Consider the following 72089-nt stretch of genomic DNA (forward strand, 5'->3'; position numbering starts at 1 on the left):
GTACTGTAGTCAATCAGCCATCGTCCTCTCCTCAGATTGTAATAGCTGTGGAAATGGCCCCCTACTGCTTTAATCTCACCACCAGCTGTCGGATGTGATCAGCCAAATGAGTGATGCTCCCCAATACGACAGGATTGTAGGTGCAGCATTCTGAAATGCCACCTTTCTTTGCAAACAGGTAATCTAATAGCAGCAGCCAAACCACCAGAGGGGAGCCAGGGGTATGTCCAGGAGCCACATGTCCTGTAAATGCCATCCAGTTTCCAGGGAGTGCCGCCCTCACAGCACCATTTAACGTAGGCACCGTTATCTCAAGATACTGTCCCTGTTCACACTTGCTGTGTCCCATTGACCGGTTGGACCTCTGCCTACATCAGCATTCCTTTCTCTTCCCTGTCCACTGGGCAATCACTTTCAGAGTCGGACCCTTGGGTTAAGCAAATTGTATGTAGGGAAATACCAGCTGTTTAAGCACTTACTCCACTGGGATTACTAAGATTCAAGTTCTTTAAGGCTGCTACCATACTTTGAGGTGAGATTGGCTGGAATTGCCTACTCCCTCTTGATTTCCCCAAAAGCAAAATACCAAAACCTAAGAAAATGGGAACTTCCCACAATAGTCTTTTTCTTCGTCATTGCGAGGGATCAGTATTAACGGCATTGTTTCTGCGGGGTGGTTAGGAATCTTCATACAAATCCAGAAATCTGACACATTGGCCCTGTTTGCATATCTGTATGACATCTGCAGGAACATGTTCTACTGATGTCAACATCCATTACTTTGGCATTCTGTAATGCAAGAAGATACAAAATCAATCACTCCAGATTAGTCGCTGAGTATTTAGATGTAGCGCAGTCTTTGTTACCAAGGACAAAAACTTTTGGGATCAGTTCCCAAATCTTTTATTCTTCCAAAGTATGAATTCCACATTTCCAATTTAAAAGTCCAAAAATGAATCTTTTTCTCAAATATTAGTTTCCCTTTGAAACGTGGGCATCTCATATCAAGCGTAAAGATGGCCAGTGTGGAATCCAGGTCTCTCCCTAAAAGCAATTGCATGGAAAACGAAGTAAGAAATTAAAAACACTGATAAATAAAAATCCATGCTTGTAATTTTCTTCCTTCAGAACCTTAACAAGTAACTGCAAAACTTAAAATAAACAGTTAATTCCCACAGTGAAAAACTAACGCTTTTTCCAAAGAACAAATAACTGTCTGAGTACTACTGTGATATTTTCCCTGACAAACAATGCCAGCCTTCCCCCTTTAACCTCTCCCACTCTATCACATGTCAAGTAGCAGAACTCTGGAACATTGGCCTGCCAGTCCTGTCCCTCCAGCAACCAAGTCTCACTAATGGCTACAAGGTCACAATTCCAAATGTTGATCCATGCCCTGAGCTCATCCGCCTTTCCTACAATACCTCTTGCATTGAAATATACAGAACTCATATCATTAGCCCCACTATGCTCAAATATTTTGATTCCTAACTTTGCAGGTAGTCTTAACAAAAACTTTACCCACAATGACTCTACTATCTACTATTTCTCTTTGGTTCCCACCACACTGCCACTCTAGCTTAAACCCCCATGCAGCACTAGCAAACCGTCCTCAAGGGTATTAGTCCCTCTCCAGTTCAGGTCCCCACTTCCATGGAAGAGAGGCCAATGGTCCAAAATCTGAAGCCCTCCCTCCTGCACCATCTCCTTAGCCACATATTAAACAGTTTGATCTTCCATTTTCTGGCCTCACTAGCACGTGGCATGGATAGCAATTCTGAGATGTCAACGCGAGAGTTCCTGTCCTTTCGCTTAGCATCTAACTCTCTGAACTCACTTTGCAGAAACTTGCTGTCCTCCCTACCCGTGTTATTCGTATCGATATAGACCACAACATCTGGCTGATCACCCTTCCACTGTAGTATTCTGCGGACTCGATCTGAGATGTCTCTGACCTTGGGGCCCAAGAAGCAACATGCTGTCTGAGAATCTCATTCTTGTCCACAGAACCTCCTGTCTCTTTCCCTAACCAATCATTACAGTTCGCCTCTTCAGCCCCCTTCTCTTCTGAACCACCAGAGCCAAACAATACCAGGGACCTGATCACCATGGCTTTCCTCTGCTAGATCATTCCCCCCACAACAATATCCAAAACAGTATACCCGTTGTTGAGGGGAAAGGCCGCATGGGTAATTTACACTGGCTACTTATCCCCTTTACCCCTTCTGATGGTCACGCAGTTACCTGTGACCTGCACCCGAGTGTAACTACCTCCCTGTATCACTTGTCAATCAACCCCTTAGCTTCCCGAGATCTTCCAGCTCCAGTTCCTATTCTGCAACACGATCTGAAAGCAGCTGCACCTGGATGCACTTCTTGCAGGTATAGTCTCCAGGGACACTGGATGTCTCCCTGGTGCATTATGTTATCCTGTGTGGCATCCCCACTGCTCTAATAGTGCAATAAGAAAGAAAGAAAGAAAAATTAAATGGATAAATATCTACCTGCAACCTTCACCTCTCCTCGCCCTCACCTCTGTGAGCCAAAGCCTGAACACCCCACTTTAACACTGGCCCACACTCACAATAACCACTCCACTTAAACCTAACTTTTTTAAAAATTTGTCCTTGCCACCTAATTATACACAATCCAACATCCTCTTAGGAACTATGGAGCGCAAAATGCCCCGACTGCCTCCCTCCACTTCTTTTGAAATCTCTCTCCTGCTACGTAATCCAGTATCTCCTCAAGAACCATGATCCCACACCACCAGGTTCAGGAACAGTTATTATCTTAAACCATGAGGCTCCTGAACCAGTGTAGCTAGCCTCAATTCAGAACTGACCATACAACCTATAGACTCACTTTCAAGGTCTCTTCAATGCATGTTCTCAGTGATATTTACTTAATTTTTAATAAATGCATGATTTGTCTTCTTTTGTAAATCGGTTGTTTGTCAGTCTTTGTTATTTATAGTTTTCAGAAATTCTATTCTATTTCTTTATGTTCCTGTAAATGCTCAAAAGAAAATGAATCTCAAGGTAGTAATTGGTGACATATACGTCCTTTGATGATATATTTTTGTAATTAATTTTGACTTTGGCTTTGATTTACTAAAGTTAAGATGAATAAATTGAAGAATTAGCTCAGATGTTCTGCCCAGATTTGTTCATATAAATGATAGCAGCTGAATAAGTTGATCATATCTAAGGATAGAATCATTGATACCTATACAGGTATATTGTATAAAAATCTACATCACTCTTTATGAATTTCTATTGCTTGTAAGCATAGGACAAGGACCCAGAACATTTACCTTACATAGAAATATGTTTATACTTGTGCAATAATGCTTATACAACATTTTACAGCACAGTTATTAGTGTGGATAAAACTATTTATGAATCTAATTGCAATTTATTTTTATCATAAACATAAAGGTTGCACTTTGGTTCTTGGCTCACCTCAAATCAAGATTTTATCTCTAAGTACAGTGTCTTTGTTTATTGTAGATTTTTTTTTATGTGTGTTCCAGGAAGTTTCTTCTAGACATTGGAACTTGAAGTTAGACTTTCTGCAGTTTCTCTCAGTGTCTTTTCCTCAAAGTTGATGTAAATTATGGCGAATTAAGTATGAAATGCATTCAGTGTAATTTGAGTTTCCTGGGTGCTTTGAACTAATTTTTAAAATATTACACTTGAAACCATCCCCACCCACAAAACTGGTTTCAGCTCCAGGGTAAATTAATTACCATAGAGAGATTCCACTAATTGGACTCTTTTGTATGCATTTGAAAAGAATCCAAAAATTAAGCTGTATCTTCAGAACCGGAGGACATTAATAGATATGTTTTAAAAGGCTTTGAACTTTTTTTAAATACTGAGTTGACCACTGATCCCAATCGAAAACAAATAGTTTTGTGTGTTTTTAACATGATTATCATTTTTTTTGTTCAATCAACACATGTGGTCGATTGACAGACTGATTAAAAATGCCTTCTTGGGTATTAAATCCACTTTCATCTGATTTAATCAAATTTTAACAAACTATCACTCTTAAGTTTATTGAGAAATCTTTCTCAAAGGCAGTTTGTAAAGGAAGTACATAGAAAACCCAAGTCGTGTGCTGATTCATTGCAAATTGAAAGATATCCAAAGGAGTTTGAGCAGAAACATGAGTAAATAATACCGTACTCAAAACAGAGGCAATTTTGGAAAAGATCACAGAAGACATGGTGAAGAAAACAAAATTTATTGTGGTCACCTGAACCTTTCTTCCTCAAAGCCATTTTATTAGGTTTCAATATGTTCTAACAGCCATTGTAATTTAGTACCTCTACTAGGAAGGTTTGAATTTAATCGTGACACCCAGGGGAATAGCTGGTGGTAAAGTGGGCAATGGCGATGTTATTTAATATCAAAAACAAATTTTGTGAGTTCCTGTAGATGAAGATGGCCACTGCCATATTCAACTATAGGACACCATGAACTTGCCAGTTGTTATTCCGGATTGCAAGAGTAATCAGATCTTACTGCATTCAGGCACTGTATACCTCCCTGACTGAGCCAATATTTAGTACAGTAGGTCCTTATCTGATCCTTAAGGCAATTACGTACATCTTAACTCTGTATTCAAAGAAGGACTCTCTTTTTACTCATCTGCCTTCTTCTTCCTCCTTCTCTTACTCATCTTCCTGTCACGTGATTCCTCCTCTCTGGCTGCTGCTTGGAGTGACTTAAGGCTGCTCTAGGTAATGGTAATATATTGGAAGGTACAGAAGGTGAGGATAGAAGAGGAAACTACTTCTGTAGCATATCCCGGGACACTTCTTGGTTGATTCAGATAACAAATATTCACTTTAAGCACCTTAATGATAGTTTACAAAGGTTTTGCATGGCCCCATGATCATGTGTGGAATTTAGCTCAGCAGTAGCTTCAGGCAAATGAGGAGCTAAACACCAACCACCACTTGGGTCATCAAGGACTGATCAGGAATAGTCAGCATGGTTTTGTGCATGGGAGGTCATGTCTGATGAATCTCTTGGAGTTTTTGGATAGATGAAAGTAGGGTGGTAGATGTTGCCTGTATGGACTTTAGTAAGGCCTTTGACTGGAAGGTTAGGTCACCCGGGTTTCGGGGGAGTTAGTGAGGCGGATTGAGAAAAGGCTCAAAGATAGAAAGTAGAGAATGTTAATTAAATGTCGATTCTCCGACTGGTGGCTTGTGACTAGTGGGGTGCCCCAGGGATAAGTGTGAGATGGTCAAGTGATGAATGGCCTTGATAGAGTGGATGTGGGGAGTATGTTTCCTTTGGCAGGAGAGTCTAAGACCAGTGTACACAACCTCAGAATAGAGGGGCATCCTTTCAGAATTGAGATGAAGAGGAATTTCTTTAGCCAGAGAGTGGTGAAACTGTGGTATTTATTGCCATGGGCAGCTGGGACGGCCCAGTCTTTAAGTATATTTAAGGCAGAGGTTGATAGATTCTTGATTGGTCAGGGCATGAAGAGATACTTGGAGAAGACAGGAGATTGGGGCAGAGAGGAAAGTTGTATCAGCCATGATGAAATAGCGGAGCAGACTGGCTGGGTCTAATTCGGCTCCTATGGTCTTAGGGTGTATTTTGTATAGTCAAATCAGGGTACAAATTATACAGTGAATGGCAGGATACTGATGAGTGTTCTGGAACAGAGAAACCTGTCAGTCCAAGTACACAGATCACTGAAGGTGCATGCTCAAGCAGACAGTGTGGTAAAGAAAATGTTTAGCATGCTGGCCTTCGTCAGTCAGGAGCGGGAGTACTATATTGCAGTTATACAAGTTGTTGGTATTTGGAGTATTCTGTACAGTTATGAGAACAAGACTGTAAAGTTGGAGAGGGTGCAAAAGAGATTTACGATGATTCTACCTGGAATAAAAGACCTGAGTTACATATAGGCACGGGCTGGCCATGCTGGTTCTTCATTCCTGGGAAAATAGGGGAATGAGGGGTAACCCAAAGAAATGTATAAAATAAAGAGGAATACAGGTAAGGTGAAGTCACAGTCCTTTCCTCAGAGCTGGGGAGTGCAACACGACAGGATACAGATACAAGAGTAGAGGGAAAAGATTTAAAAGGGACCTGAGAGGGAACTTCTTTTCACAGAGGGTGGTAAGCACCTGGACAGAGCTTCCAGTGGATATTGTTCCAACATTTGAGTTGCATTTGGATAGCCTCACCAATGCCTTATACAACTTCAATAGAACATCCCAACTCCTGCACTCAATACTTAGATTTATAAAGGCTGAAGCTCCCTTTTCAACTTACCTACTTGCGATACCATTTTCAAGGAATTATGGATCTATATCCCCAGATCCTCCTGTTCTACTGCACTCCCCAGAGCCCTACTGTTCACTGTGTAAGTCCTACCCTGGTTTGTCCTCCCTAAGTGTAACACCTCACACTTGTATGCATTAAATTCCATCTGCCATTTTTCAGCCCATTTTTCTGTTACAGACCTGTTGCAAGCTTTGTCAGCCTCCGTCACTGTCCACTGTGCCCTCAATCTTGGTGTCATCTGCAAAGTTGCTAACCCAGTTTACCACATTATCATCCAAATCATTGATACAGATGGCAAACAACAACGAACCCACCAATCCCTGCAGCACACCACTAGTCCTCCAGTCAGGGAGGCAACCATCTACTACCACTCCCTGCCTGCTCCTGTGAAGCCAATGACTAATCCAATTTACTACTTCATCTTGAATGTCAAGCGGCTGAACTTTCTTTACCATCCTCCTATGTGGGACCTTGTCAAAGACCTTGCTGAAGGGCATGTAGATAATATCTACTGCCTTACCTTTGTCAACTTTCTTGGTAACTTCCACGAAAATCTCTATAAGATTGGTTAGACATGACGTACCACACACAAAGCCATGTTGACTACCCCTAATCATTTCCTGTTTTTCCAAATACTTATATATCAGGTTCCTTAGAATACTTTCCAATTACCTACCCACTACTGATGTCAGGCCCACCAGCCTATATTTTCCCAGAGTCTTTCTTAAACAGCAGAGTAACATTAGCTATCCACCAATCCTTAAGCACCTCATCCACGGCAAGGACATTTTTAAATATATCTGCTGGAGCCCCTCTATTTCTGTACTAGCCTCCCACAAGTCACAAGGGAACACCTTGCCACCCCAATTTGCTTCAAAACAGCAACCACCTGTTCCTCTGTAATCTGTATATGGTCCATATCCTCACCTCTATTTTGCCTCACTTTTATAGAGTCTGTGCATATTTCCCAAATAAATACAGTTGCAAAAATAAAAATCAGTTTTAAATCTCTCCCACCTCTTTCATAGATGACCACTCTGACCTTCCAGAGGACTAATTTTCTTGAGTAAATGTAAAACATCTTGTGTCCTTATTTCAAAAAGGAGCCGGGAAGTTGTGCTGGCTAAGACTTACTCCTCGGTCAACATCATAAATGCAAATTGTTGGGTCATTATCCCACTGCTGTCTGTAAGCTCAATAAGTGATGCAAAGACGACCAATTTACTGATGTAAATACATTATAAAAGTCCTCATCCCTTGTAAAGCGTCTGGGAGAACAAGTGAAACCATATAAATATAAGTCTTATTATAAATTCCAAAATTCTGCCTGATAGGTTCAGTTTGTAATTGTTTACGATTAGTTCTCTCTCTCTCTCTCTCTCTATTACATGTGTGTACTAATGTATATGATAATGAACTTAAAATAAAGGTCATGAAGAATATATAACAGGTGACCAATTCATATCATAAATTTTCCTATATTTACGCCTCCCTATTTGCTCGTAGAGAATCCCGAAGGGTAACTTCAGCCATATCCCTCAGATTTCTGAATATATTCCATTGACCTTTACATTTTATCTTCATCTGAACAAAATAATTTATACAACATTTTTATTTTCGTTAACATAACTCTGCACATCTTTCTCCCAGTCTCCTTGACAGCTATCTCTTCTTTTATTTCCTCTTTAGTATAGACAATTGTATTAAGTGTCTTCAATATTTTTGTTTTGACTAACCTTTACAAATTGTCAGTCCTCTCTGTAATGAACTCTTTTTTCTTTTTACAAGTATTCTTGTAAGGTGCTGTGACAGTCTTTTCATGAGTTTTTAAGATGTTGCTTCTCCCACTTAGTTTTATCACCCTCTTCAATATTTTACCCCAGATCTCCAGTTAGCTTTTCTTAATGTCATCATGGGCACTTTTTTCTATTTTCATTAGCTTCTAACTTCTTTACTTCTCCATGGAACCCTGAAACTACAGTGTCTGCCTTTTGGACAAAATGCAATTTGACAACATTTGGAATTTCTTTCATTCTCCCATCTAATAATACTCGACTCTTCATCTTTCCAAAATCTCCTCATGCTTTATCAGGTCTTTTGACTTCTACTTTATTACATTGTCATTACTACTCCCAAATTTATTTCATCCCAAATCTTATTTCTATAGTCCAACCCTAATCAGAAAAGGCCTCTCAAGCTAATACCCAGCACGCATGTCTTCCAGACTAATTTCTGTCATTCTCTGACAACAGGAACTGTTCTGAATGTCAAAAGTCATAATTTCAGTAAGAACATTGTAAAATATTTTAGAACAATGTTCAACTTATTTTCTGGGAGTCAAATCAAGGTTCCATTATTGAAAGTATCCATTTACCCTATTGATGGATAATTAGATTGAGCAAGATATTTGTCCCCTCTCAAAATGCACAGCAGACAATTCTAAGTGCATCTTCCAAAATAATGACTTCTTCCACAAGGGCAATGGATGCAGAGGAACACCAGTTTCTTGAAGTAGTTGGCAGTCATTCACTCTGAGAACAGTGAAGGAAGACATTCAGTGATCATGCTAATTTTGTCACAGTAAATGCAGTAACTCAGATATGATGATCAGCACATATAGTACTACTGTTATTACATTTCCCTCCCCTTCCCTCTTCTTCTATTCCCCAATCTAACATCTTTCCTCTTCTCACCTGCCCCTCCTCCTTCTCTTTTTCCTGTGGTCCACTCTCCTCTCCTATAAGATTCCGTCCTCCACAGCCCTTTACCTTCCCCACCCACCTGGCTTCACCTATTACATTCTGGCTAGCCTCCTTCCCCTCCCCCTCCTTTTTATTGTGATGTCTTCCTCCTACCTCTCCAGTCCTGGAAAAGGGTCTCAGCTCAAAACGTTGATTGTTTGCTCATTTCCACAGATGATGTCTGACCTGCTGAGTTCTTCCAGCATTTTGTGTGTGTTGCATAGGGTTTCCAACATCTACAGATTTTTTCATATTTATATAATTAACTTTCTCCTTTGGTTTGCATGATAGGTGGGTGCTTCAATAAATCAGCGGGAACCGTTCCAACCCTAATGCATATATGACTTCCCTCAATTGAAGGGGTGAGTCCTTCCCCTGAGCACTGGCTAGCACAGGCTCCCACTTAAGTAAAGCCATTCTGATACCTCTTCTCCTCATAATGACATCATGTCCATATCTGCTGTGCTCAGCATTCTCCCAGACACATGCCATAACATGCTGTTCCCTTTCTTTTTACCATTTATGTCCAATGCACCATCCACATGCTAACATATTCATTTGTTACGTGCCATGACATATGATATAGGCAATCGTGGTCTTTCCATGATCCTGATTGTTTGTGACAAATTTTTCTACAGACATGGTTTGCCATTGCTTTCTTCTGGGCAGTGTCTTTACAAGACGGATGACCCCAGCCATTATCAATACTCTTCAGAGATTGTCTACCTGGCATCAGTGGTCACATAACCTGGGACTCGTGATATGTTCCAGTTGCTCATATGACCTTCTCCCATTGCCTCAAGTGACCCTGGTTGGGGTGGGGGTGCTAAGCAGGTGCTACATCTTGCCCAAGGGTGACCTACACGTTAGCAGAGGGAAGGAGCACCTTACAGCTCTTTTGATAGAGACGTATCCCCACCCTACCAGAACTAACAATTCCCAAATATGCAAGCTTTAAATTTCCATGCAATTTGCAGAGCGTAACTGAACTTGCACAATTCATAGACAAAACACCAACAATCACATTTTCAAAAAATAAGTCCAAGAAATATGAGAAAAGTTTGGGTTATCATACCTTTAGAGACATAAAAACATAGAAAAACTACAGCACAATACAGGCCCTTCAGCCCACATTGCTGTGCCGAACATGTACTTACTTTACAAATTACCTAGGGTTACCCATAGCGCTCTATTTTTCTAAGCTCTATATACCGATCCAGAAGTCTCTTAAAAGACCATATCGTATCCGCCAAAACCACCATCGCTGGCAGCCCATTCCACGCACTCACTACTCTCTGCGTAAAAAACCTATCCCTGACATCTCCTCTGTACCTACTTTGAAGCACCTTAAAACTGTGCCCTCACATGATAGCCATTTCAGCCCTGGGAAAAAGCTTCTGGCTATCCACATGATCAATGCATCTCACTATCTTATACACCTCTGTCAGGTTACCTCTCATCTTCCATCGCTCCAAGAAGAAAAGGTCAAGTTCACTCAACCTATTCTCATAAGGCATGCTCCCCAATTCAGGCGACATCCTTGTAAATATCCTCTGCACCCTTTCTATAGACTCCACATCCTTCTTGTAGTGAGGTGACCAGAAGTGAGCGCAGTATTCCAAGTGGGGTCTAACCAGGGTTCTATATAGCTGTAACATTACCTCTCGGCTCTTAAACTCAATCCCATGGTTGATGAAGGCCAGTGCACTGTATGCCTTCTTAACCAGAGTCAAACTGCGCAGCAGCTATGGACTCAGATCCCAGGATCCCTCTGATCCTCCACACTGCCAAGAGTCTGACCATTAATACTATATTCTGCCATATTTGTCCTACCAAAATGAACCACCTCACACTTATCTGGGTTGAACTATATCTGCCACTTCTCAGCCCAGTTTTGCATCTTATCAATGTCCCGCTGTAACCTCTGACAGACCCTCCACACTATCCACAACACCACCAACCATTATTTCATCAGCAAATTTACTAACCCACCCCTCCACTTCCTAAAACAAGTCATTTAAAAAATCACAAAAAGAAGGGGTCCCAGAGCTGATCCCTGAGGCACACCACTGGTCACTGACCTCCATGCAGAATATGACCCATCTACAACCACTCTTTGCCTTCTGTGGGCAAGCCAGTTCTGGATCCACAAAGCAAGGTCCCCTTGGATCCCATGCCTCCTTACTTTCTCAATAAGCCTTCCATGGGGTACCTTATCAAATACCTTGCTGAAATCCATATACACTGCATCTACTGCTCTACCTTCATCGACATGTTTACTCACATCCTCAAAAAATTCATTCAGACTCATAAGGCACAATTTGCCTTTCACAAAGCCATGCTGACTATTCCTAATCATATTATGCCTCTCCAAATGTTCATAAATCTTCCCTCTCAGGATCTTCTCCATCAATTTACCAATCACTGAGATAAGATTCACTGGTCTATAATTTCTTGGGCTATCTCTACTCCCTTTCTTGAATAAGGGAGCAATATCTGCAACCCTCCAATCCTCTGGAACCTCGCCCGTCCCCATTGATGATGCAAAGATCATCGCCAAAGGCTCAGCAATCTCCGCCCTTGCCTCCCACAGTAGCCTGGGGTACATCTCAGCCGATCCCGGAGACTTATCCAATTTAATGCTTTCCAAAAGCTCCAGCACATCTCTTTCTTAATGTCTATATGCTCAAGCTTTTCAATCCACTGTAAGTCATCCCCACAATCACCAAGATCCTTTTCCATAGTGAATACTGAAGCAAAGTATTAATTAAGTGCCTCTTCTATCTCCTCCAGTTCCATATAGACTTTTCCACTGTCACACTTGATTGGCCCTCTTCTGTCATGTCCTATCCTCTTGCTCTTCACATACTTGTAGAATGCCTTGGAGTTTTCTTTAATCCTGCTCACCAAGGCCTTCTCATGTCCCCTTCTGGCTCTCCTAATTTCATTCTTAAGTTCCTTCCCATTAGCCTTATAATCTTCTCGATCTCTATCATTATCTAGTTTTTGAAACTTTCGTAAGCTTTTATTTTCTCTTGACTAGATTTTCAACAGCCTTTGTACACCATGGTTCCTGTACCCTACCATCCTTTCCCTGTCTCATTGGAATGTACCTATGCAGAACGCCATGCGAATATCCCCTGAACATTTGCCACATTTCTTCTGTGCATTTCTGTACAACTGTTCTCAATTTATGCTTCCAGGTACCTGCCTGATAGCTTTATATTTCCCCTTACTCCAATTACATGCTTCCTAACTTGTCTGTTCTTGTCCCTCTCCAATGCTATGGTAAAGGAGATAGAATTGTGATTCACTCTCTCCAAAATGCTCTTCCACTGAGAGACCTGACACCTGACCAGGTTCATTTCCCAATACCAGATCAAGTACAGCCTCTCCTCTTGTAGGCTTATCTACATATTGTGTCAGGAAACCTTCGTGAACATGCCTAATAAACTCCACCCCATGTAATCCCCTTGCTCTAGGGAGATGCCAATCGATATTTGGGAAATTAAAATCGTCAGCCACAACAACCCTGTTGTCATTACACCTTTCTGGAATATGTCTCCCTATCAACTCCTTGATGTCCCTGTTACTATTGGGTGGTTTATAAAGAAGACCAGTAGAGTTATTGACCCCCTTCCTGTTTCTAACTTCCACCCACAGAGACTCAGTAGACAATCCCTCCATGACTTCCTCCTTTTCTGCAGCTGTCACACTATCTCTGTTTAGCAGTAACATGCCCCCACCTCTTTTGCCTCCCTCCCTGTCTTTTCTGAAACATCTAAAGCCTGACACTCTAAATAACCATTCCTGTCCCTGAACCATCCAAGTCTCTGTAATGGTCACAACATCATAGCTCTTTACTTGGATATAATGCATTGAAGCAGGTTGTCAACATGATTTGACAACTTTGAGTCTAAAATTCATGGTAAATTTGTCTTCATTTGTAAAAAATATGATTTATTGTTTGATGTGCTAGGAAGTACAGAAAGTGGTGATGTTAGCAAATTATTTCATCACTAAACAAGTGGATTCCAATTCAAGGCTTAATGTGAGAACGCCCATTACAAGCAAGTTTTCCCCTAGAGTTCTAGACATGTCGAGCTAATTTTCAGCTCAAGCTAGGATTAGTATCGGAAGATACCTGAAGCGATATACATGATGGGAATAGCACAGAACACAGGAAAATTGCTCTCTCTTGCTAATCGTACATACGTGCACTGAAGTTACCTGAGAGGCTGAACATCAATAGAAATGACACAAAAAAAATAAGGTTTAAAGCAACAGAAGGCTCAATATTCTTTAGTTAAAATAAAGGGCACAGTATTTATTAGATCAATATCATGGAAGTTCTTTGCATGAAATTCCATGAAGAAACTATGATGGTAACATCCACTGAAGTATTAAAGAAACAAGATGTAACATTAATACATGCATTTTTTAGTTTTATGGATTGCCATGATCAAAGAAATAGCTTTTCTTTCTCTTAAAATCTGTTGCTTCAAAGTGTGAACATAGATTTTGTCAATGTGTGCAAACTACACTTCTGAAAGAACAACAATAAGTTATAAATGATTATACTGGCTAAATTGGGCCAGGTTTTCAGAGTATTCTGCCCTGGTTCATTGAAAGTGTAAAGGATCCTGCCTAATTCTACATCTGTGTAGAATTCTGTGTGTAATGACATCATCATAGGAGAAGAATTATTCTGATCAAAAGGAATGTGTCTATGACTTTACTGGACCAACAATAAGATTAGTCTTATATTTGTGGACAGACTGTAAAAAGGCTTTAACATACACTATTCAAAATCACAGGCTACACAATAGCCTTCTTGCTTTGTTTAACCTACTAGTGTGGTTCAGGTTGGAGAAAAGAGTTAAGGGCCTTTTGCCCCAGTTTGCTCCGAGTGAGGAAAGAAAGTGTGGTAGTGACACATGCATCCAATTACAGCAGTGAACTAAAGCGAAAATTATAGAATGAGAAATGTGACACGCCCGCTATTACATATTCAGAGAGGAAAAGAATGAGAGCCAAGATTTGGCTCCCGGGCACAGTAAGGATGGAAAAACTCACAGGGCAGAATCAGCACCAGCATGCTTTGCAAGTATTTTTGTCTGAGTGGAAAATTGTTTTGCACCAGTGTACCATGGGGAAAAGCTCCTATGATGTTGTTATGTACACAATAGTCTAGAATACCTGAATGGATGAATATAATATTTAAACCAGCTGGTTGTACAAAATAGATGAAAAATTTAAAGTAATATTTAAAATTATTAGAGTGGAATTGCAATACAAGTTATTTCCCAAACAACCCCATTAATGTTTGACGTCAATTTCTCCATATATTTTTTAACACATAAATGCTTAATGTTCACTAAAATCCATTTGCGCCAACTAGATTACACACCCTACAGTCCACAGTGACAGAGTTATTTTACATTGAGTCTTCACACATTGCGAGCTCTGTGGCAACTCGTTTCTGAGATCACAATAACATCAAACAAATTAGGGACGTGGTAAAATTGACTCTTCCTGCATTACAAAATTAAAGTGCTAAGCAGAAATATAAAGGCAGAGTTAATTGGAACTGCAAAGTAAATGCATTGCAGGTTGAAAGCTAGGTGAGACATAATGTACAAATTTAATTCAATGAAGTATTTTCAGAGAATGTAAAAGATAATGGATTGAACCTTGCATGAAAGGTAAAGACAAATTAAAGATGCATCATGATATTAATATAATAAATTAGGTAGCAGGTTTAGGGTTTAAAAGGTAACACTGTGAGTTATGAATCTTCAGAGCTTATGATTTGCACCATTCCACACAAAGGTAAACCTTGCCCTTAGCCTCCCCATTATTTCGAAGAACTCACTGGATTTACATATTAATTGATCATTAAACTCGCTACAGAAAGTTAAGTTACGCAAATAATTGTGTAAGTACCTTTTTAATAACATGGTAGTTGTTAATGCAATGTCAATCACCCACCCTCTTCCAGAAATGGTTGAATTTATCTGTGCAATTTCACTCTTTAATGTTGTAATTGTTCTCAATCTTTTTGATTTATTTTTCTCTCCATGTCAGTTCTGTCTGTTTTTCTTAATCTGATCCTTCTTCCCTATACTTGAGGGGGTGGTGGTGAGGACTAAATTGATTCTTGTTCTCCCTGCTTATCTGTCATTTCTCTGTTCCATTGTTTAATCTCATTGGTTTAGGAAATAAAACATTGATGACATCATTCAGTAAACCCCAGATGCCCTCCTGCTCCCACTATGCCAAAGCCATCTTGCAAGTTCACTATGTACTCTATTAAAAAAAAAACTGGAAATGAACAATGCAGGAAATAGTTGATCAGGCGTTTTTTGAGATTTGCCAGATCAGTAAGATGTGCTCCATTGCTACAACCTGATCCTAGACAGAATCAGAATCCGGTTGTAGCAATGTCACTGCCACACTTAGTGAAATACGTGGTTTTGCAGCGGCAATACGTTACAATACATAATAACAAAAACTATAATTTACAATTTTTAAAAAAAATAAATAGGTAGTGCAAAAAGAGAGCTGAAAAAGCGAGGTAGTTTTCATGGCTTCATTGTCCATTCAGAAATCTAATGGTGGTGGGGAAGAAGCTGTTCCTAAAATGGAGAGTATGTGGCTTCAGGCTCCTCAACCTTGATGATGGCAATGAGAAGAGGACGTGACATAGGTAGTCCTGATGAGGTAGTTGAGGCAGTGCCTTTTGAAGATTACCTCAGGCTAATGCTCATGATGGAGTTGGCAGAATCTGCAGCTTTCTGGAGCTTCTTTCCATCCTGTGCAGTGGCCCCTCCATTCCAGACCGTGATACAATCAGTGACTCCGAATGCCCGAGGTGAATAATAAACTCATCACTGCTACGTATAACAGTATCTGCGGAGGCAAAGGGATGGTTAACATTTTGGGTCAACGCTCTACATCAAGACCTTGTAGAGGGAAGACAACCAATACAAAAAATGAGAAAGGGGATAGGGACATTGACTAGGCATTAGAAAACATGTAATTGGTGAGATGGGGGTCGTCATGACCCAAAGTGTCCTTTGAATGTGTGGCTTGCTAAGGCCTATTCAGACGCCTGAATTATGTGCCCAGTCATACGTTTCAGAGAGATAGTTAACCATTAACACATTATTGAGGATTTGGAAACAATATAGGTCTGCCTTGCTAACCAGAGTAAACTTCCTTTCTTGAAGGGTACCAGAAAATATGATCTTTTTTCAATACTCAAATAACTTCTCCACACTGTTACAGATTCTAAATGAGTTTATTTACTTACATAGGACACGGAATGTAGAACAGCGGTGCACAGGTACAGGCCCTCCAGCCATGGTGCCCTATGCTGACCATGATGTCAAATTCAGCTAATCTCATCTGCCTGCACATGATCCATATCTGTAAATTCCTTCTCTCAAAGTGCAGCATTTCACACCTTGTCTAGATTAAACTTAATATATTATTTCTCGATCGATATTTCCAACTGTTCTATACACAGTTTTATCCTTTGACAATTTCCTCTATTTTTTGCCATAATTGCAGCCTTATGGCCCTTTATCATTCTTATCCAAATGGGGAAGGAGAGGGGAGGGGGAGGGGGAGAGAGAGGGGAAGAGAGAGAGAGAGAGAGAGAGAGAGAGAGAGAGAGAGCAGTCATAACATATTAGATTCTAAAATAACCCAGAAATGGCTGGAAATACTCAGTTCATTTGTCAGTATCTATGGAGAGAGACACAGGTAATGATCTTTCATCAGGACCAGGGAAAGTTAGATACAAAACAAGTTTTAATTTGCAGATGAAGTGGGAGGGATAGAGAGAATGAACAAATTGGGCAGGAGACAGTGGTAAAGCCACGAGCTGCAAATGATGTCAGAAAATGGTGTAAATAAAACAAAAATGAAATCTAAAATACCAGGTGACTTAAAACAATTCGTTTCTAGCTTTTTCACTTCTCACCAAAAGTTAGTGTTCCACCCCTTCACCTAAAGGTGTTGACTCAAAGGGTGTTGAGAGTGTGGAACGAGCTGCCAGCAGAAAGGGTGGATTCAATGTTAACATTTAAAATGAATTTAAGCTGTAGTTTTCTACTACTCTAATACCTCTTAACCCTGTTTCTCCCTCCACAGATGCTGCTTGACCTTTTGAGTATTCCCACCATTTGCTGCTTTTATTTGAAACTTCCAGCCTTTTTGTGTCTATGTTATGTGTTTGGTGGTCCTGTCAATAACACTGTATGAAATATAAGAGAGAAAAGTGAAATTCACCATGAACACCAGAGCAGAATAACTGAAATGATACATACAAATGCCAGGATTTTCAAATGAGTAGCCAGTTTATTTATATGCTGGGACAGACAATGAATATTCATATTAGACTATATAATTTTATAATTATTATTGCTTTTTTATTTTTCATAATAAACACTTGGTCCAATTGGATGTTGGGGCAGATGTTGTGGAGAGAAGGGCAGGGAGAATGCAGGCACTCAAGTTTCAGTCACAGCATCATGCCAAAAATTCCTTTACTCCATCTACTCATCTGCTAGCAAGGTTCCTTAAATCCGACAGAAGTAGATCTTTTACTGGCTCCTCTACTCTATATAAACTATCAACTGTGCAGCTGTAGATGAGACAAGAAAGGGAAATACTTCAATTTGGGCCAAATGAAGGATGCGTTCATTGTAAGTGGATATCTAGATCTGGCCAAACCCCTTTAAATCAACCCAGATAGTTTCTAAAAATACAATGTATTATTTGAATAAGCAAAATTCAATACTATATTATTTCTACTATAATCTTTTGTCTATCTGGCTTTGCTTTGCTTAAGATTTTGAAAGATTTCAAAACCCATGTACCTTGTTAAATGACAGCTGGTGCTACTGACAAGCAACATTTGATTTCCCTGCGCTTAATGCTCAAGGGTTCCTTTAATTCTGTTCAAGGCAGACAGATGTGAATTCAATTTGAATATTAAAAAATACTTTATTGGTAAAAATGTAGATTGTAAACCTTTGCGTTGAAGCCATTGGTTGTTACAAAAGCACAAAGAACTTAAATAAATAACGTATTTTCTGTCTCACTTTTCCCCAGCATTTTTTTCACAAATTTGCCTGCTGACAAATTTGGTACAGATGGTTGGAACAGTGGAGGAGGCTGTCAAGGCTGATTTACAATCATGTACATGACAAGAGGGCTGATTGTATCTGAAAGCCTTCATGAAGACCACATGGACCCTGACATTTTGTGATGAGCCCTCAAGAAGCCTTACAGTGGACTAGAGGGAAGACTGAGCACCGTGAGCTGCCTGGAGGCCCTGAGTGGCAGCACTCAAAGCTTGCAAGGCCAAGCTAGATACACCGCCTGTGGACTTGAAACACAACTGCACTCACATCTCACTCTGCTGAACCTAAAGTTGGAGGCTGAGCCGTGTTCCCTTTTATTACGCCTTACCTGAACTCAACGAGGGGAAGTGTTTCTGGAAACTGAGAGATTTCGGTAAGCCTCTCCTTGACAAAACATAGGTGGCATGTAAGACATTTAGAATTCTAATCAATCTGCCCTCAGAAATCCTTTTAAAATAATAATTTACATTTTATTTTTGGGGGTTGATACACTGTCATAAAAATATAAAGGTGAATTTTGCTAGGCTATTGTTTTATGAATACTTAAAATGCAAATAAAAATCTAAAGTTAAAGTTTATCCACATTTTAAAATAGTTTGAGCATCTTTCACAGCAGATACGTTTTACAAAATAACACACCAATAGTCACTGACAGATGTTTACGATTGTACTCTTTTTAATGACTCTATACTTGCTGCTTAAGTGCATTCTGTCTAATAAAAAATTCACTTTGATCTGTATGAAACTTTACAGTAATTCATTAAAATATTTTGTAATACCCTTGCAAAATTTTAAAGATACATAGTAGCATTAACAACTTTAAAATAATGTCAATAAACAGTTGCCTAATGCCATGTTTCCAATATACTGAATGGAACTGAACACCAAACGTTTGATTTTCTTTCTAAGATATGTCCAAAATTGATAAAGTTAAAAAAAATCACTTTACTCACTTGCCTAAGCATTACAATTTTTAATCATTTTCAGTGTATAACTATATTCTGCAGAGGACCTTCATATTTTCCAACCGAATGCTACCTACTAATCCTATTTTCTCAGTATGTTATTCAGGGAATGATTTTTAACGTAAAATCTTATTCTCATTACAATATAGCTTGACCAAAAATGAAAGAATAATGAGCAATAATGTCCAGAAAAGTTTTAATTTTTCTCCTGAGAAATATGCATTTTCTCTTTATTCTTGAGCACAGCAGCCTTGTTAAAAGAAACAAAAGCAGTACAAAGTTCTCATAAGTTGGAGATCAGCTTTCCGAAGAAAATGAGAAAAGTGTGCGACCATGCCGTGTTCTAACAACTACATCAAAAGAGTGAATGCTGTATTTATAAAGGTTTTGTGGCTGAAAAAGAAATAGCTTCCAGGCACAAGGCACATGACTATACCATTTAGGGAAAAGGGGAAGATCAGCTCGATCAGTACAGCCCCGGGGCCCAACTCCCAGACAATAAATACCTTACACAAAATTTAATTGTTTTCCTTTTCAGTTGGGGAGATCGAAGTGAAAAGCCACAGAGCACATCACGCTAGCGAACATAAACTGCAGAGCTGAAGAACAGCATTTCTGAGGTAAGCTGTTTGATTATTTTCCTGGGAACTATCTTGTAATAGATTGTGCATGATAACCTGTCGTATAATGCAAGCAAGCAGCTTCTCAGTAGACAAAGTTTGACACACCTGCAAAATAACAATTTTATAAGACCCATGAGATACATTAAATATAATCTTCATTTTCATGGTTGAGGTGGATATATTCAGCAAAGTGGAGGAAGAAAATAAAAATATATTTATATCGTGGTCTATCTTTAAATAGGTCTGGATAGTCAAAACTGTGAATCTGCTTTCGACTTGCTTTCAGACTGTATAGCAGTTATTGTGGGAAGAGTTCCAAACCTGCATGCTGAGTGAAACTGTGAAATGCAGGGATCTCAGAAGTGCCAGAGCTCAATCGATTTCACTGATTTTCCTGATGGAAAGTCAGAACATATACATTGGTGGCAATAGCTACAGAAATGGATGAAGGACATTTCTGCATTATGATAAAAGTATGTACCTTCTACAGACAGCAGATCAGTCACCGGGCTGCTGCTGTGTGGATGCAGAACGAATTGACTATAAGTCAGAAAGTTCAGCTTACAGTGGAATTATCCATATGTCAAGCACAACTTTATTTCCAGTATACTTCTCAGTGCAAAACAGTAACGTTGTAGCTTGTGGTTCAGTGGTACTCTGCAGCTTGTATGATTATCATGGTCGTAGAAAAATGAAATAAGATAGGTAGGTGCAATTATAAACATACCCTTTCAGATATTTGAAAGTGCTTTACAGTCATGGAAATGTTTTGAAAGTGCAGTCATTTTTGTACGGCATGAAGCTGATTCATTATGGAGCGATGCCACTTAAGTGTGCAATGGATGGAAATCACCACCAGCTTAAAAAAAATTATTTAGATTTTATCTTATTTTGAGATGCTGCATGGTAGGGGCTCTTCCAGTCCAACAAGCCCGTGACACCCATGTGACCAATTAACCTACTAACCCGTACATCTTTGGAATGTGGGAGGAAATCGGAGAACCCAGAGTAAACCCACACAGGGAGGGGGGGCGGTCACAGGGAAAACATACCAGCTCCTTACAGGCAGTGACAGGAATTGAACCCAGGTCACTGGCAATGTACTTGCGTTACACTAATTGCCACACTTCTGTGTCTCCCAGATGTTTATTTCAGTGCAGAATTGTGCACTCCTTGTTCCTGATAAGCTAACATTCAAAACAAGAAAGACAACATGAGGACCGTACGAATGCATGAATTTCATCATCTATTGACTCAAAACTCCTCTCACTGCTTAATCATCACTGACTGAAATTTTCCATTAGAACTCTTTCATCATAACACATTCAGGCCTTTTTAAAATTTTCTGTGGTGATGAAAGAGGATTTGAGGAATTCAGGTGACATACTAAAATGGTGGGACATATTTAATCACTTTTATACTCTTGTGTTTATTTACTTATTTTCACTACATTTTAGTGAATGGAATTTAAAATTAGGAGAGTTGAGTAACCGACTCTTTGCAGCTTATTTTGTACTATCACAGAGAAAATTATCCCTTACTGTATGTATCTGACATTGCAATCAGCTTGGTATAGCTCAGTTTTGAAGAAGTGTCTCAGCCCAAAACGTCGACTGTTTATTCATTTCCATAGATGCTGCCCAACTTGCTGAGTTTCTTTAGCATTTTGTGTGTGTTGCTCTGAATTTCCAGCCTCTGCAGAACTTCTTGCGTTTATAGTTCAGTATTGTTTTATGTGGAATTTGTCAGCAAGCCAGTCCGTTTCTGTGGTGAAAGCAAAAGTAAAAAATAAAATGCTGTGTGGAATATAGAATTCAGCACAGAAACAGGCTATTGGACCCACAATGTAATACCAAACTAATTCAACTAATGATACCTAAATAAATTAATTAATTCTACCTGCACATAACCTTCTATTCTCTGCCTATTCATGTAGTAGTTTGATGGTGCCTGTTATGCTACTGGCGTTTAGGGCAGCAATGAAGGTCCTTCAACTCTGTCTGTCCTTGGCCATCTTCCCCATTGTGCCCCAGGTGTGGGTCAGGGTCTTCATTCCTGCCTGTATAGTACGGCACTGTTGCCTTTGGTCTCCCGTGTTTCTTCCACCCTGCAGGGGTCCAATGAAGTGCTGTCTTTATGATGGAGTTGGCCTCTCTTCTCATCAGATGCCCAATCCATCTTCAACGTTTCCTCATGATGATTGTGGTCTTGTCCTCTTAGTGACACTGAAGGAGTAGGGCATGGTTAGAGATCTAAGAGTCTCTTAAATGCCTCAATTGTATCTGCCCCATGACCCTCCCCTGCTAGCTTTTTTTTTCATTTTGTGAAGTCCCCCTGTGTTAGTTTGCATTATTATTATTATTATTATTATTATCATCCTGTATCTTGGATGAAGACACACTGAGGTAAGTAATGTCACTATGAAGACTTAATGGAATTAATGCTTATAGAAATGTCTACTATAATAATTATTTCACCGGCAGTATTACCTTAGAGTGTTCCCTGAAAATTAACTTGCATAAGAAATTCATTAAGAAATTACTAAAGTTAGGTGATGAGATAAATATGAGAAATACCTGCTCTCCAAAGTTGATAAGCCCCGAGATCTTAGGCTTCCGAATTTGAGCTAGACTCTCAGGCTGAACCCTTGGCCTGCCGAACAAAGGCTGGTCCTGAAACCCCGAGAGTCTCATCCCCACAAAGAACCGAAGTCATCATGTAACTCCAGGTCAGGATCTTCAAAAGACCCCAGAAGGTGTAAAATAAAGATATTAAAGATGGAAATAGAGCTGCTTCCAAAGATGCAAGCAAAGGAGTCGCCATTTAGCGCCATCTGAACTTCACTCCGCCTCCCGAACTTGAAGTGCTATTTTTTGTGTTCTAAATGATACAATAAGAGAATGTGACAATAACACCAGAAAGCCCATGCACCTTCTGATAAGTGGTATCCAATTATGTGTAGCCACAACGGAACTTAATTTCCTTTGATACAAGGCCAACAGACGGCGCTACTATGGAAGAAAGCTGCGACAGCTCTTGTGAGGTCTAAGTGGTCGATTGTGGGGTCCATTGGAATGTTCTTTCTTGTCCACATTGCTACTGAATCATAATTCTCACCATCTCCCTTATCACATTTTCCACCCCTGCCCAACTCTCAACCTTTCTCCTGCTCAGAAGCCCCTATCTCCCACCACAACTCTCCCATGACTCCTCGGTCAACCTATTGTATAATTCTCTCCCTAAGCTCCCCTGATGATCTGCCGTTTGAGTCCTTATAATTCCACTCAAAATCTTTGCCTGGCCTTCCAACTCTGGAACTACCTAGCCAATGCCCAGAAAAAAAACTTTCTTTCCCATGACCCTCGCTTCATTTCTGCCAAGCTACTGTCCAGCATAGACTTAACAGTCTTCTCTAATAAGCTTCATGATGGAAGAGTATATAAGGGAACCACTTTTGGGATGTGGGTTCCTATTTCAGTAGAGTAGACCTCCTTGTCACTTGTGCACTATGAAACTTTACATAGGTGCGCCCGCAGACACAATGCTCGTTGGCAAACAAGGCATTGACAACTTAATGAGTTAAACATGCCATCCAGTTTCCAGGCAAATGAACCAACTGTTGTGATACTGTAGAGCCCAGGATCAGACTTGTCGTGTGACACGTTCCTATATCAATCCGAGATGCTCGGAGGCAGGAACAGCCCTCAGCGATGCTACCTGTAGGAATTATCCAGCAGTCACAGGTTAGTCACTAACGTAGAGCTGAGAAGATCTTGCTGTTAGTCTGTTACTTTGGTAGTCTTGCACCCATGGGCAGGCCTGGTAAGGCTGCCTTCAGGTCTGGAGTTGGAGTGAGAAAGAACCACATGTAGAGTGAGGAAGAACAACTTACAGAACGGGGAGGGTAAAAGCACTGAGCGTGGCTTTCCAGGAACATTTCTCTAGCTCATGATTCCCAACGGAACAATGGATCCCAATGGATAGTAACAGGAAAAGCAAGAAAAACTCCATAAATCAGGCAGTATCCGAGGAAAGAGACGATTTAATGTTTTAAGTTTTAGCATTGAGAAAGAAAGAAAGAAAGAGGCTAGTCTTGGGGGAAGTGATACTAGGGGAGGATGATAGGATCAAATAATGTGGCTATGAAAACCAGTTAAACACCTTTGTCTGATGTTGTAAACTCTGTGTGATGTTGCATGGTCTGGCTTTCTGGGACATGAAGGCCAAACTATACAAATTAAACTACGAAGAGGGAAAATAAAAGGCTGATAGACAAAATAGCCAGGCAAGTTCAAGTGCAAGTTTAGTTATCATTCAACCATACACAAATACAGCCAAATGGAACAGCGTTCTTCTGGGGCCAAGGTGCAAAATATACACAGCACAACGCAGCACAAGGCACACACAGCACATTCAAGACAGAAAGCAAACATACAGTCATGCAAAAAAAATTCATACATAGCCTAAATCTCTGAGTGGCATATCCCACAATATAGTAGTTCTGATCCTGGCAGTCTGCAAACAAACACATGGATACATGCATGCTGTTCAGCTTGTCATTCCACTGATCAAACACTGGAGGGTAATAGTGATGGGAGAAGCCAGACCCCAGCCAGGCATGGAAGCCATGCAACACGGCCTCCAGCATCTCCTTGCCTGGGCTGCAGCAGCAGGCAAAACCATTGCTTGAGGCTTAGTCCTTGCTACAACAGCTCCCCCATCACCTGTCGTGCCAACGTACAAGGGAAATGCGTCTGCAGCATATTACATTATCGATGTCCAACAGCATCTTGCGATCACAAGAGAAACACCCAAGATGATCACCAACTGTTACTCTGCAAACACGAGGAAATCTGCAGATGCTGGAAATTCAAACAACAACACACACAAAATGCTGGTGGAACGCAGCAGGCCAGGCAACATCTATAGGGAGGAGCACTGTCGATGTTTCGGGCCGAGACCCTTCGTCAGGACTAACTGAAAGGTAAGATAGTAAGAGATTTGAAAGTAGTGCGGGGAGGGGGAAATGCAAAATGATAGGAGAAGACCGGAGGGGGTGGGATGAAGCTAAGAGCTGGAAAGGTGATTGGCGAAATGATACAGAGCTGGAGAAGGGAAAGGATCATGGGATGGGAGGCATCAGGAGAAAGAAAGGATGGGGGGAGCACCAGAGGGAGATGGAGAACAGGCAAACAACTAAGTATGTCAGGGATGAGGTAAGAAGTGGAGGAGGGGCATTAACGGAAGTTAGAGAAGTCAATGTTCATGCCATCAGGTCGGAGGCTACCCAGCCAGTATATAAGGTGTTGTTCCTCCATCCTGAGTTTGGATTCATTTTGACAATAGAGGAGGCCTGGATAGACATATCAGAATGGGAATGGGACGTGGAATTAAAATGTGTGGCCACTGGGAGATCCTGCTTTATGCTTGGTCCGCCAGAAAAAGCAGGATCTCCCAGTGTTACATTGCATGTCGTTTTTGCACACTAAACTCTGATGCCTTCCATGCCTTCCTGTAGAAGGCAACAAAAGAGTCTCCACCACCAACAAGTTCTGCACCGTTTTGCATTCATAAAAAGAGCATTTACAAAAAGTCAACAATACCTTCGGTTGGCCGCCATGAGACCACTGTGTCCGAGCACGCTGCCATCTTAATGGAAATTTCTAATGTAAGCAAAAAGAAAGAGCAAGTGATCTAAAGTAGAAGAACATGATAGTGAATCCTGCAAACTGCAAAAAGCCCAAACGAGGAATGAGATGCTTGTGTCTCAGGGTCCTTTACAAAATAGACCCTTACTCGGTTTGGTCACCTGCAGATCAGTGCATAGTCCATACTGCCTCCTTCATCAGAGTTGCCCTATTGCCCTTAAGTTTATGCTTTTAGCTTCTTTCAGGCTGCAGCAAGTGACCCAAGCAACAGCTGACTGGTAATTCCCAAGACTTTCTATATTAGGTGGAATAACTCCATAACATGCTCCTTGGCAATGCAAAACAATGTAAGATAGTAGTGAGCAAGCTGCAAGCCAGACTTGCCAACAATCCCAGCGATCATAGTTGGGATCCGGTTTTCATTGTCTGCTTCCTAGCACAGCTTGGACTCTTGGTTAAGCGAGGGGATCTTCATTCTCTTGTGACCCTGCAGGATCATGACCACAGGCAACATATGCAGATCTGTGTCAATTTTATTGGGACAGCCATAGTTACTTCTGATTCCCCAATGTTTATCCCACCTTTCCACTGAATAGCTTTTAACGTGCAGGCAGGCTTTGGACAACATGAAGTGGCCCCTCTTACGTGGTCTACATTTCTCTTAGGAACCCTGTGCGCTGCAGAGATACCTGCTGCTTTTTGACATGCTTAAACCGATTTTGTGTTGCTGGTGATGGAGTACCAAGGGTGGAAGACTGGGACCCATTGCACTAAGTTGAAGCTACATCATGGGATCGATGGGATTGTAGCAACCTTTCCATATCTAGTCTACTTGGGATTATTGCAATACTCCAACTAAAAGTTCTGTGCTGCACACTCTGTAGTTCGTGCCTCATGATAAGATTGATTGGGTAACAGTATCTGGGCGGCAGGAAGTGCAGTGGAAACAGGAGGAGGCAGAGCAGGAGGTTGGAGGAAGAGCAAGAGTGGCAGTAACTACCAGTGCCTCACTCAAAAAGGACAACTCATTAATGAGTAGCTCTCCTGACCCAATTCTCGCATTGCGAGTACTGCAGCCATTACAATCCCATCATCCCACGATGTAGCTTCAACCTAGTGCATGGTTACTAGTCCTCCACCCTTGGCAATCCATCAGCAGCAAGACATGATCAGTTACAATAAAATAAATCAAATAAATCCATTGCAGCAGTGTCTAAGTGTCATAAATCATTCTGAGTAAGACTTATAGAGTCCTACAGCATGAAATGAGGCCCTTTGGCCCAACTGGTCCATGCCAGCAACAATATCCTCCATGTTGGCCCCAGTTGCCTGTGTTTGGCCCATCACCCTCCAAACCCCACCCGCTTAAGTGTTGTAGTTATACCTGCCTCAACCACCCCTCTGGCAGTTCACTCCAGCTCCTCACCACCCTCTGTACAAAAACGTAATTGAACACTTGATCCATAGCATCATAGGTTTATCCAAGTACTTTCCATATACGCTTTTTAAAAATAATTTTATCCGTTTATTTGGGTTTGGGCATCATGGTACAGCTGATTGCATAACATATTGGGTATATTTAAAGCAGAGGCTGATGGGTATTAATTAGTAAGGGCATCAAAGATTACAGGGAGAAGGCAGGAGAGAAGAGTTGAGAGGGAAAGTAAATCAGCAGTGATCAAATGGCAGAGCAACTTGATGGGCTAAATGCCCTAATTCTGCTCCTATATCTTATGGTCTTTATTATGGTATTTATTGCTTATTCTAGATGCTGTGATAAGATGAGAGTGAGTCATTGCCTTCAACCGCATCTCCTTCAGATGAAGATACTTTTGTATAGGGTGATCCTGGATTATGTCTAATGACAATGAAGAGACAATGATATATTTCCCAGTTAGGATGGGGCAGATGGTGGTGTTTACACGTGCTTGCTGCCCTTGTCCATGGAGATACAGGGGTCCCTGGTTTGAGAGCTGATGTCAGGAAAAGCCTGGGTGAGTAACTACTGTCCATTTGGTAAAATATCTCAGCCTCTGCCATTCTTTCAGGCAGTGTGTTACAAACACCAATTACCACTGTCAAGTGGTGACCTCTCTAGTGTGCTTGAGCAGAACTTCAAACAAGAAGCATCTCATATACCAGCTTTATATCATTGTCCTGCTCTTCCAGGAATCTGTGAGTTATGCATTCAAGGTGCCTAGCATCCTCTGTAATTATTTATTGCATACTTTCTTGGACTGGATGGGATTGAATCCAGTCATCAGCCTGAACTTGCCACAAGCATTGGCTGCCCTCTGGCATTATCTTGGAAAAGGGATGAACAGCTGTGCTGACACTCTATTACTGAGAGACAGAGAGCGTGTTGTACTGACACAAAGCCTCTGGCACTGGAGCCCACGGCCCCACTTCCAGAAAGTCCTGACATGTTTGACACCTCACCATTGTCCAAGGCATTGGAATTGTTTTTAAATGTTTCAAATAGACAAAAATAAAACATTTGAAAATCATTCAAAGAAATGTCAGTAATCTTAAAAAAGTAAAGATTACTCAAGGAAGATCAAAATTCATTTAAAAATCTCATTCTCTCAACACTGCAGAATATAGCAGTAGCCCACTCAACAAATGCTCTTGCCGTTTTCTCCTTGTTCTGTGCAGAGCGTAGCCCTACCTTTAAATCTTGCAGGCAGAGACATTAGCACATTTCCTGTCCTTCCACAAAGAAACAAGAATGGTTGTTCAGATTTCGAGGAAGAGTCTTTGACATGAAATATTAACTGTTTCTCTCTTCATAGATGCTGGCTGAATGCTCAAATCCTTCTAGCATTGTCTGGGATTTTTTCAAATTTTCATCATCTGCAGTTCTTGGGGTTGCAATTGTCTAGGCAGCATAGGCTACCACCTGAGTTATGACTATGAGCTCCCAAAACCATTACACATGATCTCACCTCCCTGTGAACATAGGGTGCAAATAAATACTTCAGCAGCACTTACAAATACTTTTTGTTCCGACTGCAACTTGCCGCCATCTGCTGTGATGGGCCAGCTTGAGGTAGATATGCAACACCGTCAAACCAATCAGCTAGCTTTTGAACACACTGTCTCTGCACAGAAGTGGGTTTGAAGAGGTTTGCTACAACCCAGTTAACAGCCAGTCACTGTGTCAGAGACACAGAAGGCTGCCGCAGTTGATTAGTGATCAGTGCCGAGTTATATTACTTCTGCTGGGCTGCACTTCAAGCATTAGCCCTAAATCAATGGGAAAATTGTTGCACTGAATTATAATTTCCTTATGCAAGTGGGCCACAGGAAAGTTCAGGAGGTAGGTGTTGCTGCTGCACAGCTTTAGTGAAGAGGATTCGATCCCGTCCCATTGTTGTTTGTGTGTAGAGTTTGCAAATTCTCCCTGTTTATCCTGGATGGTTCAGTTTCTTCTCTCCTCCCAGTTGTCTTATTCATTTAACTGGCATCTGAAACTTGCCCCATAATGCAGGGGGTAGTACTGCAATCAGAGAGTAATTGGTAAGCAGGTGAGAAAGAATAAGTTGCAAGAAGATCAGTGGGAACAATTGGATTGATGAGAATGCTCTGAGAGTAGACATGGACACAAGGGGTTTCTAATCTGTTTACAGGCCACCAAATCATAGTGATGGGCACTGACTTGGCAGCATCTGGATAATCTGATATCAGAATATTAGGCAGATAAAGGAAGCCTTCCTATACAATGAACGGGGCAGCACAGCAGCATAATAGTTAGCACAATGACTTTACAACACCAATGATCACCAGTTCGATTCCCACCACTCTGTAAGGAGCTTGTGTGTTTTCCCTTTGTCCACATGGGTTTCCTCTGAGTGCTTCAATTTCCTCCCACATTCCAAATACATATGCCTAGAGTTAGGGTGAGTAAGCTGTAGGCATGCTTTATTAGTGCCTGAAGTGGAGAATGATCTGTGCACTCCCAGCACAGTCCTCGCTGATTTGATTTGATACAGAATGATGTATTTCAATGTATGTATTGATGTTTCGATGTAGATGTGACAAATAAAACTAATCTTATTAAATACTGGTTTCTCCCCGGTCATTAACCTTAGGGTGGAGTCTTTTACAGAAGGATCTGAGCTCACATGTGTAAAAGTGAGTCCCATATTCCAGAAGCATATGGTATTGCTGTGAAAGCAGGTAATTTAGAGGCTGGAGGTTTCATCTGAAGATTATCTCCAGGGAAGGAAATGGAGAGACTTCTGGCAAAAAAAAAAGCTGTCCTTAGAGACATGATAAGGATTGTTCCAATAGGCGGATATTCATTTGCACTGTTTTACTTAATCCAGAGACCACAGTGTCTGGTATATAGCCAAAATGAATGTTGAAGAGGTACTCAAATTAGCGTCTGTTAAAATAAAAATTTCTCACTGTGCATGTTGCTTCAAGAAATATGACTTCCTGTCTTTTCTACAGTAACTGCTGTCTGCTCTAGTCCTCTAATAATTTTCATTCATTTCAATTTTCCAAATTTTTTTTCATATTTTTGGTCCCCTTAGGACTTGCCCAGCCTCCAGTAAAATTGACTGGCTAGGCTGCTAAGAGAATAAGTTGTAAAGCTAGATAGCGGTCTGGAACATGACTGAAAACACTTGCAAAAAGAGTAGTGGATTGGGCAGGGGGGATAACCTGTTGACTTAGTGTGAAGCCTCAAGAGAGTCAAGATCCTTCTTCCACAGCCATTTTGGGCATTAGAGATCATAGAGGAAGTGAATGGGCAGCCTCCACATGTATGGGCCTTACTGTATATGCATGACGAGACTTCTTGCTTCTGGAAGTAGCTTCATTGTTTCAGTTTTGAAATTCCATCATTTAGCACCGCTCTGTAGAAAAGCCTCCAAATCCTCAAAACCTTCTACAGTGGCACCATTGAGAGCATCCTGACTGGCTATATCACCGCCTGCTACAGGAACTGCAACAACCTTGATCGCTGAGCACTGCAGAGAGTGGTACAGACAGGCCAGAGCATCTGTGGATGTGAAATTCCCTCTACTGAGGACATCTACAGCAACAGGTGCATAAAGAAGGTCTAGAAGATCAGTGGGGACACCAGTCACCCCAACCACAAACCGTTTCAGATGCTTCCGTCTGGCAAACAGTACCACAGTGTTAAAACCAGGACCAACAGGCTACGGGACAGCTTCTTTAAATTCACATGTCTGTACATTGCGACAGAGTCATAACACAAAGATTTTTACTCCCTCACGTTGTGGAATGGATGTAAGATTTAAATAAATTCAATTCAATTCAAAAGCATTCATAAAGCAACACTATGAGTTGGATGTGATCTACAGACTTTTTATTCTGGTGTTGTACAAATGTATGTACTGACCCTATGCTTCAACGCAGACTTTTTAATGTAATAGAATTTTAAATCATCATGTTACTGAAATAGAATACAAGGAAAGGGCACCTACTATTTGATGATGATATTGTCACGTTTGGGCTTTGTTGGACTGTGTTTAGTAACAGCAAAATATTGGAGCCTTGAAGCCAGATTGCACCATTTGGGAGATCTGTAAAACTGATACAGTGGAAAAGGCCCAGGTTATTCTTGGGGGCCTTATGAGTATGAAAGCAGTCAGTTCACAGAGATGCTACTTGAAATCAAAGCAAAGAAATTATTTCTCTGCTTTAGGCATCCCTTTGACACAGAGTGATGCAGCAGGTTAGGAGACATGGCAAATGTCTGCTGCAGCCATTCAGAATGATCCCATCACTAGGGAGTCGTGAACTCCACATCCATGACAACAACGGTCAAGCCACAAGACCTCAGCCAATCACCTTACTGCAGGATGTCACCTGTCTCAACAAAGTTAGCCGCCTGACACTGCCAACTTATCATTTTGACTCTTGCCTTACTGACCTACCAAAATCAGAAAAAGCAGGTGGAGAAGCTACAGCAAGACAGGGGTTAAAATGGTGCTCTAACAGAATAAAGCGTTAACAGCACACCATTTTCACACTTGTCTTGCTGCAACCTCCACAAGACTCGCTCCATGGGTATTTCGGTGATGACACTACTGGTACCACTTCATAATCAGAGAGATTTGTTATGCCCATGGCTGGTCTGGCCACTCAGGGAGGGTTGGGACCCTCAGGAAAGCAAGCAAAGATATGATGAACGGCAAATAGCCTCATCCTCGAGAGTCTTCCATGACAGAAGATGCTCACTCTCCTATCACCCTCTCTCTGATTGACAATATATTTGTAGGCTTGGCTTCCCTAAAGCTGAGTATGAGATGACTAACAGCTGGGCCAAGCATTCTGTGTTAGGTGAAACGCATTGTGGACAGTTTGGGAGGTGCCTGAGCAGCCAACACATCTCCCAGTGAAGCCTCCTCACAACAGCATAGTATTCCATTAAATAGTGAAAAAAGTAATTATCTGTCACAACGTGCTCCAAGTTCAACTAAAACTTTTCCACATGGCAGGACAGTGGCAGTTTAATCCCCGATTTATGCCGGTGAAAGCAGAAATGTGAACTGCATAAACAATGTCTCTTAATTCTGAGAAAAGGTTAGAACTGTCAGCATGGATTGGGATGAAAGCGTGTGGTCTAATTTTGTACCAAATGCATTTGCACTCAGAAGTATTTACTAGCATGATCTATTTATAATAATATCTAATAAGGTGCTATTAGCATTTACAGACTCAGTGCCCTCATAGTCTTACAAGTAAAACCCAAAGACAAGACAAATGAAGTGGAAGACAGGATTATTTCACAAGGATTTTAACACAGGCATTAATGCTACAAAGTTAGATTATACAAGAAATGTGGGTGAACAAAATGAACAGTTGCACTGATAGAATTAGGTAAGAAAAAGACATGAGTTGGCACTATGCTGAGCATAAATAGCGTAGACATAATTCCCTGCTGTATTGTTTACTATGTGTCATATATACAATATATCTGTTTTATGATCTGATAAATACCCTAGTGCATTGTGAGCCATATTTATTTTTGTGGATTTTATCTTATTAAATACTAAGGTATATCTCACCAGCCATCCTATCAACTCAACTCTGAGAATGCAAGACTCTTATGCTATCTTGAATTTTTCTTTCAAATTGAGCTGTATGCCATTGGTCAGGGAGAATGTTAGTCCAGTGAACAGTTTTGTGGTAGCATTGTGGTCAAGTTCCTGAGCTAGTGCCAACAAGTCTAGATCTAAAGACATAATTTGATCTCTGATTGAAGGAGGTTCAGGTATTTAATGGATATCCTGTATTTACTGGATCACTGGGAGACATTGACTTTAATTGTTCTACGAGGCTGTGGTGGCCAGTGCTATCATGTTTGCTGTTGTGTGCTGGGGCAGCAGGCTGAGGGTAGCAGACACCAACAGAATCAACGAACTCATTCGTAAGGCCAGTGATGTTGTGGGGGTGGAACTGGACTCTCTGATGATGGTGTCTGAAAAGAGGCTGCTGTCCAAGTTGCACGCCATCTTGGACAATGACTCCCATCCACTCCATAATGTACTGGTTAGGCACAGGAGTACATTCAGCCAGAGACTCATTCCACCGAGATGTCACACTGAGCATCATAGGAAGTCATTCCTACCTGTGGTCATCAAACTTTACAACTCCTCCCTCGTAGTGTCAAACACCCTGTGCCAATAGGCTGGTCCTGGGCTTATTTCCGCTTGGCATGATTAACTTATTATTATTTAATTATTTATGGTTTTATATTGCTGACTTTTCTTCACTATTCTTGGTTAGTGCGGCTGTAACGAAACCCAATTTCCCTCGGGATCAATAAAGTATGCCTGTCTATCTGTCTGTAATTTTGCCACAGGGAAGGAGAACTGTCATTCACATTTGTGCTGATCTAAAATTGATTCCAAATCCATAGCAATGTGGTTGGTTTTTAACTGTACCTCCTGAAATGACCCAATGAGCCACTCAATTCAGGACCAAGTTGGGATGTACCCAAAATGCTAGCTTTACCAGTGATACTCATGTCCTGTAATCAAGTAAATGGAATACATCCTAACCATAACTTAAAAAATAGGAATGGAAATGGGTTATTTAGACTTTCAGGTCTGCTCTTTCTTTCATCAAAATCATGACTGAACATTTTTCTGTGCTATTTGTACTCAATACTCAATACTCTTAATATCTAGAAAAATTCCCAACCTTCATCTTGAATGATCCCAGTTTACCAAGTCTCCACAGTCAAACAGGGTAGAGAATCCCCAAGATTTGCCACTCCCTGTGTGAAGAAATTTCTCTTCATTTCAGTTCTAAATGGGCTAATATTTAATCTGGGAACGTAATTGGTTCTCAGCTCCTCAGCCAGGACCAACCTCAAACCTTCATCTGGCCTGTAACAGTTTAAGTTTCAATAATACCCGCTCTTATTGATCCAGAAATCAAGCTTCGTCTATTCAATCCCTCCTCATTCAAAAGGAAAAATTCTGTCACCTTTGGAACCAATCTAGTGAATCTCTGCGGCACTCCCTCATTGACAAACACATTCCTTTGTAAGAAAGGAGATGAAAACTGAACAAAATGCTCTGGATTCACCCTCACAATCTTCTTCTAATAAAGGCCAACATGCCACTTGTCTTCCTAACCACCTATTACACCTAATAACCTATGTTGCTTTTCAGTGCCTTCTGTTCCTCAGCACCTCAGTCTCTTTGAATATATTTCCCAATGCCCTACAATTTCAAAAAATATTTAACTTTTCTATTTCACTTATTTATTGAGATACCTCGTGGAATAGGCCCTACCAGCCCTTCAAGATGCTTTACCCAACAACCCCTAATTTAATCCTAGCCTAATCATAGCATAATTTACAATGACCAATTCACCTACCAACTGGTACAACTTTGAACTGTGGGCCAAAACCGGAGCACACATAGGAAAACCACACAGTCACTCCTTATAGATAGCAGCGGGGTTAAAGAACTGCAGTAGATAAATTCACATTTTTCAGTATTGTATTGCATCTGCCATGTTCTCGTTCACTAACTCAGCTTACCTATATCCTCTTGAAGCCTCCTTACATTTTTCTCCCCACTCACAATTCTACTTGGCTTTGTTTCATCGCCAAACATATAACAACAGCTGGGGTCCAAGTTCTATCGGTAATCCCTGCAGTAGTTTAATGGACCAAGCCTGCCAACCTGATTAAAATCCTTGTATTCACATACTTTTGCTCTTTGCCTAGTAACCAGTTTTTGAATGCTTGTTAAGTAACTGCTTGTTGTGTTATCAAAAACCTGAAAACCTAATATATTCAATCTACTGGTTCACCCTTATTTATTCTACCAGCCACATTCTCAAAGAATTCCAGTAGACTAATCAAACATGATTTACTCCTGACATTTGTTTTTACATCTGACCAAACAATAATTTAAGAATTTGCAAGTTAATGACAGAATAAAATAATAAAAAGAAATTTCAATTGAATGTTGTTAAATGAAAAGATTCAAGTCAAGGGCCTGAATAAATTAGCTGTGAACTAATGTATGTGAAATTAAACAATACATAAGCAATACAAATATTGGAAATATATGCAGTAGAACTCTGATGAAGATCATATGGGTTTGTAGCATTTTCCCAATGAAAATAATTTTCATACTGAATATTTTGTGCTTTGTATGGTCTGAAACTATGGGACAATACTTTGACATAATACCAACTGACAGTTAAATGGATTCATGCACAATCAATATCGTTATTCTTTAAAATAACATCCAAAATAAAAAGAGAAAATAGGAGAAAAAGGATTATCCTAATATTCAATTAAATACTTCATACATAAATATTACCAGTCATGATTGGCAGGGCGTTACAGTTCAGTGATGTAACAAAATAATTTGGAATAAGTGGCAAGATTAAAGTGGACTATTATTATAGTTGTTTGTTACATAGAAACATAGCAAACCTACAGCACAATATAGGTCCTTCAGCCCACAATGCGGTGCCAAATATGTACTTGCTTTAGAAATTACCTAGGGTTACCCATAGCCTTCTGTTTTTCTAAGCTCCATGTACCTATCCAAGAGTCTCTTAAAAGACCCTATCATATCCGCCTCCACCGGCAGCCCATTCCACACACTCACCACTCTCTGCGTAAAAAACTTGCCCCTGACATCTCCTCTTTACCTACTTCCAAGCACCTTAAAACTAGGCCCTGTCATGTTAGCCATTTCAGCCCTGGGAAAAAGCCTCTGACTATCCACACGATCAATGCCTCTCATCATCTTATACACCTCTATCAGGTTACCTCTCATCTTCCATCACTCCAAGGAGAAAAGGCCAAATTTACTCAACATATTCTCATAAGGCATGTCCCCAATGCAGGAAACATCCTTGTAAATATTCTCTGCATCCTTTCTATAGTTTCCACATTCTTGCTGTAGTGAGGTGACCAGAACTGAGCACAGTACTCCAAGTGGGGTCTGACCAGTGTCCTATATAACTATAACATTACCTCTCAGCTCTTGAACTCAATCCCACAGTTGATGAAGGCCAATGCACCGTATGCTTTCTTTACCACACAATCAACCTGTGCAGAAGCTTTGAGTGTCCTATGGACTCGGACCCAAAGATCCCTCTAATCCTCCTCAATGCTAACAGTCTTACCATTCATACTATATCCTACCATCATATTTGACGTACTAAAATGAACCACTTCACACTTATCTGGGTTGAACTCCATCTACCACTTCTCCACTCAGTTTTGCATCTGATCGATGTCCCTCTGTAACTTCTGACAGCCCTCCATGCTAACAAAACACCCCCAACCTTTGTGTCATCAGCAAACTTACTAACCCATCCCTCCACTTCCTCATCCAGAACATCTATAAAAATCAGAAAGAGAAGGAGTCCCAGAACAGATCCCCGAGCACAGCACTGGTGACTGACCTCCATGCAGAATATAACCTGTCTACAACCACTCTTTGCCTTCTGTGGGCAAACCAATTCTGGATCCACAAAGCAAGGTCCCCTTGGCTCCCATGCCTCCTTACTTTCTCAATAAGCCTTGCATGGGGTACCTTATCAAATGCCTTGCTGAAATCCATATACACTACATCCACTGCTCTACCTTCATCAACGTGTTTAGTCACATCCTCACAAAATGGCTTGTAAGGCACGACCTGCCTTTCACAAAGCCATGCTGACTATTCCTAATCATATTATGCCTCTCCAAATGTTCATAAATCCTGCCTCTCAGGATCTTCTCCATCAACTTACCAACCACTTAGATAAGACTCACTGGTCTATAATTTCCTGGGCTATCTCTACTCCCTTTCTTGAATAAGGGAATAACATCTGCAACCCTCCAATCCTCCAGAACTTCCCCTGTCCCCATTGATGATGCAAAGATCATTGCCAGAGGCTCTGCAATCTCTTCCCTTGCCTCCCACAGTAGCTTGGGATATATCTTGACCGGTCCCGGTGACTTATCCAACTTGATGCTTTCCAAAAGCTCCAGCACATCCTCTTTCTTAATGTCTATATGCTCAAGCTTTTCAGTCCACTGTAAATAATCCCTACAATCACCAAGGTCCTTTACCGTAGTGAATACTGAAGCAAAGAATCCATTAAGTACCTCCACTACCTCCTCTGGTTCCATACACACTTTCCCACTGTCACACTTGATTGGTCCTATTCTCTCACGTCTTATCCTCTTGCTCTTCACATACTTCCAGAACACCTTGGGGTTTTCCTTAATCCTGCTCACCGAGGCCTTCGCATGGCCCCTTCTGGCTTTCCTAATTTCATTCTTAAGCTCCTTCCTGCTAGCCTTATACTTTTCTAAATCTCTATCATTACCTAGTTTTCTGAGCCTTTCATGGAGAGTGATCCACCTTGACTGCTACCTTGTAATCCCACAAGAATAAGAACTCTTCCACAAGTAATTAAATCTTTAGCCGTGAATGGGACAATTTAAAACTTACTATGCTGCATTATATTTGCACACCTTACTAAAAGTAAAAATGAAGAGTACACATGTTATCCCCAGTCTCCTGTGTTTTTCTTTCAATTAGTCTTATGTTTTGGAGTTACAGAACATAACAATAGCTATCACTTTATACATTATCTCCCACATAATAACTTTATTTCGTTTTTTACAATATTCTTAAGGGATAAATATTGACTGAGCTACATGAATAATTCCCCTGTTCTTCTAAGCATCAAAGTCTAATTGGCATCTATATGAAACTTGGAAGGTCATCAGTTTAACATCACTGAAAGCTAATATTTTGAGCTGTGCACCACTCCCTAAAAACTGCTCTGGAAGTCAGCCTAGACTATTTTGCACACATCTTTAGACTGAAGTTTAAGCTCACAACATCTGATGCACAACCAAGAGTGTTACTCAACAGACTACCACTAGGACAGGTTGAGTTAAATAGAATAAGGGATGATCTAACTGAGAAGTTTAAAATAATGAAGTAATTCAATATGGTGGATTTTTTAAAAATTATTTCCTTTTCACACTGATGATGAAAATCCAAAACTAGGAGATACAACCTTCCTATAAGAGCTAACGAAATTAGGAAAATCCTTTTCAGATGAATTATTTTGGAAACAGGAAGCTTCCTTTCCCGAAGACTTAAGTATTCTTCATCAATTTAATTTTTCAAGACATGTTGAGAGATTCCTGATAGTTCAAGGATCAGGTAATATGATTAACCATCAAGTTCCTTTATGCTGATACGGAAGTGCTGTTCAGAGCTGATGTCACATGGAACAAGCAGAAGAATTGGAGCCAATCACAGCATTGATATCATGCAACACCTTCCTTAATGCAGCTGATAGAAACCCTGACATAATCAGTTACCTGCAGCGCGTTGTCTCAATAGCCTTTATTGCCCCGTGCATGGGATTCATCTTCCCCAGATGTCCTCCTTACAAAATTAAGACCTTTGAAACTTACTTTGGTTAAGCTGTGAAATCTCCTAACACAATGCAAATGAGCAGCATCTTTCTCCTATTTTCCATTTCCAGTTGTTCATGCTCTGTGCATCATCAAGTGGAATCCCTTTTCTCCTTACCCTGACTTTGGGAATAAGATAACAATCAAAAGTGACTGATTTAAAGGGACATAAATGGAGGGGTTAATGTCTTCATTGTCTTTGGTTAGTTCCTATAACTAAGCTATTGCTGCCCTTCATATTTTAAGTCTCCATTGTAGCCACCTTAGGGCCCTGGGTACATCTTTGCAATTTGTTGTTTAACCTGAACATAAACCAGGCACATCGGAACCAAGAACAAATACGTTTGCCTGACAAAGCTCAGTTGTAAATTACATAAAAAATGTTAATTTGGATGTCATAGGCAAGAGAAGTCACAATGATTCTATACTGTACGTTGACATAGGAAAGAGGTGAGCTACATTTGCACAGTTTCTGTTGCAAAATCACCACCATATTTATTACATTCACAAACACAAAAAAATCTGCAGATACTGGAAATCCAAGCAAAGCTAACACAATGCTGGCAGAACTCAGCAGGCCTATGGAAAAGAGTAAACAGTCGATGTTTCAGGCCAAGACCCTTCATCAGCTCTGAACAGCACCTCCGTATCAGCATTAAGGAACCTGATTTTCCAAGATGGCGGTGTGACACAGCTTGCAGCGGCCACTCTGGAGCTGATTATCTGCTATTTGTGAAGTGGGGTGCCATGCGCAATGATAATCGATTAAAAATGGAAGAGGGAGCACGGAGGAACATCGGGAAATCTCCAGGAAGACCTTCTTCATTGCTGCTGCTGCTGTGAGGTCTGGGGCTCTGCTGGGAAGAACAGGCCCCCAGTCCTCGGGGTCACGTTGCCGATGGCCGTTGGCAGGGCTCAGCAGAGGATGGTGCTCGGAGAAGCTGTGCCAGAGGGGATGGTCGTCGGCTCGGAGGTTCGACGGATTCCGAGTCTGCAGCAGTCAGGTCGCTTTCAGTGTGTCCTGCGTCTGTGAGGCTGAGTCGGGCAGCGGCGTGGGAGTCCATAGCGGGGGTATTCCCTTCTGCCGCCGGCATGGGATGACAAGTCAATCGGGGACCCTGAGGACTTGTGGAGACTGTGTGGTGGTTTCTTTCGAACTTATAGCCTTTTAACATCTATTTTTACCGTGCCCATGGTCTGTTTTTTATCAATTATGCTATTGTTTGCTCTGTTGTAACTATGTGGTTTTGTACAGGTCTTGTAGCTTTAGTTTTTGGTCTTGTTTGTTTGGTGGATTTGGAGCTCCTTTCCGGGGAATGCACTAAGGTGGTAGCGCGATATTAATATGCAGCAGCCTCTCCGCACTCTGGATTGGAGATCGCCAAACACTATATGGACTTTCTGGTGTAGTCTGTTTTGTCATGTGTTTTTGTGATATCATTCCGGAGGAACATTGTCTCATTTTTTTAAAAACTGCATTGCATTTGTGGTTTCTAAATGACAATAAACTGAAACTGAACTGAAGACTTTTGAGGGGAGGTGATAGGTGGATGGAGTTGAGGGTTAGGTACAGTTGAAATGAAAACCCAGTTCAGAATGTGTTTTCATAGAAAAGATGTGTATTTAATATTTCAGTGGTATTTGAGTAATATTGTAAATGTATTGTTTGATTAAGTATTCTTTGTTTTTTTACATAATTCATTACTGGTTATATGTATGTAGTACATGAATGGCATTTGTCATTATGCCACCACATCATATGTGAGTGGTCTACTGAAAGTAAAATGAAGAGAACACGTTATTCTGTGCTCCCACGTTTTCCTTTCAGTTAGTTTCTGGAGTTACAAAGCATAACAGTGGCAATGAGTAATTTTAAATTGAAACCCAGGATGACTACCTACCCATCAAAGCACAGCAAGTTTTTCTTCCGTGGGGGGGGTGGGAGAGAGAAGTTGGAGTTTAAAAAAAAAACTCTAGCAAGTGTTTCTTTGGATGGGGGAGAGAGTCAGTCTAGTCAAAAAGAAGGGAGCAAATCGATGAAATTCCCTGGTTCATAAACAGTGAGTTCCTGGTGATAATGATAACTTAAAAAAAGCAGAAATATTTGGCTGCATTGGAAAGATAGGTTCATTCGACTGACAACTTGATGACATATACTGAATGAATTAAACAGTATATTAAAGCAAATGAAACAGCTGATAAGAAATGAGAGCCAGGCTGGCTGAGTGTAGTAAGTGGAAAAGCATGCAGTTTGTTTAGAAGTTTGACTTCTCTAACCATACCAGCCAAAAGGAGCTTTGCTGATATTGTGAAAGTAACGCAGGAACATTTAGAACTGAAACTATTGTTGATTGCAGAATGCTTTAGGTTTAATAAGTGGATTTAAAAGGAAGGGGAGCCCGTTTCAGATTATGTGGATGAAATTGTCCCAGCTTTATTAGTTCAGCAATTGGATTAATGATGCACTGAGAGACCACTTAGTTTGTGGAATCTTACAAGAATGCATTCAAAAATTGCTCCTAATTGAAGCCCAAATTACAGTACATTTAAAAGAACCACTTCTTTTTATGAGGTTTATCAATGATTTATGGAATAAATAGTTTTGTTGCCAAGTTTGCAGAGGATACAAGATTGCTGGAGGAGTAGGTAGTGTTGAAGAAACAGGTAGGCAACAGAAGGAGAGATTAGCAGAATGGAAAAGAAAGTGGGAAATAAAATACATGCTGGAAAATACATGGTCATGCACTTTGGTAGAAGAAGTAAATGGGCAGACTATTTTATAAACAGGGAGAAAATCCAAAAAGCTGAAATGCAAATGGATTTTGGAGTCCTTGTGCATAATGTTTCTCACCATAACTATTCAAAAAGGGCGTTATCACTATAATAGGCCTAATTTTGGAGCTGCATCTGCACCTGCACTCTGGCAAAAAGTAATGGACAAGGTGCTGCAAGGTTGAACACGCTCAGTGTTAACTGGAGGACATCATTGTTACCTGTAAGGATGACAAGGAACACCTCCAAAATCTCAAGACAGTATTAAAAAGATTAGACGATTATGGCCTCAAACTCAGCGCGATAAATGTAAATTCTTTAAATCAAGCATCACTTACTGGGGTGTGACCTGTTCTGCTGAAGAGTCTCAGCCTGAAACGTCGACTGTACTCTTCTCCATAATGTTGCCTGGCCTGCTGAGCTCCTCCAGAATTTTATGTGTGTTAGTTAAATGGAAATCTGTTTTGGAGACCTGTGTACAGTTAAGGCATTTCAACTGATTGTAGTAAAAGTACACCTATATCTGGAAGGTGAGTCAGTATCCTGGTAAATGCTGCACCATGAAGACGAAAGAACATCCCAAGCAACTCCATGAAAAGGTTATTGGAAAGCACAAGTCAGGAATTGGATACAAGAGAATTCCCAAGTCACTGAATATCTCTTGGAGTACAGTTAAGTCAATCATCGAGAAATGGAAAGAATATGGCACATCTATACATCTGCCTAGAGCAGGCTGTCCTCAAAAACTGAGTGACTATGTAAGAAGGGGACTAATGATGGAGGCCACCAAAAGACCTATGACAACTCTGGAGGAGTTACAATCTTCAGTGGCTGAGAAGGGAGAGACTGCACATTCAACAACTGTTGCCCGGGTGCTTCACCAGTCACAGCTTTCTGTGAGAGTGGCAAAAAGAAAGCCATGGTTGAAAAACACTCACATGAAATCTTGGCTAGAGTTGCCAGAAGGCATGTGGGCATCTGTGAAGTCAGCTGGAAGAAGGTTCCATGATCTGATGAAACCAAAACTGAGCTTTTTGGCCATCAGGCTAGACGTTATGTTTGACATAAACCAAACATCACACACATCATCAAAAACACACCATCTCTACCATGAAGCATGGTGGTGGTTGCATCAGGCTGTGGAGCACTTCACTGCAGTAGACCCTCGAAGGCCTGTGAAGGGAGAGGGTAAAATGAATGCAGCAAAATACAGAGAAATCCTGGAGGAAAACCTGATGTAGTTTGCAAGAGAACTGCGACTTGGGCGAAGAATTGTTTTCCAGCAAGACGATAACCTGAAGCATAAAGCCAAAGCCACATAGGAATGGCTTAAAAACAACAAGGTTAATGTCTTGGAGTTCAGACTTCAATCCAATTGAGAATTTGTGGCTGGACTTGAAAAGAGCTGCTCACTCACGATCCCTATGCAATCTGACAGAGCTTGAGCAGTTTTGTAAAGAAGAATGGGAAAAGTTGCAGTGTCCAACTGTGCGAAGCTGATAGAGACCTATCCTCACAGACTCAAGGCTATAATTGCTGCTGAAGGTCTATCTACTAGATACTTACTTGAAGGGGGCGAATACTTATGCAATCAATTATTTTTTGTTTTATATTTGTAATTAACTTAGAACAATTTGTAGAGATCTGTTTTCATTTTGACACAAAAGAGTCTTTTTCTGGTTGATCAGTGTAAAAAAATCCAAATTAAATCCACTGTGATTCAATGCTGTAAAACAATAAAACACGAAACTTCCGGGGGGAGGGAGTGGTGAATACTTTTTGTAGGCACTTTTTATATTGAGTTGGAGTTCATAGCAAAGCAGGGAGGAGTGTAGTGTATTCAATAGAAACATAGAAATACATAGAAAACCTACAGCACTATACGGGCCCTTCGGCCCACTAAGTTGTGCCGAACATGTCCCTTCCTTAGAAATTACTAGGCTTACCTATAGCCCTCTATTTTCTTACATAATTCTTATGGGTTATACATACGAAGTATGTGAATGACATATGTCAATGCGTCTTAGGTGAGCACCTTACTAAAAGTAAAATGAAGTAGACGCATTATCCCTGGCTCCCGTGTCTTTCTTTCAATTAGCTCTTTGAGTTACAAAGCTCATCAGTAATGCTTGCAAATCTTGCTGAGTTGACATGTACCTGATTCAGTCTTTAACTTCCATTGGAATTGGTTTTGCTCTTAAAATAGCCTTCTGTAGGCTGTACCTGAATTTCCTGTGTAGTTCTGGATCACCAGTCTTGAATATCATGGTTCTAGCCCTCAGTAGACTATGATCTCCTGGTTCATCCACAGTTATTGGTTTGGATATGTCTGGTCTGTTCCCAAAGGCACACAGGTATTGATGAAGTTGGTGACAACTATGATGTATTCATTCAGACTCAAAGAGAACCCGTGGCTCAAAGCAGTCCTGAAAGTAGTATCTGCCTCCCTTGACTCTAGGTTCTGGATTTTCATCACTATTGCTGCAGTCTTTAAAGTTGAGTTTATCACTGATTTGCAATTATGATTATAATCATCCATCAGCTATGTAAAACATGTTTAATTAAAGAATTTCATCATCTTTTTCAAAATCAAGCTGTATGATACAAAAAAGAGAAATAGCAATTAACTTGCATGTCCTTTGGGTGTTCCATCTTCTTCAAGGGGAAAAAAATATTTTTCTTTTAGGAGCATGTCCTGATGACATCACTTGGGAACTAATTTAATGAGGCTGCTCACCAAACAAATGTAATTGGGGTGGCGTGATGACTAATGCATCCTGAATTGGTGGATGTGACCACCAACAGTAATTCAACTCACTGGCACTGACGTCAGAGTAAATCTACCTGGAGCATTTTTAGACTGAGGATGTCAGTCAGCAATTAAGCACATAACAATATTCCACGATATCCCAGACATTAACAGAATTCCCTCCCTTTGAAAGTATACAAATTTAAACCGGGTTTGCTTATCTGTCATGTTGAAAGAAAAATCCAAAAAAACTGAAATTTCCCCTTTAAGATAGGTGATGCATGAAAAATCAGAAATGATTGCCCTTAGGCGTTCTAATGAAGGTAGATAGTGAAATACAAGTAGATCACTAGCTAAAAATAGTGCCTAGCATAAACTATTGCTTCATATTGTTTGGGAAAGTAGTCTCCCATAATCAGATTTTACTGTCACAGTAATTACAGCATGGTTACAACATATATTTTCTTGTTCTGATGTGGTCTGCACCCAAGTAAAAGAATTACCTGAGGAAATCTTAGTCTAGGCAGCTTCTGAATTGCTCAATTTGAAATTGTAGGTACCTACATTGATCAGAAGTATTATTTAATTTATTAAAGTGACTGTGATAGAAAAAGGGTGTTGTGCAGAAATCTACGCTGCTACTGTCATGTTTGTGAAGCAGTTCAAAGTAATACATTTTGTTGATATTCAATCGACTTTTCTTTGCAATTTTCATTTTAGTTTGTATCAGCATTTCATCAATTTGAGTAACTTATTAATCTCTGATCTTCAGTAGCAACATTGCCTACAGACATAATTTTACTAACTTCCATTGTTGGTGCAATATAGTTTCAGTGAGTGAGGAACAAAGAAGGAAATGTTCTTCCTTGCTGGTGATGAATGCAGAATCAACAGATCCGTATCAAAGCAACACACACAAAATGCTGGAGGAGCTCAGCAGGCCTGGCAGCATCTATGGAAAAGAGTGAGCAGTTGATGTTTTGGGCCAAGATGCTTCTTCAGGAAAGTCCTTTTCGAACAAATTATTTTGGAAACAGGGAGCCAGGAAGCTTCCTTTCCAGAAGACCTGTGTGTTCAACAATTGAATTTTTCAAGACAGGTGGAGAGATTTCTGATAGTTCAAGGATCAAGTAATATGATTAGCCATCAGATTCAGATTCAGATTCAGTTTATTGTCATTTAGAAACTACAAATGCAATGCAGTTAAAAAATGAGACAACATTCCTCCAGAATGATATTTGCTACAAGACGAAACCAAACATCATGAGTAGCTAAGAAACACACACAAAATGCTGGCGGAACACAGCAGGCCAGGCAGCATCTATAGGGAGAAGCACTGTCGACGTTTCGGGCCAAGACCCTTCATCAGTTCCACCAGCATTTTGTGTGTACTTCTTGAATTTCCAGCATCTCCAGATTTCCTCGTGATCATGAATGGCTTTGGTGCTTCACTCCCAGATGAGCTCAATGCCTTTTATTCCTGCTTTGAAAGGAAGAATAAAAGTATCCCTGTGTAAATCCCCGCAGCATCTGGTTTCCCTGTGATTTCTGCCTCGGAGGCCAGCATCAGAACATACTTCACAAGGGTAACCCTCACATGGCATCAGGCCCCGATGGTGTACCTGGCAGGGCTCTGAAAACCTGTGCCAACCAGCTGGCGGGAGTGATCAATCTCTACTTCAATGTGTCATTGCTGCAGTTGAAAGTCCCCACCTGCTTCGGGTGGGAACAATCATACCAGTGCCCAAGAAAAGCAGGGTGAGCAGCCACAACTATCACCCAGTGGCACTCACATCTGCTCTGATGAAGTGCTTTGAGGGGTTGGTCACGACTAGAATCAAGACCTACCTAAGCAAGGACCCGGACCTACAGCTATTCGCCTATTGTAGGTGCAATCTCTCTGGCTCTCCACTCGGCCTGGAATCCCCTGAACATCAGCATTACCGATGACAGGCTATTGCTTATTGACACAGATCAGCGTTCAACACAATCATACTCAATTCTATTCAACAAGCTCCAAAACCTGGGCTTCTGTACCTTGCTCTGCAACTTGATACTTGACTTCCTCAACAGGGAACCGCAGTCAGCCGGATCAGAAATAACATCTCCTCCTCACTGACAGTGAACACTGGTGCTCTACTCTCTTTACACCCAAGATTATGTGGCTATGCACAGTTTAAATGCCATCTGTAAATTTGCCGATAACACAACTATTGTTGGCAGAAAATGGTGATGAGGAGGTGTACTGGAGTGAGATAGATCAGCGGATTAAGTGATGTCACATTAACAACCTTCCACTTAACATTAGTAAGACTGGGGAATTGATTGTGGACTTCAGAAAGGGGAAGTCGAGGGAATACATACCAGTCCTCATCGAGGAATCAGCAATGGAAAGGGTGAGCAATTTCAATTTCCTGGGTGTCAACATCTCCGAAAATCTATCCTGGATCCAACACATTGATGCTATTATAAAATAGCATGACAGCAGCTACACTTCATTAGGAGTTTGAGGAGAATTGGTATGTCACCAAATACACTGGCAAATTTCTACTAGAGCATTCTGTCTAGTTGCATCACCGTCCTGTATGGAGGGACCATGGCATAGGATTGTAAAAAGCTGCAGAAGGTTGTGAAGTCAGCTAGCTCTATCATGGGTACTCACTTTCCCAGCATCGAGGGTTCCTTCAAAAGAAATCCCACCAACCAGGACATGTCCACTTCTCATTTCTACCTTCAAGGAGGAGGAGTAGAAGCCTAAAGACACACACTCAGTGTTTCAGAAACACTTTCTTCCCTTCTGCTATCAGATTAATGATTGTACAATGAACTCATGAACACTACCTCACTATTTTTTCCTCTCTTTTTGTGCTACTTATTTAATCTATACTTATTGTACTTGCTGTAATTCATAGTTATTATCATGGATTGCAATGTACTGCTGCCACAAAACAACAAATTTTATAACATATGCCAGTGATATTAACCCTGATTCTAATTCTGATTCAAATTCAGTGTCAATTAATTTTGATTTGCTATATGTAGGCTCCATCTGGAATTGGAGTTAGGAGCAAAGGCAATATGCGTGGTTAAAAGCCCAAAGAGGTTCAATTCCGGACTGCAGCAAATTCAGCTCTAATGCAAGTACCATGTGTTGGTTTCTGTTGCATTTATCTGACAAGTGGAACATAACCAGAGAATCACTCGTGCCAATATATTTGAGGCTTTCTACATTTTTTATCTCAAGTTGGATTACAGGAACAGCTTGTGTTAAAACAACAATTGCTGCTTTCAAGCTACAAAACTGCTGTCATCAACACCCTATCAGGAAAGACACGAGATCAGGATTGTGTACTTACATCATTTTATACGATGTACATTTTAATTTTTCCAAGCAAATTGTGACACTACCCAAACACATGACGCAACGACCAACCCGCATTGACCATACCGATTCAATGGTTCAAGCTGACTCACCACAACCTCAAAAGGCAGTTGGGGATGGTAGAAGATGCCAGGGCCGCATTCGCAGAATTCTATAACTTCTTCAAATCAATTTTGACGAGTACTATGAGTGTGTTATTATAAGTTCCTAGTGCTTTTACTTCAACATTTATTATTTTGAACAGTTCACACAAAACTCTAAAGGAATAATGATTGCTAACAACCATCACATTATTTTCTGTTATTCTCTGCCTCTGCATCACCCTCTATTGACTCTTTCTCTAAGTGTTTTCCTCCCAGGCTACTTAGACTGCTCAGGTTAGAAAACATTTTGAGTACAAACAGCTCTCAGCAAACAGTGTTTCTCCTGAGCAGCCTGCAGTCAGCGGTTTCAAATGATGCGACTCCTGGGATGCTCCGACAAGTTTGCTCGCAAGCTGCCTCCCTGAGGTGATTAAATATAACAGAAACATTTTCGTAGAAAATCACTGGTGAAGGAGCCAATAGTTAAGGTGAGAGGCAGTAGCCGACAGCTATGACCGTAAGTTCAATGTCTCAGCACCTTCAATGCAACAGTGAAAACAAAAAAGAATTGTTTCCTTCATAGGATCTGGACGCACACTTTCAGGTACTCATTGAAAATCATTTAAATAAAGTTATTTTTGGAATAGTTTTTATTTAATTTTAAATAATTTCTTAGAGCACTGCTTAGCATTTTCAGATAGTTTCTAGTTCATCCATTATGTTTACATATGTAATGTACATGAAATTTAAAATCATTTGAAAAATTCGTGGTTGACAGTCACTGTATTGAACCTACTTAAGCTGCCACTGAAATGCATTTTCCTTTTGTGAATTTTCATTGCGTGACATTGTTTGATTAATCTTATTACTTTCCAAATAGATGAATGCTTGTAGCACTCGTTCTATTTGCTGACCCACTTCACAGCCATTTGTTCAAAATGTAACTTTCTAGGTGGAATTCAGCAGCTTCTCTTTGCATTTTGCTTTAATGAACAGATCGTTTGAGTCAAACACACTACAATGTTGTAATTAAATTCATGAATGATCTGTACCTGTCTCTGTAGATTCTTAACAACTATTTGTCCACAGTCCAGGAACATGCATTTTGGCTGAGCAGCACCCAATATTTGACAGCTGGAAAAGGTGGACATAGTTCCTAAGTAGTGGCCATGGCAAATGATAGATGACTGATAAGAAGCCATACCTCCTTACTGCAAAGCATAGGTCTGGTGGAATGAGCATATTAGAAGGTCAATTAGCCTGCAATGTTGATTTGATGCCAGCGTTGCTCCAGCTAATGTTTTTCCTTAGGTTTGCACAGTTGAATGCACATAAAGCAGCAGAAAGGACATCCCACACTGCTCAGAACCAATCCTACTTCAATCAATCCTACTTGAAACAGTTACTGGTTATACACTGGTTAGTTGATGGTCATTTCTTTCAGACATTGTGTTTTTGGTGCTTTCAAGGTTTGTTTCAATCTTTTACCACCTGCCAGTAAATGCAATAGTAGGCTTTCTTTTTGACATTGAACATGACCTGAAGAGGCCCCACAAAGCAGAGAGGAAGAACTCTTCTCAGGAAGGGGCCAAGTCTGTTCTGACTGTTTGTGGAACAGTTCTAAAAGCAGGAGTTTGGTGATGAACCCACTGTAAGGCAATTGTGTTGCATTAGGAATAGCCTGACTTACAGTAAATCCACTGTGGCCACAGTTACAAATTTGGTAATAGTTAGGAAAGTAACTTCAATGTGCCTGGCCCTGTACAGGCGACTTCTGGAGCTATCAACAACATCTTGCAGTTTGCCATCTGCTATTTCAGTCTCTCTACAGGAGCTAACAATTGAATTTGCTTTTGCCAAAGACAAGCAGATGGAAAAAGTACAAAGTTTGCAGGCTTTCCCATGATGTAGTGCACCATTATCTGCATCCAGATTGCTGTATATATACCACATGTTAATACTAACACACAACAAAATCAAGAGACAACACCGCCTCAGCATTCAGCTAGTGTGTAACAATAGACAACGGACTATGTAGTTCAATCCTAGGTATCCCTGGCAGAAATCATTTTGCAGGGAGGTTCCTTGTTTAATATGTATGAGACATATGATTGAATGAGGCATATCTTGGAAGCAGGGGACCCAACTTCATAAGACAGCACCACAGATACCTACACGTTGTCAGCCATCATGTGGTTGTGGTAAAGCTGCAATGTATCTTTCGCCATACACTGGTGTCAGGAAACATTTGTGTTCTGAAGAAAGTACACAGACGTTCCTGGAACTGTAACTAAGAAAGTGGGCATCTCTCTGAAGGTTGGCATTTATTGCCTGCTTTAGTTGCTCTGAGCTGGCAGTAGTGAGTTTGTTACAATTCATAACTTCAATAGGTACACTTAATGTCAGAGGAATGGATAAAATATACATCCTGAAATTTTTTTCCTTCACAAACATCCACGAAAACAGAGGAGTGCCCCAAAGAATGAGTGACAGTTAAGTGTCAGAACCCCAAATGTTGAGAGAACATTTCAAAGAGCCACACACACAAAATGCTGGTGGAACTCAGGTCAGGCAGCATCTATGGAAATACGTTGTCAATGTTTCGGGTTGAGACCCTTCTTCAGGATTTATTTCAAGGAGATTTTAATAAATTAACACACACACAAAACGTTGGTGAGGGAGAAGGCAAATGAGCAGGTGTAGCACTTCGTCCATTTGCAGGGATAAGTGCCAGGAGGGAGATTAGTGGGGAGGGACGAAAGAAAAGGGAATCATGGAGGGAATAATCCCTGTGGAAAGTGGGGGGTGGGGGGTGGGGGGGGGTAAAGATCTGATTGGTGGTAGGATCCCTTTGAAGATGGCAGAGGTTGCAGAGAATGATGTTTTGGATGCAAAGACTCATGGGGTGGTGGTAAGGACAAGAGGAACTCAATCACTGTTAATGTGGTGGAAAGACGGGATGAGTACTGTTGCTCAGGAAATGGCGGAGATGAGGGCGAGGGCAAAATCAATAGTAGAGGAAGGAAAACCCCATTCTTTGAAGAAAGAAGACATCTCTGTGTCCTGGTAAGGAAAGCCACATGCAGTGGAGATGAAGAAACTAAAGGGAATAGCATTTTTACAGGAGTCAGGGTGAGAAGAAGCATTGTCAAGATAGCTGTGAGAATCGGGAGGTTATATAAATTAGCCATGTTGAGTAGACTTGGAGTCTCAGAAACAAACATTTTCTCACCAAAAACATGAAGTCAGGTTATCTGCTTTTTTAGTGATAATCCAACCATTGAATTCACTTTTAGTGACTAGCAATAAATCAATGGACAGAATTACAATATTTTAATACTTAACCATGGTTCTGATAATATTTACACTTTTGTTTTAGTATGACCACACTCTTGGGATCAGGACCTTATGGCTGCACAGACCCTGTTCAGGTACATCATGCTCCATGTTTGGTATCTCACCTTCGCCCCCCCCCCCCCACTTCTAATATTTATGATGAATCATCTAAATGATACCTGTATCCTTGGGCTGAGTTACAAGGCAAGATTCACAGGCTAGTAGAAGGAGGAAATAGAATCTCCCAGTACTCTACTTCATGCTGAGGTATAATTGGTAGGAGGATCAGTGTATAATGCTCATGCCAATCAACATCGTGATTAATGGAGATGAACCATTATGTTGTGTAGCACTACCATAGATGGATAGACTCATTTGGCAACTGAAAAACAGGCAAGCATGAAGTGGTACAGACTCTGGGCCATCAGCATATTACTATCCCACCACCCCTTCATTCAGCATATCCTTCACTCTGCCATTGCTATCAAGCCTAGGGATTAACCATGGTTCAACAAGGTGCACAGATGGCCCTGGAGTTTACCACGAACCGTTAAAAATGAGGTGCCAACTAAGAGAAGCTGCTTGGGTACCTTTTGCCACAACATGCAATTGACATGGGAAAAGCAAAAGCACAAATGACAAACTAGATCAAACCTCAGCGCAGCCCTTTGAGAGGAAGTTGGGCCTCTAATTCTAGGCTCACCCAACCTCAGTGGAATAAGCCTGCTTGCATTCGCCCTATCTATACCCTCATAATTTTGTATACCTCTATCAGATCTTACCTCAATCTTCTACGTTCTAGGAAATAAAGTCCTAACCATTTCAACCTTTCCCTATAACTCAGGTCCTCAAGTCCCAGCAACATCCTTGTAAATTTTCTCAGCATTATTTCGAATCTTATTTACATCTTTCCTGTAGGTAGGTGACCAAAACTGGGCACAATACTCCCAATCAGACCTCACCAATGTCTTATACATCCTCACCATAACATCCCAACTCTTGTACTCAGTACATTGATCTACCTGTGACAGTTCCAAGGAAATGTGAATCTGTATTCCCAGATCCCTCTATTCTATCGCACTCCTCAGTTCCCTGTCACTCACCAAATAAGACCTACTGTAATTGATTCTCTCGAAATACAACACCTCACACTTGCCTGCATTAAAAACTCTTTCCATCTAACCTTTTTACAGTATGGGACTCCTAGACAAAATGTGAAAAGTTAAAATCACCTATTATCACAACCTTATGCTTTTTGCAACTGATGGTACATCAATTTTATTAGCTGGAAGACAGCAGTCAGCAGCAAGAAACCATCACACAGCATCCTGGAGACTGAGGGAGGAGCAGTGCCTCCAATCGCCTTTATCCAGAGGTCTGTGGGAGGAGCCACAGGAGCAGTCAGCAGGGGAGGCGTGTCCAGACATGTAGTTCACCACAGCAACATTCTGCTATCTCTCTACAGATTTGTTCCTCCAATTATAATTGGGTGGTTTATCATATTAATCATATTAACGTGGTCATACCTTTATTCTTCAGTCCTACCCATAAGACCTCACTAGATGAGCTCTCCAGTCTGTCCTGGCTGAACACTGTCGTAACAGTTTCCCTAGTAATGCCACCTCTTCCCCTTTAATCCCTCCTGCTCGATCACAGCCAAAACAATGGAACCCTGGAATATTTTGCTGCCAGTCCTGCCTCTCCAAGTCTCACTAATGGCTACTAATGCAATAATTCCACGTGCTGACCCATTGCCTAGGTTCATCCTCCTTTCTTCAAATACTCCTTGCATTGAAATATACTCAACTCGGAACATTAGTCCAACCATGCTCAACCTTTTGAATTCCCAGCCTTGTATATAGGCTTAACAACATCTTTCTCCATAACACTCCATTATCTGTTCTGTGTCCAATACACCTGCAACTCTAATTTAAACTCCACCCCCCCCCACCCTACACAGCACTCGCAAACATCCTGCTGGGGTAGTAGTCCCCCTCTAGTTCAGCTGTAATCCATCCCTTCTGTACAGGTCCCACCTTCCCTGGACGCGAGCACTAACTTCGTGTTTCTAAACACCAGGAAGAAAAAGAATGCTTGATTGTTGCCCAGTTATATTGACATTAGCACAAGCCATCTCCCTTACAGTATTAACTGTATAAATCTACAGTAGTTGCACCACTCTGCCCACACCCTTCTGTAGTTTGGTCTGCTTGAGAATTGTGCACAGTCATTTCATGGTTAATAAATGAATGCTTGTAATTGTCAGTTACAGACTGTTAAATTTGACAACTAATTAAGAAATCTCATTACTTAGTAATTTCCCACCTAAAGAGCAAGGCTTCAGTGAGCATCACTGCATTGCAGGTGCTGTATCTATTTAATTGAAGTCTTCCATTCTAGGTATCACTCTGGTGCAAAAATTCCATATATTTTTCAATGAAATCAGTTAATCTGAAATTGGATTTATTGCATCATATTTCCTGCAAAATCCATGCATATTTTCCTCTTTCCTGAAATTTTTCTGCTGGCTACCCATGCACTAAATATTTTTTTTTTGCCTGTTACCCATGTTATTTGAAGGAAGACAAGTTCAAATCAAAATTATAAAAGATTCAGCTCACACCAAGATAAGCTGAGGCAGTGAAAAATGGAGAGTTCATTAACAGGCAGCACCTGAAAAGTTAAGTAATAATGCCAAAGCTTGTCTGGCATTGGATCAATACAGCAAAAAAAAGTGTGATTTTACACAGGACATTCTGTGAGAGCTCAATAGCAGTTGTGACAATACATGTTTCATCATGAATAGAGAGGGACAACAAAGGGAGATATTATCCATTATCAGAGAAAATGCAAGCAGCACTCTCCTTTCCATATTTGCTTCATCTATAGCAATCAATGTCAAAAACTTGCTCAATATTTGACACAGTTGATCACTATTTCTCGCAATCTTAAATTGTTTAGAATGAGAAATACTTGTCAAATGTTTCATGTATTTTTAAGTAAACTGGGTAATTAATAGCCTTCTCATCAAAGACAACAACAATAAGATCATCTTATAATATGAATTGTTACTTTTTCTAAGGTTTTTGGTACAATAGATTCAATTATCAGGATCTACCAGTTCTTAAAATAATTCACTCAACTCTTATCAGAAGGAAGACCAAATCCCTAACAGCATACATGGCAACTTGCACACAATCACTCTGTTAAAGTAAAGCAAGAATTTTGTGCTTTAACTCGTGAACAAGGGGAAATGGTGCTGCCTATTATAAGATCCCTTGTTAGTCCTTGTTTAACCAAACTAATTAGATTTGTTCAGCATTGAATTCTTTAATTCTGCAGCTGAAAGGAGTTCTGGTCATTAAGAAGTAATCACTCATTATCTGCACAATTTTATTCCACATGTGCTTAACTACTTAAGTAAAAAAAGAGGAAATTCTAAAAGCACTTAGTAGATGAGATGAACCTGGTGGAAAGAAGCATAGAATAATGGTTCAGACTGAAGAATCTCGATTAGAAATGAAACGAGAACAGAAAAATATGATGAATCTGAAAAGCGATAGATGCTGTAAGTCTTAAATTAAAAATGAAACAGGAAATGTTGGAAATATTTGGCAGAATCTATAAAACAAGGAACAAAATTAATGAAGACCTTTAACCAGAAGTAGGAAAGAAAAAAAATTAAATTGTGTTTAAGTTGCACAGAAGATGGGGGGATACATGGATACAACCAAAGGAACACATACAAAATGCTGGAGTAACTCAAAATTATTCATTTCCATAGATGCTTCCTGACCTGCTGTGTTCCTCCAACATTTTGAGTGGGTTGTTTTGGATTCCTAGTATCTGCAGACTTTTCCCTGTTTAGAACAACAGGAAAACGGAACAAATTGGCATTTGGAGAGTGAGAATACAAATAAAAGAAACTGAAAATGTGTGAATAGTAAGCATATTGGATGTGCCCAGCATGTCTAGCTTTGCTAATGGAAAGAAGAAAATGGATGATTTCCAGTAGAAAATGCCCAGCTCTGTTACAGGGAAATCCAGTCACCTGAAGTTGTCAATCTTGACATCAGGCCAGAGTACTGCAACGTGCCCAGTTAGAAGATGAGGTTCTCTTCTGCAAGCTTATGGTGGGCATTATTATAACAGGGCTGGAGGTCATGTAGAACTTGGGCAGCGTGAAATGAAGAATTAAAGTGGCGAGCACTAAGCCACACTAAGGAATGGCGTAGATACTCTGCATAGTCACCATCCTTCTCTCCCCCCTCCACCCCCAAGCCACCAATCTCATCCTGCAAGTCCTCTATAGCAACAACCTCACCACTGGGGCCCTAAATGCACTTGACACAGATGAAGAGACGGAGAGACCATACCATAAGCATACCCAATACTAGGCTCCTGATTCTGTTTCAAGCTCTGTCACGGCAAGAAATTGACAGATAAACTGAGAAAAAGACCCCAGAACATTCTTAAAGCTTCCTTGAAAATGTAAATATCCCGACTGACTCATCAAATTGGTGAAGGTTCATTTGAGGATGGAACTGAGAACTGAGAATTCATCAACTGCATTCAGAAGCTCAACATAAAAAAACAGAAGTGGTGCCCCACCTGCCAGACTACACCTTCACCACACTGTCAAAGTCCCTCCTGCCTCAGACAGCAGGTGTTCAATAGCTGCCACAGAACTATGGTTATCCTTGATCCCAAAGGACACCAAAAGGAACTCAGACTGGGTAATCAAACATGTGGCTTCTTTCAGCGCACAATCTTCACTTGTCCTTTTGTTAGTTTCAAACAAACAGTAATTTCAGAATTCTGGTTTCAGCAATGCTGCTAGATATTCTGAGAATAACTATACAGTATTCTGACTATTTTTAGTGAACAAGGTAGGCTGTTCTTTCTATTGATGGATACCATTCATAAAATCATATCATATGTCAAATTGAAGAACTATCGGCCTGCCTCACAGGTTATCCCTCTTCAACAACAACGACTTGTTAAAAATACTCTGTTATTACTGTTGCAAACCTCAGCAGACTTAATTAAAGATTTTGTTCAACTTTTCAATGCAGACGTCTAACTTGGTAAATATTTTGTGCATCATATTTTATTGTTCTGTATTTTGGATGGAGGACATCATAGATTTCCAGTTCCAGCCATTGACCAGAATCAAACAGACTGGCAAGATGCACATCTCTTTGCATCATCCAGCGTCTCTGCCTCAACCCTTGTTAAATGTTCTTTCTCCAGTTACAGAAGCTACATGAAAGTCCGTTGCTTTTCTTTGGTATAGTCAATTACATTTCATCTGTGCTTCTCCTGTTGGTGAATTACAATTACCTGACTAGCTGCTTAGATGAAGTTTGCCCAACGATTGACAAGTAATGGAGTGCAATCACTGGCAACTGTGGCGGAATTCAAAGGGACTTCTGTTGATCAAAGAGTTGGTCCTATTTGAAATGTGCTAGGGAGAGGGAGCAGTTTGGGCTGGTGTCAGATCTTATATCCAAACTAGATTGTTGAATGGAGGTGAGGCAGATAAACAGAAGAGATTCTGCAGACGCTGGAAATCCAGAGCAACCCACGCAAGTTGCTGGAGGAGCTCAGAAGGTTAGGCAGCATCTATGGAAAATTATCCTGCTCTTTCTGAGGTACAAGGACACATTTTCACAACAGAGGTATACTGTATAAATATAGGCCCAGAAAATTCATAGTTGCTTGACAGTTGGGCAGCATAGCAGCAACATAACACAATTTGGAGTCACATTTTATTACAATGTCCCACCTAATTTTCTATCTATTTTCATGGTTTTTGATGAGGGGATTTAATTGCTAAGTATGCCATTCATAGACACACAAAAGCAAATAATATGTATGGCTTTAAGAAGTCCAAATTCCTGTCAGATTTGTACCTATGGATCAGGGTAACAGATGTCAAATAATAATGCCATTTTTCTAACTGCCAGATAGGAAGCACTTAAGAGGTTCTTAATGAATATCTAAAGGAAAAATAGCTGTAGAATGTGCTTGAATGCCACAGATGTGATGAGCTAAAAGTCATTTTAGAGAACAGTGTTTAGAAAGGGTTATTAATATTGGGGAGGTACAATGTGGTAACAGTGGAATCACATATGTCATTACATTCAATAAAATATGACAGGGAAAATGGAACAGGTGAATTCTGATAACCAGTCCAATTTTGCTATGAATAATGCAACACTTCAAACCATGTGCAAAATTCTTTTTTTTTGCATGTTTTAAGGAGACTAATACAGGAGTAAGATTTTATGCCCAATAAGGTGCATGTTCCTTTGCAATACTCCAGATGGAACATTTCATGGGGAATGACATCATTCTTCGTGTCCCTGATGTTGAAATTGTATCAGGGTTGCTACGGTGACTCCAACAGGAAATGCTCAAGAAGAAATGGTTGTCATCTCGGTACACTCAGAAAAATTGATTTTCAATTGCATAGTGCTGAAAAACATACCTTTCTGTAGTTGAAATTCTAGGCAATCATCTTTGTCCCACACCCAATTTCCTCACTTGTCTTGAGAAAATTATTTTCTGTTGAAGAGAGAGACTGAACAGGTGTGTTGAATCATTTTGATCTCCGGCACATTTTCAATCCCTACGGGAGGGGATGCCACAGAGACACACGAATTTCCTCAAGGGGATCGTCCTGTTTGTTGTATTAAAATGGAGAACAGAAGGGAGAGAAGTAAAATGAAATAGCATGAGAAACAAAATAGAAGCCCAACCACTATAATAAACAACAGCAAGTAAGTAATGCCCATGAATGTGTGTTCCTATAGCAGTTTATTTATTGCTAAGTGCCATTGTCAGGACTTCCCTCCACTCTGGAAGAGTTATTTCAACAATTTATTCAAGGACATGTAATTTTGATAAATTAATTTGTGAACTCTATCCATAATCATAGCTAGTCACAGCACACCATACAGATACTTTCAAGAATTTGTGTAAAATCATTCAGGATGCCAAAATCTGCCACATTTACCAGGTCATCGTTAACATCATCAAGAGGTAGTGGATGATTCTTCAATGCTGCTATAAAAACAAAACTACAAGATTTGGTCAATGGTTTATTATTCCCACTTGCGCCGACATAAAATGATACAAGCCAATATTCCATACAATTTCATACAATGAAAAGCTTTTGTTGTGTGCCATTGAAGTAGTACAAAAGGTCAAAACAATATGGAGAAAATTACTGTTACAGAGAAAATTCTGTGCAAGGATAGTAACAAGGCAAAATGAGAGATCAAGTTTTCATCTTTGGCTTTGTAAAGTCTGATTACAGCGGGATAGAAGCTGTCCGTGAGTCTGGTGGCATGTGCTTTCAAGCTTTTGTTACATTCTGGCCAATGAGAAAAGAGGATGACTAGTGTGGAAAGGGGTCCTTGATTTTGTTAACTACTTCCCCAAGGCAGGAGGAAGCATAGGCAGAGGCAGGAAGGGGAGTTAACTTGTGTGATGGTCAAGGCTGAGTTCACAAGTGCACTTTCTTACAATCTTGGGCAAAGGATTTCAGGTAACAAATGATCTGTAAAATTGTATTACAGATGGCAACTTTAGATGTTGGGGTAAATAGCTGACAAAATGAGAATCAAGTGGGATAATCTGTTACTGTCCACGTGTTGAAAGTTAAAAGTTATCCCATATATAAAAGAGATTCCATTTTGCTCTCAGTTTTAATAAATCCTGTAAGTTAATGCAGAAATTGTAGGGAATTGTCTTACTGCATTTGCTTGAAGGAAAACCAGCCTCCCAGCTTTGCTCTGGGGAGGCAGAGAAGTGTCAGCAAAAACAACTGCAAAATACTGAGTTTGCCTGCTTCTACCTCCATGTTCCCTGGGTAAGCCGATAGAGTGAAAAGCTGAAATCATGGTGAAATCTCTTAAGAAGGCAGGAAGGAGCCTTTGATTAGAAATTACTGCTATTAAGCATGCTGGCAAAGGCTGGAGGAGACAGAACTCTATTCCTCTCTCTCTCCAAAATCAGCTGGCCATTAAGCTGCTGCAAGCTTTTAGCCGGTCTGGTAGCAAGTGTTATCTCATTTGTTTCAATCCCCCAAATGACTTGTGCAAAGATTGGCACAGAGTTGCACACCTAGTACATTATTGGAGGATAAAATCTCTGAAGTTTCTGGAGTAGTACGGTGGCTGGCAGGGGTCACAACCTCCAACATAATTGGAGTGTGCATGCAGTAAGGGATCCATAATGTGGATGTTCTGTTCAGAGGAAAGGAATAACAACTCTGTGCTGTTAGGCTTTGTAACCCATTACACTGTACAACAAATTTTTTCAAAAGTGTTGCTTCCTCAGATTTTTTTTGTTTATGATAGACTGCTTGAAGATGAACACCAATATAATTTCAGAGTACTTATATCACGTAAGAATTTGGAGGAACAACAAATTAACTTTTATTGAATAAAATTTGTTTAATTGCATAATGGTGCTGATGTTTTGCAATAGTTCAACTAAGTTAAAAATATTTTGTTAATGATTTTCATTTGTACTTAGTGTCTGAGGCTTCTTGCTTAAGTGTCCAACAATAATTCACCAGCACTGATGGATTCCAGTTGCCCTGGTATCTTCTCCGTGACCGCAATGTCCTGGTGAAACCTTTCACCATGCTCGTCACTAACAACACCAAGATTTGCAGGGAAGATGTCTAAATGGGAATGCAGAAAATGAATCTTTAGTGACATGTTGCATTTCATGGTTTTATATGCTTGAAGAATGCTTTCAGCCAGCTGCATGTAGTTCGGTGCTCTGTAGATGCTGAGAAAATTTTCAACAACTTCCTTGAGTGTCTTCCATGTGATTTTCTCTTGTCCCATTAGAAATTCTTCAAATTGCCTGTCATTGATGACCTGTTTGATTTGTGGACCAACAAAAATGCTTTTCTTAATCTTGGCATCAGTTATTCTGAGAAGCATCTGTCTCAAATATCAAAATCCTTCATAGAAATTCTTGTGCCTGGTGATAGCAAATTCTCGGATCCCAAGATCCCTCTGATCAGGAAGCAAAATCTTTGTTGTTCAGTGTCATTGTTGATGCCTTACTTACTATTTATTCAAAATAATAAAGAATTCCCAATAAATCTCGTAGAAGTCAGCACATATTAAGCAGGGATTCTTCTGTTGATCTGAATTTTGGAGACTACATCGTAGAAGCTAAATTACTAGACACAAAACAAGCACAATGTATATTGTGAATGATCAGGCTTCAAGTGTCATCAGTTAATTGGAATGACTCATATTCAAAATTAAAATTTTAAAATTGGATTGCACCCATTTTCATGCAGTAAAGCATAGCTGCTGTTAGCGATAATACCCAATCAGGATTCATATTTAAAAAACAAAGTCGTGAAATTGATCAAAATCCAAATCCCACATGATCTCGTTCTAATTCACGTATCTCCCAACTTGCTATCATGCAATATTTGGGAAGTGGTGTCAGTCCTTAAACATGACTCCCTCCAGTAGCTGGCACACAGCAGCAGCGCAAGCTTTGGCTGCCATGAAGGAGGTGGATGCTCAGAGTAAGGGGCAAAAGCTTCTACATTTACTCAGCTGCACTTACAATCCTCATCGACTAGATCTACTTCAGAAATAATATCTTGAGCACCTGAAAGACCAGAATATCCACCTTGTAACAAGAACCTTGGTGGTCTCCTGCTCTGATTGACAATGCCCACACAATAGAACAATGCAGGAAGAAATTTCATGACTTCATGAGTCATGTCAACGTGATCTGAACCCCCCCCCCCTTAAACCTGTAGAGTGGAGTGCCTCACTGAAGGCATTTACTCTTTGGAGGTCAAAGGTCCTTCATAAGTGAGGTATCACTATCAGGAAGTACAGATGTATTTTGCAGATGACACTGGTATTAAAGATTGCAGTGTGGAGGAGGTCACTTGGTTTGCATTGGTAAATTTTATTTGTAGACTCACAGTGACAATTTCTCTTATTTCCCATGCCTGCACCCTCCATTCAGCCAGGTGATGAGGCCACAAATGTTGAACAAGGGTGTCCCAGTAGTGTTTGTCCTGACCCTCTTGCGGCTGCTGCTCTCCAGACCCTCCCTATGGACCTCAGTCTCCCGACTCTCCTTATAGTCTTCCCTCTGACAGTGGTTGCTGCCTTTGATTGTAGTCTACTTGGGGCTGCACGACCTGACCAATGAAGTTCCTGTATCTCTTTGGCAGACATTGCAAGGCATCTACATATTGACGCAGCTAGCAAAATCTCAGCTTCACCAAAGGTATAGCATTTTCTGCCCCTCTCCCAATACTTGTATGGTCCGTGTTGAGTCTGTGTTTAGCTACTGAGTTTGGGCAGAAATTTTATGTGAAGCAACCTCCAAGGTCCTCTTCTTTGAGCAATGCCGACTGCCAGAAATGTCCAGCCAGGCAGATTTCCTGAGGATAAGAAATGTGTGCTTCTCAGAAATATGTCATCCACCATCGGAAAAGGTTCCTGGTGTTTCACAGCAACCTGCCTCACTGGAGGAGAGGTGGAACAATGGTCTTATTTATCAATGGGAACCTTATGGGTACTTGTGAGAAGATAATCATGTTGACTTCTCTAAGAAATTCCTAAGAAATTACATGGTGTTCAAAGTAAATCAATTAAGTTCTTTTTGCATGTAGTGGGTGCTCTCTGGGAACCAGTTAGTGAGCAGTAAATGGTGAGTCATTGCAAGGATCTGCTGGAACTTTAAAAGCTTCTATCACAAGGATTTTGAAAATTAACGTGACCTTCTTTGCCAAGAAGAGAGCTGTCCATGCCTGACAGTATGGCTGAGGGTCTTCCTCAAGCAATTCGTATGCTGACTGCGGGTCAGTGGGACTAGGTAAGAGTAAGCGTTCGACACGGACTAGCGTGCCCTGTTGCAGTGCTGTAATTGTTATATGGTTATATATCTCAGTGATGACATCCTTAGGATACCCGAGTCTCTGACTGGATTCTTTATCAGGGAGTTCAGGAAGGATGTGTTGTCTTGGAAAATTTTGTGCGAATAGGCTTTTTGCCATTGGACTCTAGGAAATATGAGGTTCTTGCTGGAAAGCAATGAGGAAATCAATCTTGTTTTCCTTCTAGTTAAATCTTAGAGGAATTGCATGAAAAACAGAATAAAATCCCAGGGACTTCTCACTCAGATCAAAGCAGAAAATATTGAAAAAGCTGAACAGATCTGAGAACACGCCTAAGGTTTTTGATTAACCAGGGAGTCAAAGGGTATAGGGTGAAAGCAGGGAAGTGGAGAAGACTGGAAGAATTGAATCAATGTATGATTGAAGGGTGGAGCAGACTCAATGGGCCGAATGGGCTACCTCTGCTTCTATATCTTATGGTCTAAATGGAACTTAAACTTCCACCTAAATTAATGGTAGATTGATTGGACAAGTTCTGTATATACCAAGTACACCACTCTGTGTTGGTATGTGGCCAAGTGGTTAAGGCATTCGTCTAGTGATCTGAAGGTCGCTAGTTCAAACCTTGGCTGAGGCTGTGTGTGTGTCCTTGAGCAAGGCACTTAACCACGCATTGCTCTGCGACGACACCAGTACGAAGCTGTATGGGTCCTAATGCCCTTCCCTTGGACAACATCAGTGGTGTGGAGAGTGGAGACTTACAGCTTGGGCAACTTGCCGGTCTTCCATAAAAAAATCCTTGCCCAGGCTTGTGCTCTGGAAACTTTCCAAGGAGACTAACAGAGGCCTCCATACCACTCCATCTGACACTTCCTCTGGCCAGATGATCCAGTGAAAATTTTCCATCATTTTTTTCTGTTCCCCTGCATTAATCTTTAATTCATGGTGATCAAAGTCACAGAAATCCAATATTATTTTGAATAAATAATAAATAAGGCATCAACAATAATGAGCCACTAAGCTTAACAGCAAAGAGTTGCCATTCCTTTAGTCTGAACAGACCATTCACTAATGGAGTCCCCAAAACAATCACATTCCAGCTATATGATCCTAGATTTAAGGATAAATGTACTCAAAATTGTAATAGTATACTTAAGTAACTCCACCAATGGGAATCACAGAGTCAGAGGAAAGTACAGCACAGAACTAGGCCCTTCAGACCATCTACTCCATGCCAAACCATTTAAACTACCCACTCCCATCGACCATAGCCCTCCATACCCCTACCATCCATGTACCTATCCAAACTTCTCTTAAATGTTGAAATCAAGTTCACATGCACCACTTGTGCTGGCAGTTCATTCCACACTCTCACATCCCTCTGAGTGAAGAAGTTTCCCCTTATGTTCCCCTTAAACTTTTCACCATTCACTCATAACCCATGACCAACTTCCATGGAAAAAGCCAGCTTACATTTATCCTATTTATACCCCTCATAATTTTATATACCTATATCAAATCTCCTCTCAATCTTCTACGTTTCAAGGAATTATGTCCTAAACTATTCAATCTTTCCTTATAACTTAGATTCCCCAGACCTGGCAACATCCTTGTAAATTTTCTCTGTACTCTTTCAACTTTATTTACATTTTTCCTGTGGGTAGGTGATGAAAACTGCACAGAATACTCACTGTTAGGTCTCACCAACATCTTATACAACTTCAACATAACATCCCAGCTCCTGCACTTGATACTTTGATTCATGAAAGCCAATGTGCCAAAATCTTTCTTTACAACCCTTTCTAGTGATGCCATTTTCAATGAATTAAGAACCTATATTCCCAAATCCCTTTGTTCTACAGCACTCCTATATTAGCTCTCACCAACATTTTATACAACCTCAACATAACATCCCATCTCCTGTACTCAGTAGTTTGATTTATTAAGGCCAATATGCCAAACACTTTCTTTACAACCCTATCTACCTGTGATGCCACTTTCAATGAATTATGAACCTGCATTCCCATATCCCTTTGTTCTACAGCACTCCGCAGTGCCTGACATTTCACTGTGTAAGTCTTACCGAAGTGCAAATCTCACACTTGTCTGCATTAAATTCAATCTGCCATTTTTCAGCCCATTTTTCCGGCTGGTCCAGAACCCACTGCGAGGTTGGTTTTGTAAAGCATGAAATCAGGTTTCAGCATTTAACAACCACAAGTTAAGATAAGATCACTTTTTTAAGAAAGGAAGATCAAGGGAGCAAGCTAGCTGTTGGTTAGGAGACATCAAGAAAGGCTTTTAGCTGACTGAAGATGGTAATAGAAAGGGTAGGCCATAAAGCATAGGAGTTCATAGATTTATTTGTACTTAACTTTCATTTGCTGAATGTAGACATCAATGGCAATGCTTGTGTTCATTGTCCATCATTAATTGCTCCTGAACTGAGCAGCTATCTTAGAGACACACACATTGAGGGGTCTTGGGTCACATATAGGCCAGTCACAGGAAGGATAAGAGATTTCCCTCCCTGAAGAGCATTGATGAACAGAATGGGCTTTTACAATGATCCAATAGTCTTACAATCATCATTATTGCTAACGGATTTCGTTCTGTTCCAGAATTATTTCTTTTAAGTATTCCAGGTGGACTGGCAATATTCAGACTCAGATTTCTGGATGCTAGTCCAATCGACTGCAATAAAAAAAGTAAAATACAATTGTTAAACTGCCTCATTTGTTGGTTTTGGCAGTTCTAGCAGAAGCTGAGGATCTCAAGGACCATTAGAAGAGGACCAAAGAGTTATTTTGAATATTACCAGCCCATGTCCAGGAACTAACACCTTCACAAAGAACAGCAACCAGTCATTAGAATCTTTCTCTGTGTATCATGCAACATTTTGCTGATCAAACCTCACACATTTCTGGTCTCCGTAATTACAATAAAATTCACCAGAGTAATAGGGAAACTGACAGGTAATACATCTCAGTAGAGGATGGATTTACAAGGACACTTTTCTTTAGAAATAAGAAAATTGAGATGCAACAAACTGGAAGTTTTCTTTTATAATTAAGAAGACTTTTCAATGAGTAAACATTCAAAATGTAAGGTAATTTTAGCTGCCTACAATGGTTATGAGAGGTTGGGTGGCTGTTTAAAAATAAAACAAAGAGGGAAATAGAGGAATTTCTTCAGCCAGAAAGTGGTGAATCTGTGGAACTCATTGCTATGGGCGGCTATGGAGGCTAGGTTATTGGGTGTACTTAAGGTAGAGGTTGATAGATTCTAGACTGGTCAGGACATGAAGGGTTATAGGGAGAAGACAGAAGATTGGGGCTGAGAGGGAAAATGGATCAGCAATGATGAAATAGTGAAGCAGACTTGATGGGCCAAATAGCCTAATTCTACTCCTATATCTTATGGAAACCTGACCTCAAGCTAACTCCAATACTCATTTCTGCTTCCAGCAGAGGTGGGTGAATAGAATGATGTGTTGGAATCGGAAGTGCTGGGAGGTGTTGCAGGTGTGGTGGCAGATAACCAGTTTGATTATTGAAGGCGTAACATAAATTTAAATATTTTGGGGAGGCTGCATGCACACATCACCACATCACAAATCTTTAACAAATAAACCCAAAATAGATAAATTATTATTATTAAATGCTCCATACGTGCATATGGATGTTTTTATTTATGATGATAGAAATGCACATCAGACTCTAAGCAAGTTCATATAGACCATCATTGAACAGTCCCATAATTTCATATTCAAAGATTCAAAGTACATTTATTATCCAACAATGTATGCAGTACACGTCCCTGAGATTCGTCTTCCTCACAGACAGCCACGAAACAAAGAACCATGGAACCAACTCATACAAAGAAAAACATCAAACATCATACCTCTCCACACACGCACAAAAATTAATCGTGCCAATGGCAACAAAACGTGAGTGAAAACACAGAATATAAAACACAAAATCAAAAGGCACATTTCAGTTCAGCTCAGTGTTGGTTATCTGTAAGGCTATGCATTTCAAAAATCGCCCAAAAGTAGTAACAGCAAAAGAGCAACCAGGGCTAGAACTGGAAGCTACAACAAATCATAAACCTGAATTAGAGTCCAAATCTATTAAACCACGTTGATTAAATCGTGCTCCGCCCCCATCCACCAGCAGCATTGAGGGACAGAGAAATCACTCAGACCTAAGGACCTTCCCTCAAGAGCAGCGAGCGAATGGGAGAAAGAGACCACCGCACGCAGACACCAGCAACAGAGAGCAAGAGGCTGGTAGAAGGCACTGAACACTTCCTTGCCTTCCGCACTCACCTCGATGACTTCAGTTTTCCTTGGCACTTTAATTGGCGAGGTTGGTGAGAGATGGAATCGAGTGTGGGGCAGTGCCGCATCTCCTGGCTTTCTGGACTCCATGCCACGTGCTTTGGTCGCTGACTCCTGGAACACTCTTGGAGACAGCAAAGCGCTAAGTTCCCCGATCAGCCCAAAACCACACTGCCAAAGTGTAGATAACATGCTGTAATGGTAGCAGAACCACACCTTAAATAAAACGAAGTGAAAGGAATAGCTTTGTGAACCATCTTGATGTTGTCGCTTTTGGTAGTGTTGTTTGCCAGTGCCATCTTCTTTAGTTAGCTACAACAAACAAATGACTCATCCTCGATGACACTCCCACTTTCCACTGTCCCTGCCTTCACTCTGCCACCATTACAGGCAGAGATCAGGCACCACAAGCCTATAAGAAAAGAATTTAGGTTCAGACACAGTTCATAAAAAGTTTCAGGATCACAAATTTTCTATGAATGTGCAATGTACTGACACACAATCAGTTCAGAAATTTTCATTAAACCGTTAGTCAATAATGCTCAATCAATCAGCCCCTGCTATGGTGAAGTGAAATGGGATAAAGAAAACATTATTCCACTGTATTTGCAATCAGCCATCTGCTTTAATATTGTATTGACTGTTAAAGTTGGCTTGTTATTACCTTAATCCAATGAAGCGTGATATTTTTTAGAGTGGAAAAAAATAATGAAAATAGCCAGAGAGTATTTTATTTTACAATTTTTGCATAAACATTCCTGAGCACCCAATCAATGAACCTACAATGATCACAGTCTGTACATAGAAAGCTACAGAAATTGTGCTGAACATCAATACAAGCAGTTTGCAAAAATACAATCAAGACCCACATTTATACTGAATTTGTAACAATATGAAATCATGATGGATTTAATTGTAAATAAATAATAAATATTGCAGTGTGCATGCATGTGTTTCTCTGTGAGATGGATGCATATAATCCATCTACTTGTATTATTAATGACAACAACATTTATTTTCAGCTTTGAAAATACTAATCAATTATACTGATTGCTAGTGGTCAAAATTAAAGGAAATCAGTAGGAATTTGGAATTGAAATGTTCTTAAAATAAAAGGACAGGAAAGTAGCAAGGCAATGGCATGTTGCCCTAAGACTTCCTGTTGCTGTGAAGATCTTCTTAATAATATCCAGTCAAAGAAAAGATTTGAAACAGGTGGGTACTTCAGTGAACACCCCAGCCAGTTGATCAGCACAAGTCTTTAGTACTTGGCCAAGTACCCCGTCTGGGCAGAATGCTTCCCCTGCTGGTGCTCATACACCATCCTCAGAGAGTGAAGTCATAGGATCATCTGAGGATGTGGGAGGTTGTGACGCTTCCTCCGTGTTTTGACTGTCAAAGCAAGTATATAAGACATTGAGCTTATCTAGAAGTGATTTAACTTTATAAGAGGTAAGAGCATTCAAGCCCCACCACAACTGTCGAACATTCTTCAAACAAGAGAAAATCTGCAGATGCTCGAAAACCAAGCAACGCACACAAAATGCTGGAGGAACTCAGCAGGCCAGGCAGCATCCATCGAAAAGAGTAAACGGTCAACGTTTCAAGCCGAGACCAACTGCTTACCTTTTTCCATGGATGCTGCCTGGCCTGCTGAGTCCCTTCAGCATTTTGAGTGTGTTGTGTCAAGCATTCTTCACTGATTCAAGTTTAGTCTGAAATTACTACTTCAACCATGAGATGGCTTTCGGAAAATCGTTCCTGGACCTCTTGTAACTTTCTTGGTCACCAGACTTGAATACGTTTGATCTGGTCCTCAGCAGACTGCAGATCTCATGGCTCATCAAGGTCTTCTGGTTGGGGAAGACTCTGAATGATTTTGTGGGGACACACTCGTCTACAACTGTTTTTTATAAACTCCATGACAACCATAGTACATTCATTCAGATCCACAGATGAGTTCTTGAACATGGCCCAGTCCACCAACTCAAAGCAAACCTGCAGCTACTCCCTTGCCTCCCACAACCACCCCTTTGTTGTCCTGATCTTTGGAGGTATGCATGTAGAAGGACAGCCAAGTGATCAGGTTTACAGAAATGTGGTCTGGGTATAGAACAGTAGGCATTCCTTATCTTAGTATAACAGTGATCTAGTATGTTGGTGCTACAGGTTATGTGGGGTTTTCTTCAAACAAGCCTGATTGAAGTCTCTATGAGTTAATACATGTCAGGAAGGACAGTTTTTTTTTGAGACTGCATGATGGCCACTTCATTATAGATGGCTACTGGTGGTATGTAAACTGTGGTCAGGATTATGGAGGAGAATTCCCTTTAGGTGTTCAAGATCAGGGGAGCATGAACTCACCGAAACTACTACATCGGAGCACATCGAGAGTTTATCATGAAACATACATCTTCACCTTTTGCCTTTTCTGAATCAGCAGTCCAGTCCATCAGGTAAATCGAGAACCCTTTGGGTCTGACGGCTGTAGCTGGTGCACTAGGACAAAGCCATATCTTGCTCAGACATAGAACACAACAATCTTGCATTTCCCTCTGATACAGCAATCTTACCCTCAGGTCCTCAGTTATGTTCTCCAGTAAGTGCACAGTTGCTAACTAGATGCCGGGCAAAGGGGGCCTCATCCCTCTGCATTTCAACCTGGCTTGGAATACCCCCTCCTGCCTCACTTCCAGCCATGACAACGAATCTTCATCCATTGAAAGGTGCCATACCTGAGTCCTTCTGAAGATTGTGAAATCTGTAGAATATTAAATTGATTTAAAAGTACATCACTTAAAGTACATTGCTTCAGTACATTGACTTCTGTTTTAAGATGGTGCTACCAAAGATGTGCAACTGGTAAATCATAAGGCAAGAGATTCAACGAAAAACATTACTTATAACGTCGGTCATGAAGCAGATAGTGGTGAACTATCACTGCAGACAGTGAGGAGGCAGGCAGAGGTGAGGCTGGTTCTTGTGAAGAGCCATGCTGGGGTATTGCGAGACACAATGTGTTTGAACTGGGTTCATAGACGGGGTGCGTATCACTGCCAGAGATGGAGTGAGCGATTTCGAGAGGAGTCGCTGTGGAAGAGTTTCGATGGCCGTCCACCTAACCTGGGTGCAAGGTTGGACCACTCTAAGCGCCAAGCCAATTTGGTGAGATCGAGATCAGCTTCAGGCTGTGTCACCCAAGCATTTCAAGGTGCCATGACCCGGGTCCTAGAACATAGCACTATCCGGTACTTGGACAATTTAAATGTTAGCCCAGGTAGTCTGAAAGCCCAAGTGTGGGGTAAGGAGGTGAGGGTTGGGCTGGTTTTGCTTGCTCTCTTGTGAATGTTTATTCCTTTCTCCATGGCATCGAGGTTGTGAACTGATCTGGCTGCTGTGCATTTCTGCCCCACTGGTTGATGATTGGGGATCAAGGCTTTGGGCCGATTCCAGCTGCTCTGGGACTCCGTCTGGTTCGGGATGCTGTTGGTTTGCTTCCATTGTTTGTTTCTTTCTGTCTCGCTTTCAGTGGATCAGTGATTTTTGGTCTTCTTAAAAATTGGGTTATTTGGGTTTCTTGCTTTATGGATGCCTATAAGCAGACAAATTTCAAGGTGTATAATTTAATCATTCTTTGATAATAAATGTGCTTTGAATTAAAGGGAAATTACATGCTTATATTGCAGTGAGAGTAATTCAAAAGTGATATATTTAGAAATGTTGTACATAGCCTGCAGAATGTCACCATGGTTCACCAGTACCAGCTGGATGACTTCTTTGTTCCCAATTGTTATATCCTATGCCTGATCAAGATGACCCTCAATCATGCATTAGGATATAACTGGGAACAGACTGGGGCATTTTAAATAGGAGATGATTTAAGAGAGGAAAAAAGAAAATTGCTGAGGTACAGAATGGGTGAATAATTGAATACCACCTGATTTCCAGCATCACCCTAAGCCAGAATTGGTCTTGTGTATCTTGATCTGAAAATTACAATCCTCACAAGTACTTTCCAGCAGAGTAAAGATCTAAACTAACCTGATGTGTGGAAAGTTCCATGACTATACAAATTGCCATCCTCTCAGACTACTGCACTAACAACTAAGGACAAATGATTAAACATGCTTTCAAGACCTTTATATATTCTCTGTAAAGCAACCTTAAAATCCTCTAACTGTGACTCCTTCGTTGCCTACAACAACCCCCATCATTCAGCAAAATGATTTAGTAATTCTCAGCATGATAATTAGTCCTTGTTCAGTTGCCCTTGGGTTGCAGGTGGAAGTGGGATTTGTTGATCAGGGGAGGTGATGTTCCCACCGTTGCTAGAGGAATTAACACGATGTCAATGAAGGAGCAATCGTATATTGTATGTTTAGTCAGAAAGTTTTGTAGGAATATGAAGAGATTGTGCTGCACTTTTTTAATCTTCTCGATGATGAACCACACAGAGGTTTGGTGGTGTTATTGAAATGACATCAGTAAATGGCTTCACTGCGTCCTGTATATGATTCATACATATACAGTCTGGTGAACAAAATGAATATTTAGGATAAGAGATCAAGTAAAATTTTTTTAAAGTATTTTGTCAAGGTTAGCAATGGCTTTCTGAGTTTTGTTTTGGTTAAACCTTGTAAGCAAGCCGAGAATGCTGCATTATTCTAACACAACTTACAGGCCACATTGACAACCTAATTCAGTCCTCAGATACTGCCTGATCTGCTGAGTTCCTCAAGCATCCTCCTCAATATAAGTGTTAGAGAGACCTCAGGGACAGGGAGCAAAGAAATAATTCATTTATTACAAAAGTCCCAAACCTGTCTATTTTTCAATAATTTATTTTATTTATTTGTGGTAACTTTAAATGCTTTGCATTATAATATCAGAGGACCCATTCTGGGACCAACACATAAATACCCATTTCAAAGAAGGCACAGCAGTGACTCTATTCTCTTGGGTGTTTGTGCACATTTGGCAAGTCATCTAAAACTTTGACAAATTTCTATAAAGGCAGAGTGACTGGTTGCATCATGGCCTGGTATGGAAACACCAATTCCCCAAAATGGAAAAGCCTACAAAGAGTGGTGGATACATCCCAGTTAACACAGGAAAATTGCACTCTACCATCGATCATGTCTATGAGGAGCACTGCCTCAAGGATGCATCATCAAAGACTCCCACCATCCAGGGCATGCTCCCGTCTTGCTGTTGCCACTGGGGAAGAGGCACAGGAGTCTTAGGTCCCACAACACCAGATGTGGAGGTTATCACTCTTCAACTATCAGACTCCTGAACCAGCTTGGATAATTTACTCACCTCAACACTGAAGCAATCCTCACCCTATGAACTCACTTTCAAAGACTCTCCAACTTATGTTCTCAGTATTATTTATTAATTTATTTGTTTATCATTTTATTGTTATTATTATTTGATTTTGGCCGAGACCCGAAACGTCGACAGCGCTTCTCCCTATAGATGCTGCCTAGCCTGCTGTGTTCCACCAGCATTTTGTGTGTGTTGTTGTTTGAATTTCCAGCATCTGCAGATTTCCTCGTGTTTGCTACAACTGATTTTAGTAATAATAAGCAACACATTTACCTTTATAGCAATGCCAATTATCTTTATTCAGAAGGTTGGAAGTGAAAATTTGGCCTGTATTTACTACAATCCTAAGTGAGTTTAGGCTGTTTTACCTCAGCTTATAGTGGAATGTTTTCATATCATTCCTCAGACAAACTCCCAGTCCATTGGGATACAGTGACTTCCAGACCTGCTGGGGTGACAGTCATTAGATCATCACATGCACACAATCAGTTTTGCACACAAACTACTGCAAACTGGCAAGAGAACACATACCCTATTCTATTATTATGATAATTATTATTGCTATTGTCACTTTAGCTGTTATTACTTGCAATAAATCTATTAATAACACTGGGCAACATTTTTTTTCAAAAGTGTTGATTCCTCAGAATTTTATTTTGTTTATAATAGACCGCTTGAAGCTGAACACAAATATAATTTCAGACTACTGGTATCATGTAGGAATTTGGAGAAACTACAAATTAACTTTCATTGAATATAATGCATTTAATTGCATAATGGTGCTGACACTTAGCAA

Source organism: Hypanus sabinus, chromosome 9 (assembly GCF_030144855.1).
Source record: "Hypanus sabinus isolate sHypSab1 chromosome 9, sHypSab1.hap1, whole genome shotgun sequence".
NCBI lineage: Eukaryota > Metazoa > Chordata > Chondrichthyes > Myliobatiformes > Dasyatidae > Hypanus > Hypanus sabinus.